At 54.0% G+C, this 70,288-nt stretch overlaps 1 protein-coding gene across 3 annotated transcripts; it reads right to left on the reverse strand.

The window, feature by feature from the left end:
- Positions 1-583: 583 nt before the first annotated feature.
- On the reverse strand, positions 584-58,200 carry LOC147084816 (NACHT, LRR and PYD domains-containing protein 12-like). Of its 3 annotated transcripts, none has more exons than XM_085979534.1 (14): positions 58,085-58,199; positions 55,313-55,428; positions 52,869-53,029; positions 49,980-50,145; positions 46,074-46,139; positions 41,102-42,797; positions 33,700-33,786; positions 28,991-29,161; positions 24,249-24,419; positions 22,102-22,272; positions 14,478-14,648; positions 5,156-5,326; positions 3,219-3,386; positions 584-1,146 (listed from the first exon to the last, which is right to left on the reverse strand). In XM_085979534.1, the coding sequence occupies exons 2-14, from the start codon at positions 55,350-55,352 to the stop codon at positions 1,053-1,055; spliced, it is 3,333 nt and encodes a 1,110-aa protein (XP_085835660.1). In that variant the 5' UTR covers positions 55,353-55,428; positions 58,085-58,199; the 3' UTR covers positions 584-1,052. The 3 variants fall into 3 exon arrangements, with proteins under 3 accessions (XP_085835660.1, XP_085835659.1, XP_085835661.1); XM_085979533.1 differs by having other exon boundaries at positions 22,102-22,308; XM_085979535.1 differs by lacking the exon at positions 28,991-29,161 and having other exon boundaries at positions 22,102-22,308; positions 58,085-58,200.
- Between the last annotated feature and the right edge of the window lie 12,088 nt (positions 58,201-70,288).

Consider the following 70,288-nt stretch of genomic DNA (forward strand, 5'->3'; position numbering starts at 1 on the left):
TACTGCATCTGCCATACATCTGCCCAATCACCCAACCTGTCCAAATCATACTGGAGTTTCTCGGCATCCTCCTCACAGCACACACGCCCACCCAGCTTTGTGTCGTCTGCAAACTTGGGAGATATTACATCTAGTTCCCTCGTCTAGATCATTTGTATATATTGTGAATAGCTGGGGTCCTAGCACCGATCCCTGCGGTACCCCACTAGTCACTGCCTGCCACTCGGAAAAAGACCCGTTTATTCCAACTCTTTGCTTCCTGTCTGCCAACCAGTTCTCTATCCAAGTCAGTACCTTGTCCCCAGTACCTTGGTCCCCTGGCTTGATGGTAATGGTAGAGTGAGGGATATGCCGGGCCATGAGGTTACAGATTGTGGCGGAGTACAATTCTGCCATTATCTGCATAGTATAGATGCATTTAAGGGGAGGCTAGACAAGCATATGAGGGAGAAGGGAATAGAGGGTTACACTGATAGAGTTAGATGAGGAAAGACGGGAGGAGGCTCGAGTGGAGCATAAACGCCGGCATGGACTGGTGGGGCCGAATGGCCTGTGATGGAAGAAAACTACTCGGCACTTGGTCTAAGCGTTAAACAAAGCTTTAATCAACTGTTTTACAACATGGAGGTCTAGTTGTGTCCTTCACTAGTTCCTGTTAAAGAATGTCCTGCGCAAGCTGGGCCCACGCCCGAGTATTTATACTCTCCCTGGACAGCGCCACCCGCTGGACGCTCAGTATCATTTCATAAGTCTTTCACGAGTGACTGATTCCTGTCACCCTGTTTCCGCACCGTATGTTCGAGGTCGTTTATCACATTGCTGTTTGTGGGATCTTGCTGTGCGTAAATTTTGGCTGCCGCCTTTCCTACGGACAGCGGACGGCACTTCAAAAAACAAAAGGGCTTCATTGGCTGTGAAGTGCTTTCGGGACGTGCCGAGGTGGCGAAAGGGCACTGGAGGAACCCTCTCTCTCTCTCTGTGTGTGTGTCTCCGGTCTCCGGGAGTTGGCTGGGCGATGAGGATCGCCCCCACAGGTCCCGAGCGGGGAGCGCTCAGTCTCCCACCGACACAGCCAGTCCGGGTCTGCAGCCATCCAGGCTCTCCAGTGTCTTGATCCCCTCGGCGGAGAACTTGTTTGCCCTCAATCTGTGGAGACAGAAAGACATCGGTCAGCAGAGCAATCAAGGCACGTATCTGGCCCACTGCCTCCACCCTCTTCCCTTCCTATTACTGTGATACAAGTCCAGAGAGACATAGGAATTGGGAGCAGGAGTCGGCCATTCGGCCCCTCGAGCCTGCTCTGCCAATCAATAAGATCATGGCTGATAAGAACATAAGAAATAGGAGCAGGAGTAGGCCAATCGGCCCCTCGAGCCTGCTCCGCCATTCAATAAGATCATGGCTGATCTGCTCCTAACCGCCAATCTACTATCACAGAACCATCTCCTGAATCTAACAGAATTAGACACACGAAATAGGAGCAGGATCAGGCTACACGACCCCTGGGCCCGCTCCGCTACCCACAGGGCCACGACCGATCCGAACCTAGACTCATGTCCAAATTCCTGCCCGCTCCCCGTAACCCTTAATTCCCTTTACTTCTAGGAAACTGTCTATTTCTGTTTTAAATTTATGTAATGATGTAGCTTCTACAGCTTTTTGGGGCAGCATATTCCATGGACCTACCACCCTCTGAGTGAAGTAGTTCCTCCTCATCTCAGTTTTGAAAGAGCAGCCCCTTATTCTAAGACTATGCCCCCTAGTTCTAGTTTCACCCATCATCTGGAACATCTTCCCCGCATCCACCCGATCCAACCCCTTCACAATCTTATATGTTTCAATAAGATCGCCTCTCATTCTTCTGAACTCCAATGGGTAGAGTCCCAATCTACTCAACCTCTCCTCATATGTCCATCCCCTCATCCCCGGGATTAACCGAGTGAACCTTCTTTGTACTGACTCGAGAGCAAGTATGTCCTTTCTTAAGCATGGACACCAAAACTGTACGCAGTATTCCAGGTGCGGTCTCACCAATACCTTGTACAACTGAAGCAATACCTCCCTATTTTTATATTCTATCACCCTAGCAATGAAAGCCAACATTCCATTGGCCTTCTTAATCACTTCTTAATCTTCGACCTCAACTCCACTTTCCCTGCCCGATCCCCATATCCCTCGATTCCCCGAGAGTCCAAAACTCTCTCGATCTCAGCCTTGAATATACTCAACGACTGAGCCTCCACAGCCCTCTGGGGCAGAGAATTCCAAAGATTCACCGCCCTCTGAGTGAAGAAATTCCTCCTCATCTCAGTCCTCAATGGCCGACCCCTTATCCTGAGACTGTGACCCCTGGTTCTAGACTCCCCAGCCAGGGGGAAACAGCCTCTCAGCATCTACCCTGTCAATCCCCCTCAGAATCTTACATGGTTTTTTTTTATTCGTTTATGGGATGTGGGCGTCGCTGACAGGGCCAGCAGTTATTGCCCATCCCTAGTTGCCCTTGAGAAGGTGGTGGTGAGCCGCCTTCTTGAACCGCTGCAGTCCGTGTGGTGAAGGTGCTCCCACAGTGCTGTTAGGGAGGGAGTTCCAGGATTTTGACCCAGCGACGATGAAGGAACGGCCGATATATTTCCAAGTCGGGATGGTGCGTGTGACTTGGAGGGGAACTTGGAGGTGGTGGTGTTCCCCGTGCGCCTGCTGCCCTTGTCCTTCTAGGTGGAAGAGGTCGCGGGTTTGGGAGGTGCTGCCGAAGAAGCCTTGGTGAGTTGCTGCAGTGCATCTTGTAGATGGTACACACTGCAGCCACGGTGCGCCGGTGGTGGAGGGAGTGAATGTTTAAGGTGGTGGATGGGGTGCCGATCAAGCGGGCTGCTTTGTCCTGGATGGTGTCGAGCTTCTTGAGTGTTGTTGGAGCTGCACTCATCCAGGCAAGTGGAGAGTATTCCATCACACTCCTGACTTGTGCCTTGTAGATGGTGGAAAGGCTTTGGGGAGTCAGGAGGTGAGACACTCGCCGCAGAATACCCAGCCTCCGACCTGCTCTTGTTGCCACGGTATTTATGTGGCTGGCCCAGTTAAGTTTCTGGTCAATGTTTCAATGATCTCATTCTTCTAAACTCCAGACAGTATCGGCCCAATCTGCTCAATCTCTCATCATAAGGACAACCCTCTCATCCCAGGAGTCAATCCAGTGAACTTAGTCAGAGCTAAACCAGTACCTGATCTCCTGCAGCTTCGCGCTGGTCTTGATGAAGGTGCTGAGGGCCTCGATGGCATCGTCACCGATGGAATTGTACGGAAGGGTTAACTCGGTGAGGGAGTTACTGGAACTGAGCGCGGTGGTCAGCTCCTGCACAGAATCAGCGGTCAGATCTGTCGAGTCCAACCTTGGCCCATGAAGGGAAGGGAAGAGGGTCAGAAAATGTCGTTGGTTGAGGAAATCATCATTGAGGCTTTGAATCACACAACATCGTGGCACAGGAGGAGGCCATTCAGCCCATCGTGCCTGTGCCAGCTCTTTGGGTCGAGCTCTCCAATTGGTCGCACTCTCCCCCCTGCGGTTTCCCCACAGCCCTGCAAGTTTTTCCCCTTCAAGTATGTATCCAATTCCCCTTTTGAACGTTTACGGTTCTGATAGATCTCCCCTGCACCCTCTCCAAGTGCAATAGCAAGGAAGTTATGCTAAACCCTTTATAAAACACTGATCAGCCCCCAGTTGGAGTGTTGTGTTCAATTCTGGGCACTGCACTTTAGGAAGGATGTCAGGGCATTGGAGAGGGTGCAGAGGAGATTGACCAGAATGGTACCGGGGATGAGGGACTTCAGTGATGTGGAGAAGCTGGAGTTGTTCTCCTTAGAGCAGAGAAGGTTAAGGGAGAGATTAACCAGAATGGGACCAGGGATGAGGGACTTCAGTGATGTGGAGAGACTGGAGAAGCTGGGGTTGTTCTCCTTGGAGCAGAGAAGGTTAAGGGGAGATTGACCAGAATGGTTCCAGGGATGAGGGACTTCAGTGATGTGGAGAAGCTGGAGTTGTTCTCCTTAGAGCAGAGAAGGTTAAGGGAGAGATTAACCAGAATGGGACCAGGGATGAGGGACTTCAGTGATGTGGAGAGACTGGAGAAGCTGGGGTTGTTCTCCTTAGAGCAGAGAAGGTTAAGGGGAGATTGACCAGAATGGTACCAGGGATGAGGGACTTCAGTGATGTGGAGGGACTGGAGAAGCTGGGATTGTTCTCCTTAGAGCAGAGAAGGTTAAGGGGGAGATTGACCAGAATGGTACCAGGGATGAGGAACTTCAGTGATGTGGAGAGACTGGAGAAGCTGGGATTGTTCTCCTTAGAGCAGAGAAGGTTAAGGGGAGATTGACCAGAATGGTACCGGGGATGAGGGACTTCAGTGATGTGGAGGGACTGGAGAAGCTGGGGTTGTTCTCCTTAGAGCAGAGAAGGTTAAGGGGAGATTGACCAGAATGGTACCAGGGATGAGGGACTTCAGTTACGTGGAGAGACTGGAGAAGCTGGGGTTGTTCTCCTTAGAGCAGAGAAGGTTAAGGGGGAGATTGACCAGAATGGTACCAGGGGTGAGGGACTTCAGTGATGTGGAGAGACTGGAGAAGCTGGGGTTGTTCTCCTTAGAGCAGAGAAGGTTAAGGGGAGATTGACCAGAATGGGACCAGGGATGAGGGACTTCAGTGATGTGGAGAGACTGGAGAAGCTGGGGTTGTTCTCCTTAGAGCAGAGAAGGTTAAGGGGAGATTTGATAGAGGTGTTCAAAATCACGAATGGTTTTGATGGAGTAAATAAGGAGAAACTGTTTCCAGTGTCAGGAGGGTCGGTAACCAGAGGACACAGATTGAAGATAATCGGCAAAAGAACCAGAGGAGAGATGAGAATGTTTTTACGCAGCGAGTTGTTGTGATCTGGAATGCGCTGCCTGAAAGGGCGGTGGAAGCAAATTCAACAGTGACTTTCAAAAGGGGAATTGAATAAATACTTGAAGGGGAAAAAATTGCGGGGCTGTGGGGAACGAGCGAGGGGGGAGTGGGACTAATTGGAGAGCTCGACCCAAAGAGCCGGCACAGGCACGATGGGCCGAATGGCCTCCTCCTGTGCCATGTGATAACAGAATTACAAATTTCAGATTCCTGACGCTACCTCAGAGACTGCAGCTGACACTGTGAGTCCTTCAGCCCGGCTGCGAGAAGCTTCAGCCCAACGTCTCCAATCTTGTTCTCCTTGAGGTTCAGTGCTTTCAGCGTCCCGTTCGCGCGGAGGAATGCACCAAGATCTTCGCAGGAAGCCCAGGTCAGGGAGGTTGACTGGAGCCTGAGGAGGGCAGACGGCGAGAGTGGGTTAGATAGTTTTATTCGTTTCCTGGGATGTGGGCTGTCGCTGGCAAGGCCGGCACTTATTGCCCATCCCTAGTTGCCCTTCAGAAGGTGGTGGTGAGCCGCCTTCTGGAACCGCTGCAGTCCGTGTGGTGAAGGTACTCCCACAGTGCTGTTAGGGAGGGAGCTCCAGGATTTTGACCCAGCAACGATGAATTAACGGCCGATATATTTCCAAGTCGGGATGGTGTGTGACACGGAGGGGAACTTGGAGATGGTGGTGTTCCTCCAAGGGTTAGATACAGAGTAAAGCTCCCTCTACACTGTCCCATCAAACACTCCCAGGGTAGGTACAGCACAGGTTAGATACAGAGTAAAGCTCCCTCTACACTGTCCCATCAAACACTCCCAGGGCAGGTACAGCATGGGTTAGATACAGAGTAAAGCTCCCTCTACACTGTCCCATCAAACACTCCCAGGGCAGGTACAGCATGGGTTAGATACAGAGTAAAGCTCCCTCTACACTGTCCCATCAAACACTCCCAGGGCAGGTACAGCACAGGGTTAGATACAGAGTAAAGCTCCCTCTACACTGTGCCATCAAACACTCCCAGGGCAGGTACAGCAGGGGTTAGATACAGAGTAAAGCTCCCTCTACACTGTCCCATCAAACACTCCCAGGACAGGTACAGCACGGGGTTAGATACAGAGTAAAGCTCCATCTACACTGTCCCATCAAACACTCCCAGGGCAGGTACAGCACGGGGTTAGATACAGAGTAAAGCTCCCTCTACACTGTCCCATCAAACACTCCCAGGGCAGGTACAGCACGGGTTAGATACAGAGTAAAGCTCCCTCTACACTGTCCCATCAAACACTCCCAGGGCAGGTACAGCACGGGGTTAGATACAGAGTAAAGCTCCCTCTACACTGTCCCATCAAACACTCCCAGGACAGGTACAGCATGGGTTAGATACAGAGTAAAGGTCCCTCTACACTGTCCCATCAAACACTCCCAGGGCAGGTACAGCACGGGTTAGATACAGAGTAAAGCTCCCTCTACACTGTCCCATCAAACACTCCCAGGGCAGGTACAGCACGGGTTAGATACAGAGTAAAGCTCCCTCTACACTGCCCCATCAAACACTCCCAGGGCAGGTACAGCACGGGTTAGATACAGAGTAAAGCTCCCTCTACACTATCCCATCAAACACTCCCAGGGCAGGTACAGCACGGGTTAGATACAGAGTAAAGCTCCCTCTACACTGTCCCATCAAACACTCCCAGGACAGGTACAGCATGGGTTAGATACAGAGTAAAGTTCCCTCTACACTGTCCCATCAAACACTCACAGAGCAGGTACAGCACGGGTTAGATACAGAGTAAAGCTCCCTCTACACTGTCCCATCAAACACTCCCAGGGCAGGTACAGCACGGGTTAGATACAGAGTAAAGCTCCCTCTACACTGTCCCATCAAACACTCCCAGGGCAGGTACAGCACGGGGTTAGAGACAGAGTAAAGCTCCCTTTACACTGTCCCATCAAACACTCCCAGGGCAGGTACAGCACGGGTTAGATACAGAGTAAAGCTCCCTCTACACTGTCCCATCAAACACTCCCAGGGCAGGTACAGCATGGGTTAGATACAGAGTAAAGCTCCCTTTACACTGTCCCATCAAACACTCCCAGGGCAGGTACAGCATGGGGTTAGATACAGAGTGAAGCTCCCTCTACACTGTCCCATCAAACACTCCCAGGGTAGGTACAGCACGGGGTCAGATACAGAGTAAAGCTCCCTCTACACTGTCCCATCAAACACTCCCAGGACAGGTACAGCACGGGTTAGATACAGAGTAAAGCTCCCTCTACACTGTGCCATCAAACACTCCCAGGGCAGGTACAGCACGGGTTAGATACAGAGTAAAGCTCCCTCTACACTGTCCCATCAAACACTCCCAGGGCAGGTACAGCACGGGTTAGATACAGAGTAAAGCTCCCTCTGCACTGTCCCATCAAACACTCCCAGGGTAGGTACAGCACGGGTTAGATACAGAGTAAAGCTCCCTCTACACTGTCCCATCAAACACTCCCAGGGCAGGTACAGCATGGGTTAGATACAGAGTAAAGCTCCCTCTACACTGTCCCATCAAACACTCCCAGGGCAGGTACAGCACGGGTTAGATACAGAGTAAAGCTCCCTCTACACTGTCCCATCAAACACTCCCAGGGCAGGTACAGCACGGGTTAGATACAGAGTAAAGCTCCCTCTACACTGTCCCATCAAACACTCCCAGGGCAGGTACAGCACGGGTTATATACAGAGTAAAGCTCCCTCTACACTGCCCCATCAAACACTCCCAGGGCAGGTACAACATGGGGTTAGATACAGAATAAAGCTCCCTCTGCACTGTCCCATCAAGCCTTCTTGAACCGCTGCAGTCCGTGTGGTGAAGGTGCTCCCACAGTGCTGTTAGGGAGGGAGTTCCAGGATTTTGACCCAGCGACGATGAAGGATCGGCGATATATTTCCAAGTCGGGATGGTGTGTGTGACTTGGAGGGGAAGTTGGAGGTGGTGGTGTTCCCATGCGCCTGCTGCCCTTGTCCTTCTAGGTGGAAGAGGTCGCGGGTTTGGGAGGTGCTGCCGAAGAAGCTTTGGCGAGTTGCTGCAGTGCATCTTGTAGATGGTCCACACTGCAGCCACGGTGCGCCGGTGGTGGAGGGAGTGAATGTTTGTGTTGGATGGGGTGCTGATCAAGCGGGGTTGCTTTGTCCTGGATGATGTCGAGCTTCTTAAGTGTTGTTGGAGCTGCACTCATCCAGGCAAGTGGAGATTATTCCATCACACTCCTGACTTGTGCCTTGTAGATGGTGGAAAGGCTTTGGGGAGTCAGGAGGTGAGACACTCGCCGCAGAATACCCAGCCTCTGACCTGCTCTTGTAGCCACAGTATTTATGTGGCTGGTCCAGTTAAATTTCTGGTCAATGGTGAACCCCCAGGATGTTGATAGTGGGGGATTCGGCGATGGTAATGCCATTGAATGTCAAGGGGTGATGGTTAGACTCTCGCTTGTTGGAGATAGTCATTGCCTGGCACTTGTGTGGCGCAAATGTTATTTGCCACTTATCAGCCCAAGCCTGAACGTCGTCCAGGTCTTGCTGCATTCGGTCATATTATCGGGAGGCACAGAAGGGTGTGCGGTGGCTAGTTTCGATGAAGACAGAATGGTACAACTCTGGGGTCAAAAAAGGCTGTGGAGAAGCCATGGTCAACTGAGTAGTCAATGGCCAGGTGACACCAACTTTGGGTTCTACCAGCCCGTAGATTGCAGGAAGATGGGAAGATGGTGGGAAGGGAGGAGTCCCACAATTTGGGAGACGGAGGGAGGGGAGGGAGTCCCACAGTTTGGAGACTGAGGGAGGGGAGGGATTGGCACAGTTTGGAGACTGAGGGAGGGGAGGGAGTCCCACAGTTTGGAGACTGAGGGAGGGGAGGGAGTCCCACAGTTTGGAGACTGAGGGAGGGTAGGGAATCCCACAGTTTGGGAGACTGAGGGAGGGGAGGGAGTCCCACAGCTTGGAGACTGAGGGAGGGGAGGGAGTCCCACAGTTTGGAGACTGAGGGAGGGGAGGGAGTCCCACAGTTTGGAGACTGAGGGAGGGGAGGGAGTCCCACAGTTTGGAGACTGAGGGAGGGGAGGGAGTTCCACAGTTTGGAGACTGAGGGAGGGGAGGGAGTCCCATAGTTTGGAGACTGAAGGAGGGGAGGGAGTCCCACAGTTTGGGAGATGGAGGGAGGGGAGGGAGTCCCATAGTTTGGAGACTGAGGGAGGGGAGGGTGTCCCACAGTTTGGAGACTGAGGGAGGGGAGGGAGTCCCACAGTTTGGAGACTGAGGGAGGGGAGGGAGTCCCACAGTTTGGAGACTGAGGGAGGGGAGGGAATCCCACAGTTTGGAGACTGAGGGAGTGGAGGGAATCCCACAGTTTGGAGACTGAGGGAGGGGAGGGAGTCCCACAGTTTGGAGACTGAGGGAGGGGAGGGAGTCCCACAGTTTGGAGACTGAGGGAGGGGAGGGAGTCCCACAGTTTGGAGACTGAGGGAGGGGAGGGAGTCCCACAGTTTGGAGGCTGAGGGAGGGGAGGGTGTCCCAGAGTTTGGAGACTGAGGGAGGGGAGGGAGTCCCACAGTTTGGAGACTGAGGGAGGGGAGGGAGTCTCACAGTTTGGAGACTGAGGGAGGGGAGGGAGTCCCACAGTTTGGGAGACTGAGGGAGGGGAGGGAGTCCCACAGTTTGGGGACTGAGGGAGGGGAGCGAGTCCCACAGTTTGGAGACTGAGGGAGGGGAGGGAGTCCCACGGTTTGGAAACTGAGGGAGGGGAGGGAGTCCCACAGTTTGGAGACTGAGGGAGGGGAGGGAGACCCACAGTTTGGAGACTGAGGGAGGGGAGGGAGTCCCACAGATTGTAGACTGAGGGAGGGGAGGGAGTCCCACAGTTTGGAAACTGAGGGAGGGGAGGGAGTCCCACAGTTTGGAGACTGAGGGAGGGGAGGGAGTACCACAGTTTGGAGACTGAGGGAGGGGAGGGAGTCCCACAGTTTGGAGACTGAGGGAGGGGAGGGAGTGCCACAGTTTGGAGACTGAGGGAGGGGAGGGAGTCCCACAGTTTGGAGACTGAGGGAGGGGAGTGAGTCCCACAGTTTGGAGACTGAGGGAGGGGAGGGAGTCTCACAGTTTGGAGACTGAGGGAGGGGAGGGAGTCCCACAGTTTGGAGACTGAGGGAGGGGAGGGAGTCCCACAGTTTGGAGACTGAGGGAGGGGAGGGAGTCCCACAGTTTGGAGACTGAGGGAGGGGAGGGAGTCCCACAGTTTGGAGACTGAGGGAGGGGAGGGAGTCCCACAGTTTGGAGACTGAGGGAGGGGAGGGAGTCTCACAGTTTGGAGATGGAGGGAGGGGAGGAGTCCCACAATTTGGGAGACGGAGGGAGGGGAGGGAGTCCCACAGTTTGGAGACTGAGGGAGGGGAGGGATTGGCACAGTTTGGAGACTGAGGGAGGGGAGGGAGTCCCACAGTTTGGAGACTGAGGGAGGGGAGGGAGTCCCACAGTTTGGAGACTGAGGGAGGGTAGGGAATCCCACAGTTTGGGAGACTGAGGGAGGGGAGGGAGTCCCACAGCTTGGAGACTGAGGGAGGGGAGGGAGTCCCACAGTTTGGAGACTGAGGGAGGGGAGGGAGTCCCACAGTTTGGAGACTGAGGGAGGGGAGGGAGTCCCACAGTTTGGAGACTGAGGGAGGGGAGGGAGTTCCACAGTTTGGAGACTGAGGGAGGGGAGGGAGTCCCATAGTTTGGAGACTGAAGGAGGGGAGGGAGTCCCACAGTTTGGGAGATGGAGGGAGGGGAGGGAGTCCCATAGTTTGGAGACTGAGGGAGGGGAGGGTGTCCCACAGTTTGGAGACTGAGGGAGGGGAGGGAGTCCCACAGTTTGGAGACTGAGGGAGGGGAGGGAGTCCCACAGTTTGGAGACTGAGGGAGGGGAGGGAATCCCACAGTTTGGAGACTGAGGGAGTGGAGGGAATCCCACAGTTTGGAGACTGAGGGAGGGGAGGGAGTCCCACAGTTTGGAGACTGAGGGAGGGGAGGGAGTCCCACAGTTTGGAGACTGAGGGAGGGGAGGGAGTCCCACAGTTTGGAGACTGAGGGAGGGGAGGGAGTCCCACAGTTTGGAGGCTGAGGGAGGGGAGGGTGTCCCAGAGTTTGGAGACTGAGGGAGGGGAGGGAGTCCCACAGTTTGGAGACTGAGGGAGGGGAGGGAGTCTCACAGTTTGGAGACTGAGGGAGGGGAGGGAGTCCCACAGTTTGGGAGACTGAGGGAGGGGAGGGAGTCCCACAGTTTGGGGACTGAGGGAGGGGAGTGAGTCCCACAGTTTGGAGACTGAGGGAGGGGAGGGAGTCCCACGGTTTGGAAACTGAGGGAGGGGAGGGAGTCCCACAGTTTGGAGACTGAGGGAGGGGAGGGAGACCCACAGTTTGGAGACTGAGGGAGGGGAGGGAGTCCCACAGATTGTAGACTGAGGGAGGGGAGGGAGTCCCACAGTTTGGAAACTGAGGGAGGGGAGGGAGTCCCACAGTTTGGAGACTGAGGGAGGGGAGGGAGTCCCACAGTTTGGAGACTGAGGGAGGGGGGGGAGTCCCACAGTTTGGAGACTGAGGGAGGGGAGGGAGTCCCACAGTTTGGAGACTGAGGGAGGGGAGGGAGTACCACAGTTTGGAGACTGAGGGAGGGGAGGGAGTCCCACAGTTTGGAGACTGAGGGAGGGGAGGGAGTGCCACAGTTTGGAGACTGAGGGAGGGGAGGGAGTCCCACAGTTTGGAGACTGAGGGAGGGGAGTGAGTCCCACAGTTTGGAGACTGAGGGAGGGGAGGGAGTCTCACAGTTTGGAGACTGAGGGAGGGGAGGGAGTCCCACAGTTTGGAGACTGAGGGAGGGGAGGGAGTCCCACAGTTTGGAGACTGAGGGAGGGGAGGGAGTCCCACAGTTTGGAGACTGAGGGAGGGGAGGGAGTCCCACAGTTTGGAGACTGAGGGAGGGGAGGGAGTCCCACAGTTTGGAGACTGAGGGAGGGGAGGGAGTCTCACAGTTTGGAGATGGAGGGAGGGGAGGGAGTCCCACAGTTTGGAGACTGAGGGAGGGGAGGGAGTCCCACAGTTTGGAGACTGAGGGAGGGGAGGGAGTCCCACAGTTTGGAGACTGAGGGAGGGGAGGGAGTCCCACAGTTTGGAGACTGAGTGAGGGGAGGGAGTCCCACAGTTTGGAGACTGAGGGAGGGGAGGGAGTCTCACAGTTTGGAGACTGAGGGAGGGGAGGGAGTCCCACAGTTTGGAGACTGAGGGAGGGGAGGGAGTCCCACAGTTTGGAGACTGAGGGAGGGGAGGGAGTCCCATAGTTTGGAGACTGAGGGAGGGGAGGGAGTCCCACAGTTTGGAGACTGAGGGAGGGGAGGGAGTCCTACAGTTTGGAGATGGAGGGAGGGGAGGGAGTCCCACAGTTTGGAGACTGAGGGAGGGGAGGGAGTCCCATAGTTTGGAGACTGAGGGAGGGGGGGAGTCCCACTGTTTGGAGACTGAGGGAGGGGAGGGAGTCCCACAGTTTGGAGACTGAGGGAGGGGAGGGAGTCCCACAGTTTGGAGACTGTGGGAGGGGAGGGAGTCCCTCAGTTTGGAGACTGAGGGAGGGGAGGGAGCCCCACAGTTTGGAGACTGAGGGAGGGGAGGGAGTCCCACAGTTTGGAGACTGAGGGAGGGGAGGGAGTCCCACAGTTTGGAGACTGAGGGAGGGGAGGGAGTCCCACAGTTTGGAGACTGAGGGAGGGGAGGGAGTCCCACAGTTTGGAGACTGAGGGAGGGGAGGGAGTCCCACAGTTTGGAGACTGAGGGAGGGGAGGGAGTCCCACAGTTTGGAGACTGAGGGAGGGGAGGGAGTCCCACAGTTTGGAGACTGAGGGAGGGGAGGGAGTCCCACAGTTTGGAGACTGAGGGAGGGGAGGGAGTCTCACAGTTTGGAGACTGAGGGAGGGGAGGGAGTCCCACAGTTTGGAGACTGAGGGAGGGGAGGGAGTCCCACAGTTTGGAGACTGAGGGAGGGGAGGGAGCCCACAGTTTGGAGACTGAGGGAGGGGAGGGAGTCCCACAGTTTGGAGACTGAGGGAGGGGAGGGAGTCCCACAGTTTGGAGACTGAGGGAGGGGAGGGAGTCCCACAGTTTGGAGACTGAGGGAGGGGAGGGAGTCGCACAGATTGGAGACTGAGGGAGGGGAGGGAGTCCCACAGTTTGGAGACTGAGGGAGGGGAGGGAGTCCCACAGTTTGGAGACTGAGGGAGGGGAGGGAGTCCCACAGTTTGGAGACTGAGAGAGGGGAGGGAGTCGCACAGTTTGGAGACTGAGGGAGGGGAGGGAGTCCCACAGTTTGGAGACTGAGGGAGGGGAGGGAGTCTCACAGTTTGGAGACTGAGGGAGGGGAGGGAGTCTCACAGTTTGGAGACTGAGGGAGGGGAGGGAGTCCCACAGTTTGGAGACTGAGGGAGGGGAGGGAGTCCCACAGTTTGGAGACTGAGGGAGGGGAGGGAGTCTCACAGTTTGGAGACTGAGGGAGGGGAGGGAGTCCCACAGTTTGGAGACTGAGGGAGGGGAGGGAGTCCCACAGTTTGGAGACTGAGGGAGGGGAGGGAGTCCCACAGTTTGGAGACTGAGGGAGGGGAGGGAATCCCACAGTTTGGAGACGGAGGGAGGGGAGGGAGTCCCACAGTTTGGAGACTGAGGGAGGGGAGGGAGTCCCACAGTTTGGGGACTGAGGGAGGGGAGGGAGTCCCACAGTTTGGAGACTGAGGGAGGGGAGGGAGTCCCACAGTTTGGGAGATGGAGGGAGGGGAGGGAGTCCCACAGTTTGGGGACTGAGGGAGGGGAGGGAGTCCCACAGTTTGGGAGATGGAGGGAGGGGAGGGAGTCCCACAGTTTGGAGACTGAAGGAGGGGAGGGAGTCCCACAGTTTGGAGACTGAGGGAGGGGAGGGAGTCCCACAGTTTGGAGACTGAGGGAGGGGAGGGAGTCCCACAGCTTGGAGACTGAAGGAGGGGAGGGAGTCCCACAGTTTGGAGACTGAGGGAGAGGAGGGAGTCCCACAGTTTGGGGACTGAGGGAGGGGAGGGAGTCCCACAGTTTGGAGACTGAGGGGGGGGAGGGAGTCCCACAGTTTGGGAGATGGAGGGACGGGAGGGAGTCCCACAGTTTGGGGACTGAGGGAGGGGAGGGAGTCCCACAGTTTGGGAGACGGAGGGAGGGGAGGGAGTCCCACAGCTTGGAGACTGAAGGAGGGGAGGGAATCCCACTGTTTGGAGATGGAGGGAGGGGAGGGAGTCCCACAGTTTGGGAGATGGAGGGAGGTGAGATGTCTCAGACTAAGTTAGGAAGCCCTCAAGTTCAGCACGTGTTGTCACTTGGACAGGTGAGAGACATGGTGAAAGGGAGGCAAAAATGATTGTGATACGAAGTGTGTAGCGTCTGTGTGAGGTTACCCTTGAAGGACGCATGGAGGGGGCCCCTGCCTATTCTCCTCACCTTTCCGTGGGACCTCCAATTCCTTGACCGACTCACCATAGATTTTCGATCTGGCAGTGGGGCTCTGCCAGAGCTCGGAAGAGTTCCTGGGCACCTGCGTCCATCAGTTCGTTGTTGCTGAGGTCAAGCCACCTCAGGGTGGGGACGGAGCGGAGGGCTTTGGAGAGAGCTGGGCTGGAAAGAACCGTTAGCTCTGTGTTGCTCAACCTGGGGGAAGAGGTCACAGGGGTCAGGCGTTAGACAATACGCTCATCCCACCCAGCAAGGAAACCCAAGCCAGATCGAGAAGGGCGATTGGGAAGGGTCAATCGTGACTCCGATATCCCACCTTCCACCCTCTGGAAGATTCAACTCATCCAGAACTCCCGCTGCCCCGCCGTGTCCTAACTCGCACCGAGTCCCGTTCACCCATCACCCCCTGTGCTCGCTGACCTACACTGGCTCCCGGTCCGGTAACACCTCGATTTCAACATTCTCATCCTCCTGTTCAAATCCCTCCATGGCCCTCACCCCCTCCCTATCTCTGTAACCTCCTCCAGCCTCTACAATTCTCATCCTCCTGTTCAAATCCCTCCATGGCCCTCACCCCCTCCCTATCTCTGTAACCTCCTCCAGCCTCTACAATTCTCATCCTCCTGTTCAAATCCCTTCATGGCCCCTCGCCCCCTCCCTATCTCTGTAACCTCCTCCAGCCCCTACAATTCTCATCCTCCTGTTCAAATCCCTCCATGGCCCCTCGCCCCCTCCCTATCTCTGTAACCTCCTCCAGCCCTACAATTCTCATCCTCCTGTTCAAATCCCTCCATGGCCCCTCGCCCCCTCCCTATCTCTGTAACCTCCTCCAGTCCCTACAATTCTCATCCTCCTGTTCAAATCCCTCCATGGCCCTCGCCCCCCTCCCTATCTCTGTAACCTCCTCCAGCCCCTACAATTCTCATCCTCCTGTTCAAATCCCTCCATGGCCCTCGCCCCCCTCCCTATCTCTGTAACGTCCTCCAGCCCCTACAATTCTCATCCTCCTGTTCAAATCCCTCCATGGCCCTCGCCCCCTCCCTATCTCTGTAACCTCCTCCAGCCCCAACAATTCTCATCCTCCTGTTCAAATCCCTCCATGGCCGCTCGCCCCTCTCCCTATCTCTGGAACCTCCTCCAGCCCCTACAATTCTCATCCTCCTGTTCAAATCCCTCCATGGCCCCTCGCCCCCTCCCTATCTCTGTAACCTCCTCCAGCCCCTACAATTCTCATCCTCCTGTTCAAATCCCTCCATGGCCCCTCACCCCCTCCCTATCTCTGTAACCTCCTCCAGCCCCAACAATTCTCATCCTCCTGTTCAAAACCCTCCATGGCCCCTCGCCCCCTCCCTATCTCTGTAACCTCCTCCAGCCCTACAATTCTCATCCTCCTGTTCAAATCCCTCCATGGTCCTCGCCCCCTCCCAATCTCTGTAATCTCCTCCAGCCCCTACAATTCTCATCCTCCTGTTCAAATCCCTCCATGGCCCTCGCCCCCTCCCTATCTCTGTAACCTCCTCCAGCCCGCACAATTCTCATCCTCCTGTTTAAATCCCTCCATGGCCCTTGCCCCCTCCCTATCTCTGTAACCTCCTCCAGCCCCTACAATTCTCATCCTCCTGTTCAAATCACTCCATGGTCCCTTGCCTCCTCCCTATCTCTGTAACCTCCTCCAGCCCTACAATTCTCATCCTCCTGTTCAAATCCCTCCATGGCCCCTCACCCCCTCCCTATCTCTGTAACCTCCTCCAGCCCCTACAATTCTCATCCTCCTGTTCAAATCCCTCCATGGCCCTCGCCCCCTCCCAATCTCTGTAATCTCCTCCAGCCCCTACAATTCTCATCCTCCTGTTCAAATCCCTCCATGGCCCTCGCCCCCTCCCTATCTCTGTAACCTCCTCCAGCCCGCACAATTCTCATCCTCCTGTTTAAATCCCTCCATGGCCCTTGCCCCCTCCCTATCTCTGTAACCTCCTCCAGCCCCTACAATTCTCATCCTCCTGTTCAAATCACTCCATGGCCCTCGCCCCCTCCCTATCTCTGTAACTGTTGTGTATGTACCTTTAAGAGAATAACTGGTCTCAGACTGCAGTACCGGCAGTGACCACCCCTGTATAAAAGGCACTATTGAGCCTCTGTGTTTTCAGTTTCACTATTGACTTCCACCAGTAAAGACTTACTTTGTTCACTCCTGCTGTCCGTGTCTCAATTATTCACGGACGTAACACTGGCGACGAGTAAGAAACGAACTTACCTGCAACTCGGCAGCACCTCAGACGACGTTATTGAAGGTCGAAGCCAGAAGAAAGAAAAAATAAATAATATAAATAAAATCCAAAGAAACTCGAGAAACGGGCGTCGACCGTGGGCAACCGCCCTCCAAATCGTCGGATTGGAAACTTGCAGGAGAGACTGTCGAGAGCGGGGCTTGGTTCCTCGGTCTGTGGTTTCCCAGCTAATCGGGCTGGTGGCAGGTAGTGCACTGATCCTTCCTGGGCTGCGGTGGGCTAGAGCTCGATCGGGTGGCTTTTCAACGGGGCCGGGCAGCGAGTCGGGAAGCAAAGAGAGAGAGGGTAGAGCACACAGGGCGCGGCCGGTGCTTTGGAGCCGGGCTGCGTTCGGACCCAAGAAGAGGGAGGGAAGTGTCCCAGAGGGTCCGCTCCAGGATGGGAAAATAATTTTTTTTTAAAAATCAATATTAAACGCGCAAGAAACCATGGAAAGCAGCGCTAACAACAGCGGGGAAGAAGGCAAAGCGCGGGAGGCGCCATTTTGTTAAATCGGGGAAGAAGGCAAAGCGCGGGGGGCGCCATTTTAGATTTGCAAGATGCCGAAGACTGGCTGTATCACTGCTTTTGATAATACAATAGAGGACTGGACCACGTATGTGGAAAGAGTCGAGGTATATTTCGAGGCAAACGAAATAGCGGAGGGGAAAAAGGAATCGATATTGCTAAACTTAATGGGCGCTAGAACGTACGGCCTATTGCGGGACCTGATTACTCCAGCCAAACCGAAAGCGAAGAGTTTTAACGAAATTGTTGCTGTCCTACAGGAACACTTAAACCCTGCACCGCTGTTGATAGCAGAAAGATTAAAATTCCACAGGAGAACTCAGCACAAAGATGAGAGCAATGCTGAGTATCTTACGGAACTACGCAAGCTATCAAAGCACTGCCAGTTCGGAGCAGGACTGGCAGATACCCTACGGGACAAATTTGCCTGTGGACTCCTGAGTGAAGGAACACAGAAGAAGTTACTCTCAGAGAAAGAGCTGACGCTAGATAAGGCTTTCAGCGTGGCAGTATCGTATGAAGCAGCAGCTAGGGGAGCTGCAGAAATTCAACAAAAACCACAGGAATACGGCACCCACGAAATGACACGGAGATTTGCAAAATGTTATTGCTGCGGCAGAACTAACCATGACCAGAAGGACTGCTGGTCCAAAGATAAAATATGCAGGCAATGCGGGAAGATGGGACACCTTGCACGAGTTTGCAGGTCTGGGAAGAAGACCAGCGACAACAAAAAGGCTACTAAGGAACCGTACAAGAAAGTACAAAAGATGACGGACAGTTGTTCCGAAGACCAGATGAGCGATAGTGAATCCGGGAACAGGAGACTAAGCTGTCTCAAACTTCACAATGTAATCGCAAAAGAGGATCACCGAACCATTTGGGTCACCCTCACGATAGCAGGGTCCCAAGTTAAAATGGAATTGGATACAGGATCAGCGCTAACCGTCATGAATCGACGAGACTACGAGCGGCTATTTTCACACATACCCTTGAGAGAGACATCCATCGTCTTGATGACGTATACGGGGCAAAAAGTATACCCCAGAGGAAAAATAAGGGTGCCTGTCGAATACAACGGTAAGAAAATACGGAAATTGTATCTCTACATACTGCCAAATGGTGGACCACCGTTATTGGGACGGGAATGGATCAGGAAGATAAACTTAGATTGGCATTCCATTCATGCAATGACGGTGGACGGTAAAAAAGATGAAGACGTCTCTCCTGGACGATTGTCAACAATCTTAGCTAACGCCAAAGAGGTATTTCAACAAGAACTGGGCACGCTTAAAGGCGTAACCGCCTCGATAAAAATAGAAGAGAATGCAGTTCCCAAGTTTTTCAAAGCAAGACCGGTACCATATGCAATTCGCCCAGCCGTCGAGGCAGAGCTGGAGAATCTGGAAAGGCGGGCGTGTTGTCTAAGGTCGACTGGAGTGAGTGGGTGACGCCCATCGTTCCTGTCATGAAGAAAACGTTAAGCAATAAGTCTGAGGAGCCAAGGAAGGTTCGCATCTGTGGGGACTTCAAGGTGACGGTGAACCCAATCCTTCACACAGTACAATATCCTCTTCCAAGGATGGAAGACATATTCGCCTCACTGTCTGGAGGGAAGCGTTTTACAAAAATTGACCTAGCACAAGCATATTTGCAGATGGAGGTTGAAGAGTCCTCTAGGAAGTATCTCACGATAAACACTCACAAAGGTCTTTACCAGCATCATCGATTGGTATTCGGAGTAGCATCGGCTCCGACGATATGGCAAAGAGCGATGGAACAAGTCCTGCAAGGGATTCCGGGGACTCAGTGTTACTTGGACGACATCCTTGTAACAGGTGAAGATGACAGTGAACACCTTAACAACCTAGAACAGGTGCTCACTAGACTACGGGAACATGGGCTGCGAGCCAACCGCCCCAAGTGCGAATTTTTTAAGAAACAGATATCGTATTGTGGCCACGTGATTGATGAAGAGGGGTTACATAAGTCCCCTGACAAAATTGAAGCGGTTGTTAAGGCCCCAGCACCTGAAAATGTGTCGCAACTGAGGTCGTTCCTCGGATTGGTGAATTACTATCATAAGTTTTTGCCGAATTTGTCGACAATTCTGCACCCACTGAACGCCCTGCTACGAACGGGGGTAGCATGAAAATGGAGCGATGATTGTAAGCGTGCTTTTCAGAAGAGTAAGGACTTAATCACTTCAAGGGAAGTATTGGCTCACTACAACCCAGCACTGCCAATCAGGCTGGCGTGTGATGCGTCTCCCTACGGCATTGGGGTGGTACTGTCACATAAATTCCTTGATGGTTTAGAGAGGCCGATAGCTTTTGCGTCACGCTCGTTAACTTCTGCCAAGCGTAACTACGCCCAGATTGACAGAGAGGCCCTCAGCCTAGTGTGGGGGGTGAAGAAGTTCAATCCCTACCTGCACGGTCAAAAATTTACTCTACTAACCGATCATCAACCTCTTGTCTCCATTTTCAACCCTCAGAAGGGCGTACCGATAATGACAGCACAACGGCTGCAGAGATGGTCCCTTTTCCTAGGGGCACACCAATATGACATCGAATACAAAGGAACTAAACAGCATGGAAATGCTGATGGATTGTCACGTCTACCGTTGCCGACGGTGGAAGAAGAAGACCTTGCAGTGGATCCAATGGAGTTATTCCACTAGACCATAGTCGAATGTCTCCCTGTGACGAATGCAAACATAGAAAAGGAAACACGGAATGACCCGACACTATCACGGGTCTATGATTTAACGGTGAAGGGATGGCCAGCACATGGCGAACCACTGCTGCCAGCATTCTCGCCGAGAAGAGAACAGCTGTCAGTGTGCAGAGGAACCTTGATGTGTGGATCCAGATTAGTAATTCCACCTAAGTTGACGGATAGAGTGCTCAATGAGCTTCATGAGGGTCATCTGGGTGGGGTAAAAATGAAGAGCTTAGCCAGAGCGTTTGTGTGGTGGCCGGGAATCAATAGAGAAATTGAAGAGATGACCAAGAGCTGTGCAGGATGCCAGAAGGTCCAAAACGCCCCACCACAAGCTCCTCTGCATCCATGGGAGTGGCCCTCATCTCCATGGCAAAGGGTGCACATTGGTTTTGCTGGTCTCTTCATGGACTCGATGTTTTTAATTGTGGTGGATGCACATTCAAAGTGGCCAGAGGTAATAAAAATGTCCTCAACCACCACGGAAAAAACTATCACAGTTTTACGAACCATATTCGCCAGGAATGGGCTGCCTGAACAGATTTGCTCTGACAATGGACCACAGTTTGTGTCTGAAGAGTTCCGGAGGTTCTTAAAGAACAATGGTGTTAAGCATTACACATCTGCCCCATATCATCCAGCCACTAATGGATTGGCCGAGAGGTTTGTCCAAACATTCAAGAAGGCTATCAAGGCAATGTGCAATGAAGACATACCCCTACAACAAGGTGGACAACTTCTTGTTTGCCTACCGGAATGCGACACATGCGGTTACCAACCAAACTCCAGCCATGATGTTCTTCAATCGAAGACTACGATGCCGCTTGGATTTGGTTAAGCCAAACGTCCGAAGAGATGTGGAGAACAGGCAGTTTCAGAATATGAATGAAAGGCCGACCAGGAGTTTTAAGATAGGTCAACCAGTTTTGGCCCGGGACTACCGCACGAAGAAATGGCAGCCAGGAACGATTTGTACACGGCAAGGACCTCTCATGTATACCGTGGACGTTGGGGAGAGCATTGTAAGACACCATGCTGACCAGATTCTAGAGTCACTGGAAAACGTCAACTCCACACCACGATCTGATACACCTGGCAATGAAATCAACGTTCCAATTGCAGCTACCGCAGAACCGGTGATATTGGAAGCAGACGAACCAAACAACGACATTGATCCCGACTCAACATTGCCAGAAGAACCTGATACCCCAAAGAGGCGTTATCCAGACAGAATCAGGAAGCCTCCTCAAAGACTGACCTTATAATTGCTTAAACTTAACCAATGTATCTAGCAACCGTAATTGTGATTGTAATTAGTTATCATTTAGTTGTTAAATGAATGTTATGTACTGTTTATCTAAAAGGGGAGGAATTGTTGTGTATGTACCTTTAAGAGAATAACTGGTCTCAGACTGCAGTACCGGCAGCGACCAACCCTGTATAAAAGGCGCTATTGAGCCTCTGTGTTTTTAGTTTCACTATTGACTTCCACCAGTAAATACTTACTTTGTTCACTCCTGCTGTCCGTGTCTCAATTATTCACGGACGTAACAGTAACCTCCTCCAGCCCCTACAATTCTCATCCTCCTGTTCAAATCCCTCCATGGCCCTCGCCCCCCTCCCTATCTCTGTAACCTCCTCCAGCCCCTACAATTCTCATCCTCCTGTTCAAATCCCTCCCTGGCCCCTCGCCCCCCTCCCTATCTCTGTAACCTCCTCCAGCCCCTACAATTCTCATCCTCCTGTTCAAATCCCTCCCTGGCCCCTCGCCCCCCTCCCTATCTCTGTAACCTCCTCCAGCCCCTACAACCCTCCGAGATCTCTGCGCTACTCCAATTCTGGCCTCTTGAGCATCCCCGATTTCCATCGCTCCACCATTGGCGGCCGTGCCCTCAGCTGCCTGGGGCCCTGAGCTCTGGAATTCCCTCCCTAAACCTCTCCGCCTCTCCCTCCTCCTTTAAGACGCTCCTTAAAACCCGACCTCTTTGACCCAGCTTTTGGTCGCTTGTCCTAGTATCTCCTTATGTGGCTCGGGGTCAGAATGGCGCTCTGTGACACGCCCTGGGACGTTTTACTAGGTTAAAGGCGCTGGACAGATGGGAGTTGTTGGCGCTGCGAGATTAACCCACCTCAGTGTCTGCAGTTGACAGCTCGAGCTGGCCATCTCTCCCAGCAGCAACTGCAAGCCGCAATCCGTCAACTGGTTGAAGTTCAGCTGGAGTTCCCTCAGTGACGTGTTCTGGGCCACAGCGGACGCAAGCCCCTTACAGCATCCCACGGTGAGCTCATTGGATTCCAGCCTGCGAGGGTTGTGGAGACAGGAGCAGAGAGCAGACCTTGAAACGTATGGAGGTGACGGACCAATTGTGTGACAACGGGGTCATTCTACAAAAGCCCATCTACACTCGCCCCTCCCATGGACTCTACCCACCCATTTAATCACTGACGCTGACACTTCGTACTGTGGGACTCCCTCCCCTCCCTCCGTCTCCAAACTGTGGGACTCCCTCCCCTCCCTCAGTCTCCAAACTGTGGGACTCCCTCCCCTCCCTCAGTCTCCAAACTGTGGGACTCCCTCCCCTCCCTCAGTCTCCAAACTGTGGGACTCCCTCCCCTCCCTCAGTCTCCAAACTGTGGGACTCCCTCCCCTCCCTCAGTCTCCAAACTGTGGGACTCACTCCCCTCCCTCCGTCTCCAAACTGTGGGACTCCCTCCCCTCCCTCAGTCTCCAAACTGTGGGACTCCCTCCCCTCCCTCCGTCTCCAAACCATGGGACTCCCTCCCCTCCCTCAGTCTCCAAACTGTGCGACTCCCTCCCCTCCCTCAGTCTCCAAACTGTGCGACCCCCTCCCCTCCCTCAGTCTCCAAACTGTGCGACCCCCTCCCCTCCCTCAGTCTCCAAACTGTGAGACTCCCTCCCCTCCCTCAGTCTCCAAACTGTGGGACTCCCTCCCCTCCCTCAGTCTCCAAACTGTGCGACTCCCTCCCCTCCCTCAGTCTCCAAACTGTGCGACCCCCTCCCCTCCCTCAGTCTCCAAACTGTGCGACTCCCTCCCCTCCCTCAGTCTCCAAACTGTGAGACTCCCTCCCCTCCCTCAGTCTCCAAACTGTGGGACTCCCTCCCCTCCCTCAGTCTCCAAACTGTGGGACTCCCTCCCCTCCCTCAGTCTCCAAACTGTGGGACTCCCTCCTCTCCCTCAGTCTCCAAACTGTGGGACTCCCTCCCCTCCCTCAGTCTCCAAACTGTGGGACTCCCTCCCCTTCCTCAGTCTCCAAACTGTGGGACTCCCTCCCCTCCCTCAGTCTCCAAACTGTGGGACTCCCTCCCCTCCCTCAGTCTCCAAACTGTGGGACTCCCTCCCCTCCGTCAGTCTCCAAACTGTGGGATTCCCTCCCCTCCCTCTGTCTCCAAACTGTGGGACTCCCTCCCCTCCCTCAGTCTCCAAACTGTGGGACTCCCTCCCCTCCCTCAGTCTCCAAACTGTGGGACTCCCTCCCCTCCCTCAGTCTCCAAACTGTGGGACTCCCTCCCCTCCCTCAGTCTCCAAACTGTGGGACTCCCTCCCCTCCCTCAGTCTCCAAACTGTGGGACTCCCTCCCCTCCCTCAGTCTCCAAACTGTGGGACTCCCTCCCCTCCCTCAGTCTCCAAACTGTGGGACTCCCTCCCCTCCCTCAGTCTCCAAACTGTGGGACTCCCTCCCCTCCCTCAGTCTCCAAACTGTGGGACTCCCTCCCCTCCCTCAGTCTCCAAACTGTGGGACTCCCTCCCCTCCCTCAGTCTCCAAACTGTGGGACTCCCTCCCCTCCCTCAGTCTCCAAACTGTGGGACTCCCTCCCCTCCCTCCGTCTCCAAACTGTGGGACTCCCTCCCCTCCCTCCGTCTCCAAACTGTGGGACTCCCTCCCCTCCCTCAGTCTCCAAACTGTGGGACTCCCTCCCCTCCCTCAGTCTCCAAACTGTGGGACTCCCTCCCCTCCCTCCGTCTCCAAACTGTGGGACTCCCTCCCCTCCCTCCGTCTCCAAACTGTGCGACCCCCTCCCTTCCCTCAGTCTCCAAACTGTGGGACTCCCTCCCCTCCCTCAGTCTCCAAACTGTGGGACTCCCTCCCCTCCCTCCGTCTCCAAACTGTGGGACTCCCTCCCCTCCCTCCGTCTCCAAACTGTGGGACTCCCTCCCCTCCCTCAGTCTCCAAACTGTGGGACTCCCTCCCCTCGCTCAGTCTCCAACTGTGAGACTCCCTCCCCTCCCTCAGTCTCCCCTCCAAAGTCACTTACTTGAGGCTCTGTATTTTGCATTTGGGATCCACCAGGACTGGGTAGAGATCGGCCAATCCGCAATCTCCCAGGCCGTTGTCGTTGAGATCCAGGTGGGTCAGTGCCCAGCTGCCTTTGACCCCCGAAGCCAGGATCGGGCCCGATTCACTCGTCAGTTTGTTGTTCCTCAGCCTATCTCAAGTCAAACAAACAAAAGGCTTCAGCCAACCGAACCCAATTCCCTCTCAACCTGAGGCATCCTCGTGCCAATCCCAGAGCGAGTTGGCACCCCCGGGGCAGGAATGCCTTGGATCGGGGCTTCGATGAATGACGTGGGGCCCTTCATTCCCTCCGTCTGGGGGTTAGGTTTGAGCCCCAGGTCTTTATGGGATCCTGGTCTTTATAAATCGCGTCTCCACCGTTCAATGAGATCACGGCTGATCTTTGACCTCAACTCCACTTTCCCGCCCGATCCCTGGATTTCCCCAAAAATCTCTCGATCTCAGCCTTGAATATACTCAACGACTGAGCCTCCACAGCCCTCTGGGGCAGAGAATTCCAAAGATTCACCGCCCTCTGAGTGAAGAAATTCCTCCTCATCTCAGTCCTCAATGGCCGACCCCTTATCCTGAGACTGTGACCCCTGGTTCGAGACTCTCCAGCCAGGGGGGAAACAGCCTCTCAGCATCTACCCTGTCAATCCCCCTCAGAATCAAATCAAATCAAATCAAATCAACTTTTATTGTCATTGTTAGTGCACAAGTGCAGTACAACGAAATGTAGGCTTGCAGCTCCCGAGAGTGTACATTTTGGATTAGGACACTTAAACATTCCAACATACATTTGTACATATATATTAGCATAAATATGACCATAATAAAGTGCATCGGCAGATGTGCAGGCTTTAGTGTTTATTTGTGGAGTTCAGTAGGATGACAGCCCTGGGAAAGAAGCTGTTCCTAAATCTGGTCGTACGGGTGCGAATGCATCTGTAGCGTCTTCCAGATGGCAGGAGGGCGAACAGACTGTGGCTGGGGTGGGTAGGGTCTTTGATGATGGACCGTGCCCTCCGTAGGCAGCGTTTCTGATATATATGTTCTATGGTCGGTAGCCGGGTGCCGGTAATGCGTTGGGCAGTTTTGACTACCCGCTGCAGGGCTTTCCGGTCATGGGAGCTACAGCTGCCGTACCATACCGTGATACAGTTCGTCAGGATGCTCTCTATAGTGCAGCGGTAGAAGTTAGAGAGGATCGGGGGTGACAGATTACATCCCTTCAGCCTCCTCAAGAAATATAGGCGCTGCTGGGCCTTCTTCACCAGAGAGGAGGTGTTGAGGGACCAGGAGAGGTCTTCCATGATGTGGACTCCGAGGAACTTAAAGCTGGCCACCCTTTCCACCTCCGCCCCATTGATGTGGATGGGGGTGTGACTTCCGCCTTTAGACTTCCTGAAGTCCACGATTATTTCCTTTGTTTTCTTGGTGTTAAGGGCCAGGTTGTTGTCAGCGCACCACTTCACGAGATGCTGGACCTCCTCCCTGTAGGCTGACTCATCGTTGTTGGTGATCTGGCCTACAACCGTGGTGTCATCTGTTTCAATGCGATCACCTCTCATTCTCCTAAACTCCAGAGAGTATCGGCCCAATCTACTCAATCTCTCCTCACAGGACAACCCTCTCATCCCAGGAATCAATCTAGTGAACCTTCGTTGCACCGCCTCCAAGGCAAGTATCTCCTTCCTTAGATAAGGAGACCAGAACTGTGCACAGTACTCCAGGTGTGGTCTCACCAAGATTTCTTTCCTCCTATACTCAAGTAACGGCTTGCTGTACCTACATGTCAACTTTCAGTCACTCGTGTACAAGGACACCCAATCCCTCTGAACACCAACATTTCTCAATCTCCCGCCATAGCGTACAAGTGCAGGGAAGTTGCCTGGATGAGTGCAGCTCCAACAACACTCAAGAAGCTCGACACATAGAAACACAGAAGATAGGAGCAGGAGTCAGCCATTCGTCCCCTCGAGCATGCTCCGCCATTTAATGAGATCATGGCTGATCATCCAAGTTCAGTACCCGGTCCCTGCTTTCTCCCCATATCCCTTGATCCCTTTAGCCTTAAGAAATATATCCAACTCCTTCTTGAATATATTTCATGAATTGGCCTCCACTGCCTTCTGTGGTAGAGAATTCCACAGGTTCAGAACTCTCTGGGTGAAGAAATTTCTCCTCATCTCTGTCCTAAATGGCTTACCCCTTATCCTTAGGCTGTGACCCCTGGTTCTGGACTCCCCGGCCATCGGGAACACCCTTCCTGCATGTAGTCTGTCTAGTCCTGTTAGAATTTTATAGGTTTCAATGAGCTCCCCTCTCATTCTTCTAAACTCTAGCAAATATAAACCTAATCGACCCAATCTCTCCTCATACGTCATTCCTGCCATCCCAGGTATCAGACACCATCCAGGACAAAGCAGCCCGCTTGATTGGCACCCCATCCACCACCTTAAACACTCACTCCCTCCACCACCGGTGTACCGTGGCTGCAGTGTGGACCATCTACAAGGTGCACTGCAGCAACTCGCCAAGGCTTCTTCGGCAGCACCTCCCAAACCTGCGACCTCTTCCACCTAGAAGGACAAGGGCAGCAGGCGCAGGGGAACACCACCACCTCCAAGTTCCCCTCCAAGTCACACACCATCCTGACTTGGAAATATATCGGCTGTTCCTTCATCGTCGCTGGGTCCAAATCCTGGAACTCCCTCCCTAACAGCACTGTGGGAGCACCTTCACCACACGGACTGCAGCGGTTCAAGAAGGCGGCGCACCACCACCTTCTCAAGGGCAATTAGTGATGGGCAATAAATGCTGGTTCTGCCAGTGACAACCACATCTCGTGAAATAATTTTAAAAAAGTTATGCTAAACCTTTATAAAACACTGGTTAGGCCCCAGCTGGAGTATTGTGTCCAATTGTGGGCACCGCACTTTAGGAAGGATGTCAAGGCCTTGGAGAGGGTGCAGAGGAGATTGACCAGAATGGTACCAGGGATGAGGGACTTCAGTGATGTGGAGAGACTGGAGAAGCTGGGGTTGTTCTCCTTAGAGCAGAGAAGGTTAAGGGGAGATTGACCAGAATGGAACCGGGGATGAGGGACTTCAGTGATGTGGAGAGACTGGAGAAGTTGGGGTTGTTCTCCTTACAGCAGAGAAGGTTAAGGGGAGATTGACCAGAATGGTACCGGGAATGAGGAACTGCAGTGATGTGGAGAGACTGGAGAAGCTGGGGTTGTTCTCCTTAGAGCAGAGAAGGTTAAGGGGAGATTGACCAGAATGGGACCAGGGATTGAGGAACTTCAGTGATGTGGAGAGACTGGAGAAGCTGGGGTTGTTCTCCTTAGAGCAGAGAAGGTTAAGGGGAGATTGACCAGAATGGTACCAGGGATGAGGGACTTCAGTGATGTGGAGAGACTGGAGAAGCTGGGGTTGTTCTCCTTAGAGCAGAGAAGGTTAAGGGGAGATTGACCAGAATGGAACCGGGGATGAGGGACTTCAGTGATGTGGAGAGACTGGAGAAGTTGGGGTTGTTCTCCTTACAGCAGAGAAGGTTAAGGGGAGATTGACCAGAATGGTACCGGGAATGAGGAACTGCAGTGATGTGGAGAGACTGGAGAAGCTGGGGTTGTTCTCCTTAGAGCAGAGAAGGTTAAGGGGAGATTGACCAGAATGGGACCAGGGATTGAGGAACTTCAGTGATGTGGAGAGACTGGAGAAGCTGGGGTTGTTCTCCTTAGAGCAGAGAAGGTTAAGGGGAGATTGACCAGAATGGTACCAGGGATGAGGGACTTCAGTGATGTGGAGAGACTGGAGAAGCTGGGGTTGTTCTCCTTAGAGCAGAGAAGGTTAAGGGGAGATTGACCAGAATGGTACCAGGGATGAGGGACTTCAGTGATGTGGAGAGACTGGAGAAGCTGGGGTTGTTCTCCTTAGAGCAGAGAAGGTTAAGGGGAGATTGACCAGAATGGTACCAGGGGTGAGGGACTTCAGTGATGTGGAAAGACTGGAGAAGCTGGGGTTGTTCTCCTTAGAGCAGAGAAGGTTAAGGGGAGATTGACCAGAATGGTTCCAGGGATGAGGGACTTCCGTCACGTGGAGAGACTGGAGAAGCTGGGGTTGTTCTCCTTAGAGCAGAGAAGGTTAAGGGGAGATTGACCAGAATGGTACCAGGGATGCAGGACTTCAGTGATGTGGAGAGACTGGAGAAGCGGGGATTGTTCTCCTTAGAGCAGAGAAGGTTAAGGGGAAGATTTAATAGAGGTCTTCAAAACCATGAAGGGTTTTGATGGAGTAAATAAGGAGAAACTGTTTCCAGTGGCAGGAGGGTCGGTAACCAGAGGACACAGATTGAAGATAATCGGTAAAAGAACCAGAGGGGAGATGAGGAAACATTTCTTTACGCAGCGAGTTGTTGTGATCTGGAATGCGCTGCCTGAAAGGGCGGTGGAAGCAGATTCAATAGTAACTTTCAAAAAGGGAATTGGAGAAACACTTGAAGGGGAAAGATTTTCAGGGCTGTGGGGACGAGCGAGGGGGGAGGGAAACTAATTGGAGAGCTCGACCCAAAGAGCCGGCACAGGCACGATGGGCCGAATGGCCTCTTTTCTGTGCTGTATCATTCTACGATTCTCAGTCCCAGAGGGTGAGAGGATAGTGTTTGATCCCCGTACCCTGGCCAGCCCGCGCCCCCCGACCGTGAGGTGAACCTTACCCCAGTTTCTCCAGTCGACACGGTCCCTTTTGCACTTCCTCGCATAACATGCCCAGGCCAGAATCGGTCAGTTGGTTGTTGCCCAGGTCCAGGTTGGTCAAGTGCTGGTTGCTATGAAGAACAGCGACCAATTCCTTGCAGGAGCTGTCCTCCAGGTTATTACCGCATAGCCTGACAATATCAGAGAGCAAGAGGTCAGAGGACAAGGGAGTGTTATCGGGAGCGAGGGGAGTAAGAGAGTGTTATAGAAACATAGAAGATAGGAGCAGGAGCAGGCCATTCGGCCCCTCGAGCCTGCTCCGTCATTCAATGAGATCATGGCTGATCATCCAAATTCAGTACCCTGTCCCTGCTTTCTCCCCATACCCCTTGATCCCTTTAGCTTTAAGAAATATATCTAACTCCTTCTTGAATATATTTAATGAATTGGCCTCAACTGCCTTCTGTGGTAGAGAATTCCACAGGTTCACCACTCTCTGGGTGAAGAAATTCCTCCCCATCTCAGTCCTAAATGGCTTACCCCTTATCCTTAGACTGTGACCCCTGGTTCTGGACTCCCCGGCCATCGGGAATATCCTTCCTGCATCTAGTCTGTCTAGTCTTGTTAGAATTTTATAAGCTTCAATGAGATCCCCTCTCATTCTTCTAAACTCCAGCGAGTATAAGCCCAATCGACCCAATCTCTCCTCATACGTCATTCCTGCCATCCCAGGTATCAGTCTGGTGAATCTTCGCTGCACTCCCTCCATGGCAAGAATATCCTTCCTCAGATAAGGCGACCAAAACTGCACACAATACTCAAGGTGTGGTCTCACCAAGGCCCTGTACAACTGCAGCAAGACATCCTTGCTCCTGTACTCGAATCCTCTCGCTATGAAGGCCAGCATATGTTATAGGGATTAAGGAAGGTAAAGGAATGTTAAGGACATAAGAACATAAGAAATAGGAGCAGGAGTTGGCCATTCGACCCCTTGAGCCTGCTCCGCCATTCAATAAGATCATGGCTGATCTTCTACCTCATCTCCACATTCCTGAACTATCCCCATATCCCTTGATTCCCTTAATATCTAAAAATCTATCGATCTCAGCCTTGAATATACTCAACGACTGAGCATCCACAGCCTTCTGGGGTAGAGAATTCCAAAGATTCACCACCCTCTGAGTGAAGAAATTCCTCCTCATCTCAGTCCTAAATGGCCGACCCCTTATCCTGAGACTGTGACCCCTGGTTCCAGACTCTCCAGCCAGGGGGGAAACAGCCTCTCAGCATCTACCCTGTCACGCCCCGTAAGAATTTTTTACGTTTCAATGAGATCACCTCTCATTGGGCGTGAGGGGTTCCAGATAACAGGGCACTTAGAAAATCATAATCTGATCAGGCAGAATCAACGTGGTTTTATGAAAGGGAAATCGCGTTAGACAAATCTGTTCGAGTTTTTTGAAGATGTAACTGGTAGGATGGATAAGGGGGAACCAGTGGATGTAGTGTATCTGGATTTTCAAAAAGCATTCGCTAACAAGAGGTTATTACACAAAATTAGGACTTAAATGATTGGGGGTAATATATTAACATGGATTGAGGATTGGTTAATGGACATAAAACAGAGAGTAGGAACTTTTTCGGGTTGACAGGCTGTAACTAGCGGGGTACCAGAAGGATCAGTGCTTGGGCCTCAGCTACTTACAATCTATATTAATGACTTAGATGAAGGGACTGAGTGTAACGTATCCAAGTTTGCTGATGATACAAAGTTAGGTGGGAAAGTAAGCTGTGAGGAGGACACAAAGAGGCTGCAGAGAGATATAGACAGGTTGACTAAGTGGGCAAGAACATGGCAAATGGAATATAGGGAAGTGCAGCGAGACCTGGGTGTCCTTGTGCACCAGTCGCTGAAGGTAAGCATGCAGGTGCAGCAGGCGGCTAAGAGGGCAAATGGTTTGTTGGCATGCGTAGCGAGAGGGTTCGAGTACAGGAACAAGGATGTCTTGCTGCAGTTGTACAGGGCCTTGGTGAGACCGCACCTTTTTCTTGCCATGGAGGGAGTGCAGCGAAGATTCACCAGGCTGATACCTGGGATGGCAGGAATGACGTATGAGGAGAGATTGGGTCGATTGGGCTTATACTCGCTGGAGTTTAGAAGAATGAGAGGGGATCTCATTGAAACTTATAAAATTCTAACAGGACTAGACAGACTAGATGCTGGAAGGATGTTCCCGATGGCCGGGGAGTCCAGAACCAGGGGTCACAGTCTAAAGATAAGGGGTAAGCCATTTAGGAACATAGGAACATAGAAGATAAGAGCAGGAGTTGGCCATTCGGCCCCTTGAGCCTGCTCTGCCATTCAATGCGATCATGGCTGATCATCGAAACTCAGTACCCTGTCCCTGCCTTCTCCCCATATCCCTTGATCCCTTTAGCCTTAAGAAATATATCTAACTCCTTCTTGAATATATTTAATGAATTGGCCTCCACTGCCCTCTGTGGTAGAGAATTCCACAGGTTCACCACTCTCTGGGTGAAGAAATTCCTCCTCATCTCTGTCCTAAATGGCTTACCCCTTATCCTTAGACTGTGACCCCTGGTTCTGGACTCCCCGGCCACCGGGAACATCCTTCCTGCATCTAGTCTGTCCAGTCCTGTCAGAATTTTATAGGTTTCGATGAGATCCCCTCTCATTCTTCTAAACTCCAGCGAGTATAAGCCCAATCGACCCAATCGCTCCTCATACGTCATTCCTGCCATCCCAGGTATCAGCCTGGTGAATCTTCGCTGCACTCCCTCCACGGCAAGAACATCCTTCCTCAGATAAGGCGACCAAAACTGCACACAATACTCAAGGTGTGGTCTCACCAAGGCCCCGTACAACTGTAGCAAGACATCCTTGTTCCTGTACTCGAACCCTCTCGCTACGAAGGCCAACATACCATTTAGGACCGAGATGAGGAGGAATTTCTTCACCCAGAGAGTGGTGAACCTGTGGAATTCTCTACCACAGAAGGCAGTGGAGGCCAATTCATTAAATATATTCAAGAAGGAGTTGGATATATTTCTTAAGGATAAAGGGATCAAGGGATATGGGGAGAAGGCAGGGACAGGGTACTGAATTTGGATGATCAGCCATGATCTCATTGAATGGCGTAGCAGGCTCGAGGGGCCGAATGGCCTCCTCCTGCTCCTATCTTCTATGTTTCTATAATGTGGGGAAGTGTGAGGTTATCCACTTTGGTAGGAAAAACAGAAAAGCAAAATATTTTTGAATGGTGAGAAACTGGGAAATGTTCGCACTCAGAGGAACCTGGATGTGCTTGAACTGAAGGTTAACACGCAGGCACAGCAAGCAATTAGGAAAGCAAATGGTATGTTAGCTTTTGTTACAAGAGGATTTGAGTATAAGAGTAAAGACATCTTACTGCAATTATATAGGGCCCTGGTGAGACCACACCTGGAGTATTCTGTACAGTTCTGGTCTCCTTACCTAAGGAAGGATATACTTGCCATAGAGGGAGTGCGACGAAGGTTCACCAGACTGGTTCCTGGGATGGCGGGACTGTCGTATGAGGAGAGATTGAGTAGATTGGGCCGATACTCTCTGGAGTTCAGGAGAATGAGAGGTGATCTCATTGAAACATACAAGATTCTGAGGGGGATTGACAGGGTCGATGCTGAGAGGCTGTTTCCCCCTGGGCTGGAGAGTCTCGAACCAGGGGTCACAGTCTCAGGATAAGGGGTCGGCCATTGAGGACTTAAGAAAGGACATACTTGCTCTCGAGTCAGTACAAAGAAGGTTCACTCGGTTAATCCCGGGGATGAGGGGATGGACATATGAGGAGAGGTTGAGTAGATTGGGACTCTACTCATTGGAGTTCAGAAGAATGAGAGGCGATCTTATTGAAACATATAAGATTGTGAAGGGGTTGGATCGGGTGGATGCGGGGAGGATGTTCCCGATGATGGGTGAAACTAGAACTAGGGGGCATAGTCTTAGAATAAGGGGCTGCTCTTTCAAAACTGAGATGAGGAGGAACTACTTCACTCAGAGGGTGGTAGGTCCATGGAATATGCTGCCCCAAAAAGCTGTAGAAGCTACATCATTACATAAATTTAAAACAGAAATAGACAGTTTCCTAGAAGTAAAGGGAATTAAGGGTTACGGGGAGCGGGCATGAATTTGGACATGAGTCTAGGTTCGGATCGGTCATGGCCCTGTGGGTAGCGGAGCGGGCCCAGGGGCCGTGTAGCCTGATCCTGCTCCTGTTTCGTGTGTCTAATTCTGCTAGATTCAGGAGATGGTTCTGTGATAGTGGATTGGCGGTTAGGATCAGATCAGCCATGATCTTATTGAATGGCGGAGCAGGCTCGAGGGGCCGATTGGCCTACTCCTCCTCCTCTTTCTTATGTTCTTATGTTCTTATGACTGAGATGAGGAGGAATTTCTTCACTCAGGGGGCGGTGAATCTTTGGAATTCTCTGCCCCAGAGGGCTGTGGAGGCTCAGTCGTTGAGTATATTCAAGGCTGAAATCGAGAGATTTCTGGGAACGAAGGGAATCAAGGGATAGGGGGATAGTGCAGGAAGGTGGCGTTGAGGTCGAAGATCAGCCATGATCTCACTGAATGGCGGAGCAGGCTCGAAGGGCCGAATGGCCGACTCCTGCTCCTAATTCTTATGTCCTTATGTAGATCCAGGGAAGATAAGATTGACGGACTTACTGGAGTGTCTGTAAGATGCCTCCCGGCTCCTTCAGTCTCTTACACAGACGCTGCATTCCTTCAGTTCCCAGGTCGTTGTTGTCCATCCTAAAGACAGCAGGATAAAATCAGAAATAGGTTATGCAAGAACAGTCTGCCGGTTTGTTGTGAAGGGATGGGATTCGATGGGAGAGTTAGCGGACTGGAGGGATGGGCTTTGATGGGAGAGTTAGGGGACTGGAGGGATGGGCTTCGATGGGAGAGTTAGGGGACTGGAGGGATGGTCTTCGATGGGGGAGTTCGGGGACTGGAGGGATGGGCTTCGATGGGAGAGTTAGGGGACTGGAGGGATGGGCTTCGATGGGAGAGTTAGGGGACTGGAGGGATGGTCTTCGATGGGAGAGTTAGCGGACTGGAGGGATGGGCTTCGATGGGAGGGTTAGGGGACTGGAGGGATGGGCTTCGATGGGAGGGTTAGGGGACTGGAGGGATGGGCTTCGATGGGAGAGTTAGGGGACTGGAGGGATGGGCTTCGATGGGAGAGTTCGGGGACTGGAGGGATGGGCTTCGATGGGAGAGTTAGGGGACTGGAGGGATGGGCTTCGATGGGAGAGTTAGGGGACTGGAGGGATGGTCTTCGATGGGAGAGTTAGCGGACTGGAGGGATGGGCTTCGATGGGAGGGTTAGGGGACTGGAGGGATGGGCTTCGATGGGAGGGTTAGGGGACTGGAGGGATGGGCTTCGATGGGAGAGTTAGGGGACTGGAGGGATGGGCTTCGATGGGAGAGTTAGGGTACTGGAGGGATGGGCTTCGATGGGAGAGTTAGGGTACGAGAGGGATGGGCTTCGATGGGAGAGTTAGGGGACTAGAGGGATGGGCTTCGATGGGAGAGTTCGGGGACTGGAGGGATGGTCTTCGATGGGAGGGTTCGGGGACTGGAGGGATGGGCTTCGATGGGAGAGTTAGGGGACTGGAGGGATGGTCTTCGATGGGAGAGTTAGGAGACTGGAGGGATGGGCTTCGATGGGAGAGTTAGGGTACTGGAGGGATGGGCTTCGATGGGAGAGTTAGGGGACTGGAGGGATGGGCTTCGATGGGAGAGTTAGGGGATTGGAGGGCTGGGCTTCGATGGGAGAGTTAGGGGACTAGAGGGATGGGCTTCGATGGGAGAGTTAGGGGACTGGAGGGATGGGCTTCGATGGGAGAGTTAGGGGACTGGAGGGATGGGCTTCGATGGGAGAGTTAGGGAACTGGAGGGATGGTCTTCGATGGGAGAGTTAGGGGACTGGAGGGATGGGCTTCGATGGGAGAGTTAGGGGACTGGAGGGATGGGCTTCGATGGGAGAGTTAGGGTACTGGAGGGATGGGCTTCGATGGGAGAGTTAGGGGACTGGAGGGATGGGCTTCGATGGGAGAGTTAGGGGACTAGAGGGATGGGCTTCGATGGGAGAGTTAGGGGACTGGTGGGATGGGCTTCGATGGGAGAGTTAGGGGACTGGAGGGATGGGCTTCGATGGGAGAGTTAGGGGACTGGAGGGATGGGCTTCGATGGGAGAGATAGGGGACTGGAGGGATGGGCTTCGATGGGAGAGTTAGGGGACTGGAGGGATGGGCTTCGATGGGAGAGATAGGGGACTGGAGGGATGGGCTTCGATGGGTGAGTTAGGGGACTGGAGGGATGGGCTTCGATGGGAGAGTTAGGGGACTGGAGGGATGAGCTTCGATGGGAGGGTTAGGGGACTGGAGGGATGGGCTTCGATGGGAGAGTTAGGGGACTGGAGTGATGGGCTTCGATGGGAGAGTTAGGGGACTGGAGGGATGGGCTTCGATGGGAGAGTTAGGGGACTGGAGAGATGGGCTTCGATGGGAGAGTTAGGGGACTGGAGGGATGGGCTTCGATGGGAGAGTTAGGGGACTGGAGGGATGGGCTTCGATGGGAGAGTTAGGGGACTGGAGGGATGGGCTTCGATGGGAGAGTTAGGGGACTGGAGGGATGGGCTTCGATGGGAGAGTTAGGGGACTGGAGGGATGGGCTTCGATGGGAGAGTTAGGGGACTGGAGGGATGGGCTTCGATGGGAGAGTTAGGGGACTGGAGGGATGGGCTTCGATGGGAGAGTTAGGGGACTGGAGGGATGGTCTTCGATGGGAGAGTTAGGGGACTGGAGGGATGGCCTTCGATGGGAGAGTTAGGGGACTGGAGGGATGGGCTTCGATGGGAGAGTTAGGGGACTGGAGGGGTGGGCTTCGATGGGAGAGTTAGGGGACTGGAGGGATGGGCTTCGATGGGAGAGTTAGCGGACTAGAGGGATGGGCTTCGATGGGAGAGTTAGGGGACTGGAGGGATGGTCTTCGATGGGAGAGTTAGGGGTACTGGAGGGATGGGCTTCGATGGGAGAGTTAGGGGACTGGAGGGATGGGCTTCGATGGGAAAGTTAGGGGACTGGAGGGATGGGCTTCGATGGGAGAGTTAGGGTACTGGAGGGATGGGCTTCGATGGGAGAGTTAGGGGACTGGAGGGATGGGCTTCGATGGGAGAGTTAGGGGACTGGAGGGATGGGCTTCGATGGGAGAGTTAGGGGACTGGAGGGATGGGCTTCGATGGGAGAGTTAGCGGACTGGAGGGATGGGCTTCGATGGGTGAGTTAGGGGACTCGAGGGATGGGCTTCGATGGGAGAGTTAGGGGACTGGAGGGATGGGCTTCGATGGGAGAGTTAGGGGACTGGAGGGATGGGCTTCGATGGGAGAGTTAGGGGATTGGAGAGATGGGCTTCGATGGGAGAGTTAGGGGACTGGAGGGATGGGCTTCGATGGGAGAGTTAGGGGACTAGAGGGATGGTCTTCGATGGGAGAGTTAGGGGACTGGAGGGATGGGCTTCGATGGGAGAGTTAGGGGACTCGAGGGATGGTCTTCGATGGGAGAGTTAGCGGACTAGAGGGATGGGCTTCGATGGGAGAGTTAGGGGACTGGAGGGATGGGCTTCGATGGGAGAGTTAGCAGACTCGAGGGATGGGCTTCGATGGGAGAGTTAGGGGACTGGAGGGATGGGCTTCGATGGGAGAGTTAGGGGACTGGAGGGATGGGCTTCGATGGGAGAGTTAGGGGTCTGGAGGGATGGGCTTCGATGGGTGAGTTAGGGGACTGGAGGGATGGTCTTCGATGGGAGGGTGAGGGGACTGGAGGGATGGTCTTCGATGGGAGAGTTAGGGGACTGGAGGGATGGGCTTCGATGGGAGAGTTAGGGGACTGGAGGGATGGGCTTCGATGGGAGAGTTAGGGGACTGGAGGGATGGGCTTCGATGGGAGAGTTAGGGGACTGGAGGGATGGGCTTCGATGGGAGAGTTAGGGGACTGGAGGAATGGGCTTCGATGGGAGAGTTAGGGGACTGGAGGGATGGGCTTCGATGGGAGAGTTAGGGGACTGGAGGGATGGGCTTCGATGGGAGAGTTAGGGGACTGGAGGGATGGGCTTCGATGGGAGAGTTAGGGGACTGGAGGGATGGGCTTCGATGGGAGAGTTAGGGGACTGGAGGGATGGTCTTCGATGGGAGTTAGGGGACTGGAGGGATGGGCTTCGATGGGAGAGTTAGCGGACTGGAGGGATGGGCTTCGATGGGTGAGTTAGGGGACTCGAGGGATGGGCTTCGATGGGAGAGTTAGGGGACTGGAGGGATGGGCTTCGATGGGAGAGTTAGGGGACTGGAGGGATGGGCTTCGATGGGAGAGTTAGGGGACTGGAGGGATGGGCTTCGATGGGAGAGTTAGGGGATTGGAGAGATGGGCTTCGATGGGAGAGTTAGGGGACTGGAGGGATGGGCTTCGATGGGAGAGTTAGGGGACTGGAGGGATGGGCTTCGATGGGAGAGTTAGGGGACTAGAGGGATGGTCTTCGATGGGAGAGTTAGGGGACTGGAGGGATGGGCTTCGATGGGAGAGTTAGGGGACTAGAGGGATGGTCTTCGATGGGAGAGTTAGCGGACTAGAGGGATGGGCTTCGATGGGAGAGTTAGGGGACTGGAGGGATGGGCTTCGATGGGAGAGTTAGGGGACTGGAGGGATGGGCTTCGATGGGAGAGTTAGCAGACTGGAGGGATGGGCTTCGATGGGAGAGTTAGGGTACTCGAGGGATGGGCTTCGATGGGAGAGTTAGGGGACTGGAGGGATGGGCTTCGATGGGAGAGTTAGGGGACTGGAGGGATGGGCTTCGATGGGAGAGTTAGGGGACCGGAGGGATGGGCTTCGATGGGAGAGTTAGGGGACTGGAGAGATGGGCTTCGATGGGAGAGTTAGGGGACTGGAGGGATGGTCTTCGATGGGAGAGTTAGGGGACTGGAGGGATGGGCTTCGATGGGAGAGTTAGGGGACTGGAGGGATGGGCTTCGATGGGAGAGTTAGGGGACTGGAGGGATGGGCTTCGATGGGAGAGTTAGGGGACTGGAGGGATGGGCTTCGATGGGAGAGTTAGGTGACTGGAGGGATGGTCTTCGATGGGAGAGTTAGGGGACTGAAGGGATGGTCTTCGATGGGAGAGTTAGGGGACTAGAGGGATGGGCTTCGATGGGAGAGTTAGGGGACTGGAGGGATGGGCTTCGATGGGAGAGTTAGGGGACTGGAGGGATGGCCTTCGATGGGAGAGTTAGGGGACTGGAGGGATGGGCTTCGATGGGAGAGTTAGGGGACTGGAGGGATGGGCTTCGATGGGAGAGTTAGGGTACTGGAGGGATGGGCTTCGATGGGAGAGTTAGGGGACTAGAGGGATGGGCTTCGATGGGAGAGTTAGGGGACTGGAGGGATGGGCTTCGATGGGAGAGTTAGGGGACTAGAGGGATGGGCTTCGATGGGAGAGTTAGGGTACTGGAGGGATGGTCTTCGATGGGAGAGTTAGGGGACTGGAGGGATGGGCTTCGATGGGAGAGTTAGGGGACTAGAGGGATGGGCTTCGATGGGAGAGTTAGGGTACTGGAGGGATGGGCTTCGATGGGAGAGTTAGGGGACTGGAGGGATGGGCTTCGATGGGAGAGTTAGGGGACTAGAGGGATGGGCTTCGATGGGAGAGTTAGGGGACTAGAGGGATGGGCTTCGATGGGAGAGTTAGGGGACTGGAGGGATGGGCTTCGATGGGAGAGTTAGCGTACGAGAGTGCTTTTTTTGAAGGTCGCAGCAAATGTTGAAAAGACTGTTAAAAATGGGATCCTGAGTTTTATAAACCAAGGAATAGAGTACAACAGACAGAAAGTTATGCTAGAACTTTGTAAAACACTGGTTGTGCCTCATTGTATTGTGTCCAAATCTGGGCGCCACACTTTAGGAAAGATGTAAGGTTCTTGGAGAGGGTGCAGAGCAGGTTTCCCAGGGTGTTCGCAGGGATGAGGGGCTTCAGTGGTGAGTAGAGTTTGGAAAAGTTCGGACTGTTCTCCCTGGAACAGAAAAGGTGAAGAGGTGACCTGGTCGAGATTTTTCAAGCTGGTGAGAGGTTCTGATGGAGGAGGCAGAGAAAAACGATTCCCTCTGTCGACTGGGTCAATAACCAGACGTCATAGATTTAAAATCTTTGGCAAAAGATCTAGAGGGGAGATGAGGGGAGATTATTTTCACTCAGGGGAGTTGTCGGGATCTGGAACACTCGACCTGAAAAGGCTGTAAATTGTAAGTTCCTATGATTCTATGGGGGACGTCAGTGATGTGGAGAAGCTGGGGTTGTTCTCCTTAGAGCAGAGAAGGTTAAGGGGAGATTGACCAGAATGGTACCAGGGATGAGGGACTTCAGTGATGTGGAGAGACTGGAGAAGCTGGGGTTGTTCTCCTTAGAGCAGAGAAGGTTAAGGGGGAGATTGACCAGAATGGTACCAGGGATGAGGGACTTCAGTGATGTGGAGAGACTGGAGAAGCTGGGGTTGTTCTCCTTAGAGCAGAGAAGGTTAAGAGGAGATTGACCAGAATGGTACCAGGGATGAGGGACTTCAGTGATGTGGAGAGACTGGAGAAGCTGGGGTTGTTCTCCTTGGAGCAGAGAAGGTTAAGGGGGAGATTGACCAGAATGGGACCGGGGATGAGGGACTTCAGTGATGTGGAGAGACTGGAGAAGCTGGGGTTGTTCTCCTTAGAGCAGAGAAGGTTAAGGGGGAGATTGACCAGAATGGTACCAGGGATGAGGGACTTCAGTGATGTGGAGAGACTGGAGAAGCTGGGGTTGTTCTCCTTAGAGCAGAGAAGGTTAAGGGGGAGATTGACCAGAATGGGACCGGGGATGAGGGACTTCAGTGATGTGGAGAGACTGGAGAAGCTGGGGTTGTTCTCCTTAGAGCAGAGAAGGTTAAGGGGGAGATTGACCAGAATGGTACCAGGGATGAGGGACTTCAGTGATGTGGAGAGACTGGAGAAGCTGGGGTTGTTCTCCTTAGAGCAGAGAAGGTTAAGAGGAGATTGACCAGAATGGTACCAGGGATGAGGGACTTCAGTGATGTGGAGAGACTGGAGAAGCTGGGGTTGTTCTCCTTGGAGCAGAGAAGGTTAAGGGGGAGATTGACCAGAATGGGACCGGGGATGAGGGACTTCAGTGATGTGGAGAGACTGGAGAAGCTGGGGTTGTTCTCCTTAGAGCAGAGAAGGTTAAGGGGAGATTGACCAGAATGGTACCGGGGATGAGGGACTTCAGTGATGTGGAGAGACTGGAGAAGCTGGGGTTGTTCTCCTTGGAGCAGAGAAGGTTAAGGGGAGATTGACCAGAATGGTACCAGGGATGAGGGACTTCAGTGATGTGGAGAGACTGGAGAAGCTGGGATTGTTCTCCTTGGAGCAGAGAAGGTTAAGGGGAGATTGACCAGAATGGTACCAGGGATGAGGGACTTCAGTGATGTGGAGAGACTGGAGAAGCTGGGGTTGTTCTCCTTGGAGCAGAGAAGGTTAAGGGGAGATTGACCAGAATGGTACCAGGGATGAGGGACTTCAGTGATGTGGAGAGACTGGAGAAGCTGGGATTGTTCTCCTTAGAGCAGAGAAGGTTAAGGGGAGATTTAATAGAGGTGTTCAAAATCATGAAGGGTTTTGATGGAGTAAATAAGGAGAAACTGTTTCCAGTGGCAGGAGGGTCGGTAACCAGAGGACACAGATTGAAGATAATCGGCAAAAGAACCAGAGGGGAGATGAGGAAACATTTCTTTACGCAGCGAGTTGTTGTGATCTGGAATGCGCTGCCTGAAAGGGCGGTGGAAGCAGATTCAATAGTAACTTTCAAAAGGGAATTGATGAATACTTGAAGGGGAAATTTGAAGGGCTGTGGGGGAAGAGCGGCAGGGGGTGAGTGGGACTAATTGGAGAGCTCGGCCATAGAGCCGGCACCGGCACGATGGGCCGAATGGCCTCCTCCTGTGCTGTGATACTAACATTATGAGATCTCTTTGATTCCACGGTTATACCATTACCCGATCTCTTTGCACTTGTCCAGTTGAGGGATGAGGAGGTCGAGACATTCGGGGAGGGCGAGGGTGCTGCTTACGTCGAGCCGTTGGACGGTCTTCAGGCAGCCCAGGATGTAGGCCACGGCCGTGCAGTCGGTGGGGTTGAGCCGCTGGCTGGAGAGGTCAAGGGTGGCCTGGTCCCCCAGCGTGTCCTGCACCTGCCTCTCTTGCTGGGCCTCGAACAGGCAGTGGAGGGCTTGCAGGAGGCTCCTCTTGTCCCCCCGCTCCACGGCGCTCGTGGTCCTGACCTTCAGCCAGTCCAGGATGGGGCCGCAGGGCTTCTTGGTCAGGTTGCCCAGCAGCTTGTCCAGCCGGTGGTAGTTGGTGGGCTTGGACAGGCCGGACAGGAAGCGGGCGAAGAGCTCGTAGCGGCCGTCGGGGCAGCTGTCCACCTCCTTCAGCACCTGCCCGAGATGCGCCAGGTCGCAATGGAGGACGAAGTAGAGGGCTGCCAGGAACTCCTGGATGGTGAGATGGAGAAAGCTGAAGGCTAGCCTAGCGGAGTCCACTTCCCGCTCCAGGAACTCCATCAGGAAGCCGGAGAGGAACTGGGAGGCGTCCAGCCCGTTGATGGTCAAGTCGTGCTGGTAGAAAACCAGTACCCGCTTCTGCACGCCCTGGAAGGCCATCTTGCCGATCTTCGTCATCAACCTGTTGCAGGAGCCGCGGGCGTGGTTGGTCAGGAGGTTAGTCACGAAGAGGGCAAAGAGCTGGGTGATGGTCCTGGGCGGGGCGCTGCCCTTGCCCGCCCCTCGGGTGAACTGCCCCTCCAGGGCAGAGCAGAGGATCCAGCAGTAGGACGGGTTGAAGCAGAGGCTGTAGAGGACCCCGTTGCTCCGCACGTGGCAGTGGACCTTCTGGCCCTCCGCCCGCTGGCGGTAGAACCTCTGGAAGTAGAGCCGCCTCTCCTCCGGGAAGAAGCCCAGGATCTCGGTGTAGCGCTGGGTGCGGCCGAGGTCCAGCTTCTCCAGGGCAGTGGGCCGGCTGGTCAGTAGCACCGAGCAGCCCCTCAGCAGATGTTGGCTCACCAGGCTGGCCACGATGGCGGAGAAGGGGTGGACCTCCTCGGGGCCCGCGCAGCGCCGCTCGAAGTTCAGCTCCTCCTTGCTCTCGTCCAGCCCGTCGAAGAGGAATAGGATCTGCCCCGGCTCGAGGAGGACCTTGGCCAGTAACCGCCCCAGGAAGTGGTACTTGTCCGCCAGGAGCTGGAGGAGGCTGCAGGATTCCTTCCGCAGGTTGAGCTCGCGGAAGCGGAAGTGGAAGATGAAGGAGAAGCGACGGTAGATGCGGCCGTCCGCCCAGTCGTGCAGCAGCTTCTGCAACATGGTGGTCTTGCCGATCCCGGGGACCCCGCACACCACCACCACCAGGGGGACCCGGCCCAGGGGGTCGTAGATCTTGCGGAAGAGCTGGTCCACACCGATGTGGCGGGAGCGACCCGCCCCTGCCGGCTGGGCCGCCAGGCTGTCGTGGATGCCCGCCGTGGCCATCATCTCGTTCTCCCGGTTCTTGGCCCAGTGGTAGGAGGACACGACAATCAGGTCGGTGTAGCGATCCTCCAGCCTCACGCTCCGTGGCTTCCTGCTCCCCCAGGGCTCCTTCAACTCGTCGAACCTCCTGGTCCAGCTGGTCATCCAACATTTCAGCTTGCCTTGGCATTCTACGGGAGAGTCAGAGGGGCGCAGGTTCAGAGTCACCACTTGTCTATTGCTCCCCACCGCCACCCATAGAGTCAAAGGGGGAGAAATTCAGTATCGCCCCATTTGGGGCGCCATTATCGGCCGTGCGCAAAGTTTAACGCCTGGCGCTAATTATCACCTCTGACGGCAAACTTGGCTTCTATTGCCCCTGGAGGTGGTTGGAGCGCTAAATCAGGCGCGTCACACCTGTCTTAAGGCCGAGGAGCGAGGCGCTACCTCAGAGCGCGGGCGGAGCTCAGGTGATGTCAGTCAGCAATGGAACACAGACACACTGGCGCCGGCCAGTTCTTAAAGGGGAGGGTCGATCTTGCTCCCCATCCACATCCTGCTCATTGCAGCCTTGAGTCCCGGCCTGGAGAGACCTGTACATCAAATCTGCTGGAAAGAACAATGGAGAGGTCCAGGGGAAAGAGCTCAGAGTGCAGCCCCCACAGTCTCTTCTAAATCGATGCAAGGAAGGTCAAAACAAAATGAACCTGCAAAGTGCTGCTCAGTACCCAAAACTCCTTCACACAGCGTTGAATCTCTCCAGAAGCCTCTCTCTCTCTCTCAGAATGCGTGGTGCAAAAATGACACTGACAAAAAAAGGCAGGACGCGGCCGCCTTTAAATGGCGCTCCCCCCAGTCCCTTCCTGACTGCAAAACGCTCCCTTCAACCTGTCGTTGCTAGCGGCAGGCGGTAAGTGATGCGTCATCAATTACTCAAAAGACTGAGGTTGAGCGAGTAACAACCAGGCTTTTATTAACTAAAGAATGAAGGTCTTGTCTCGAGTGGTCGACCCGTCCAGAATACTAAGGGACTGGGAGGTAGTCACTTATATACCTGGAATAGTGGGAGGAGTCAGCCGAGGCATGTCCAGACCTGTACCTAGTGGAATACACGTACAGACACAGACAGGTATGACAGTGGTTTACCACAGTAAGGCAGGGGGGCGCCACTCAATACCCGGCCCGGGGCGCTGACGGGGCGTTGCGCGCTCGACTGACGTCACGATCTGCCGGCGCAGGAGATCGTGGCGGTCATGTTTAGCGCCGCCGCAAAATGTCTGGTCAATTTCACGAGCGGCGCAAACATCGCCGCGCCCGGGCGCTAGTTGCTTTGCGCCCCATTAGCACGCTCTTAGGGCGCTAATGGGAGGCGCAAACAACTGAATTTTTCCCCCATAGAGTTATACAGCACAGAGAGAGGCCCTTCGGCCCATCGTGTCCGCGCCGGCCATCAAGCCCTGTCCAGTCTAATCCCATTTTCCAGCACTTGGTCCGTAGCCTTGTATGCTGTGGCGTTTCAAGTGCTCATCTAAATGCTTCTTGAATGTTGTGAGGGTTCCTGCCTCTACCACCCTTTCAGGCAGTGAGTTCCAGATTCCAACCACCCTCTGGGTGAAAAAGTTTTTCCTCAAATCCCCTCTAAACCTCCTGCCCCTTACCTTGAAACTATGCCCCCTGGTTATTGACCCCTCTACTAAGGGGAAACGTTCCTTTCTATCTACCCTATCTATGGCCCTCATCATTTTGTACACCTCAATCAGGTCCCCCCTCAGCCTTCTCTGCTCTAAGGAAAACAACCCCAGCCTGTCCAGTCTCTCTTCATAGCTGAAGCGCTCCAGCCCAGGTAACATCCTGGTGAATCTCCTCTGCACCCTCTCCAATGCAATCACATCCTTCCTATAGTGAGGCGACCAGAACTGCACACAGTATTCCAACTGTGGCCTAATTAGCGTTTTGTACAGCTCCATCATAACCTCCCTGCTCTTATATTCTATGCCTCGGCTAATGAAGGCAAGTGTCCCATATGCCTTTTTAACCACCTTATCTACCTGTCCTGCTGCCTTCAGGGATCTATGTACATGCACACCAAGGTCCCTCTGATCCTCTGTCCTTCCTAGGGTCCGACCATTCATTGTGGATTCCCTTGCCTTGGTAGTCCTCCCAAAATGAATCACCTCACATGTTTCAGGGTTAAATTCCATTTGCCACTGTTCTGCCCATCTGACCAACCCGTCTATATCGTCCTGTAGCCTGAGGCTTCCCTTCCTCGCTATTTACCACTCCACCAATTTTCTCTACCCGGCCCCCTTCTCCTCCTCCCACCCACTCGCTGCGGGGGGGTCACAGGTCTCCCCACGGGCGCTGACCCCTCGCTAGGGGTCGGGTCTCCCCATGGGGGTTGACCCCTCGCTAGGGGCCTGGTCTTTCCATGGGGGTTGACCCCTAGCTGTGGTGGGGATGGCTCCACACTCGAGGCCCATTTCCCTGCCCTTACCCCATCTCTGATCAATATTTCCCCCTCCCATTGTTCCGATATACTTGCCTTAGAGACGGTGCAATGAAGATTCACTAGATTGATTCCTGGGATGGGGGGCTTGTCCTATGAGGAGAGATTGGGTCGATTGGGCTTATACTCGCAGGAGTTTAGAAGAATGAGAGGGGATCTCATTGAAACTTATAAAATTCGAACAGGACTAGACAGACTAGATGCAGGAAGGATGTTCCCGATGGCGGGGGAGTCCAGAACCAGGGGTCACAGTCTAAGGATAAGGGGTAAGCCATTTAGGACAGAGATGAGGAGGAATTTCTTCACCCAGAGAGTGGTGAACCTGTGGAATTCTCTACCACAGAAGGCAGTTGAGGCCAATTCATTAAATATATTCAAGAAGGAGTTAGATATATTTCTTAAGGCTAAAGGGATCAAGGGATATGGGGAGAAGGCAGGGACAGGGTACTGAGTTTGGATGATCAGCCATGATCTCATTGAATGGCGGAGCAGGCTCGAAGGGCCGAATGGCCGACTCCTGCTCCTATCTTCTATGTTTCTATGATTGAGGCTGTTTCCCCCTGGGCTGGAGAGTCTCGAACCAGGGGTCACAGTCTCAGGATAAGGGGTCGGCCATTGAGGACTGAGATGAGGAGGAATTTCTTCACTCAGAGGGCGGTGAATCTTTGGAATTCTCTGCCCCAGAGGGCCGTGGAGGCTCAGTCGTTGAGTATATTCAAGGCCGAGATCGAGAGATTTTTGGACTCTCGGGGAATCGAGGGATATGGAGATCGGGCGGGAAAGTGGAGTTGAGGTCGAAGATCAGCCATGATCTTATTGAATGGCGGCGCAGGCTCGAGGGGCCAAATGGCCAACTCCTGCTCCTATCTTCTATGTTTATATGTTCCTGTCACTATCCCCCCTCTCAAACCCTTCCACCACTTAGACCCTTCGACTAAACTCGCGATCACACTCTTCCTACCTTTCAATGGACCGCTCAGATTATGACCTTTATTATCCAAGTCAACCTCGTGCAAAATATTTAACCCTGTGTGACAAGAAATCAAAGAGTTATTAATTTTCAAATCGATAATACAATCGCACAAATATTCCTCACGTAAAGCCAGGGCAGGTACAGCACGGGGTTAGATACAGAGTAAAGCTCCCTCTACACTGTCACATCAAACACTCCCAGGGCAGGTACAGCACGGGTTAGATACAGAGTAAAGCTCCCTCGACACTGTCCCATCAAACACTCCCAGGGCAGGTACAGCACGGGGTTAGATACAGAGTAAAGCTCCCTCTACACTGTCCCATCAAACACTCCCAGGGCAGGTACAGCACGGGTTAGATACAGAGTAAAGCTCCCTCTACACTGTCCCATCAAACACTCCCAGGGCAGGTACAGCACGGGTTAGATACAGAGTACAGTTCTCTCTACACTGTCCCATCCAACACTCCCAGGGCAGGTACAGCACGGGGTTAGATACAGAGTAAAGCTCCCTCTACACTGTCCCATCAAACACTCCCAGGGCAGGTACAGCACGGGTTAGATACAGAGTAAAGCTCCCTCTACACTGTCCCATCAAACACTCCCAGGGCAGGTACAGCACGGGGTTAGATACAGAGTAAAGCTCCCTCTACACTGTCCCATCAAACACTCCCAGGGCAGGTACAGCACGGGTTAGATACAGACTAAAGCTCCCTCTACGCTGTCCCATCAAACACTCCCAGGGCAGGTACAGCACGGGGTTAGATACAGAGTAAAGCTCCCTCTACACTGTCCCATCAAACACTCCCAGGGCAGGTACAGCACGGGTTAGATACAGAGTAAAGCTCCCTCTACACTGCCCCATCAAACACTCCCAGGGCAGGTACAGCACGGGGTTAGATACAGAGTAAAGCTCCCTCTACACTGTCCCATTAAACACTCCCAGGGCAGGTACAGCACGGGGTTAGATACAGAGTAAAGCTCCCTCTACACTGTGCCATCAAACACTCCCAGGGCAGGTACAGCACGGGGTTAGACACAGAGTAAAGCTCCCTCTACACTCTCCCATCAAACACTCCCAGGGCATGTACAGCACGGGTTAGATACAGAGTAAAGCTCCCTCTACACTGTCCCATCTAACACTCCCAGGGCAGGTACAGCACGGGTTAGATACAGAGTAAAGCTCCCTCGACACTGTCCCATCAAACACTCCCAGGGCAGGTACAGCACGGGGTTAGATACAGAGTAAAGCTCCCTCTACACTGTCCCCATCAAACACTCCCAGGGCAGGTACAGCACGGGTTAGATACAGAGTAAAGCTCCCTCTACACTGTCCCATCAAACACTCCCAAGGCAGGTACAGCATCGGTTAGATACAGAGTAAAGTTCCCTCTACACTGTCCTATCAAACACTCCCAGGGAAGGTACAGCACGGAGTTAGATACAGAGTAAAGCTCCCTCTACACTGTCCCATCAAACACTACCAGGGCAGGTGAAATGATCAGTAACATGTCATTCTAGAATGGTACACAAGGTGGAGCTGTATGTTTGGTAGTGGGCTACCCACAAGGCAGTAGTCAAGATGGATGCCTGTACACTAGTCCACATGGCTGAATAAATGACTAGCTCAAGCTAGCTGTTCATAATGAAAGCGTCTATTTATTTATGAAAATAACAGCAGGTACAGCACGGAGTTAGATACAGAGTAAAGCTCCCTCTACACTGTCCCATCAAACACTCCCAGGGCAGGTACAGCACGGGGTTAGATACAGAGTAAAGCTCCCTCTACACTGTCCCATCAAACACTCCCAGGGCACGTACAGCACGGGTTAGATACAGAGTAAAGCTCCCTCTACACTGTCCCATCAAACACTCCCAGGGCAGGTACAGCATGGGGTTAGATACAGAGTAAAGCTCCCTCTACACTGACCCATCAAACACTCCCAGGGCAGGTACAGCACGGGGTTAGATACAGAGTAAAGCTCCCTCTACACTGTCCCATCAAACACTCCCAGGGCAGGTACAGCACGGGTTAGATACAGAGTAAAGCTCCCTCTACACTGTCCCATCAAACACTCCCAGGGCAGGTACAGCACGGGGTTAGATACAGAGTAAAGCTCCCTCTACACTGTCCCATCAAACACACCCAGGGCAGGTACAGCACAGGTTAGATACAGAGTAAAGCTCCCTCTACACTGTCCCATCAAACTCTCACAGGGCAGGTACAGCACGGGTTAGATACAGAGTAAAGCTCCCTCTACACTGTCCCATCAAACACACCCATGGCAGGTACAGCACGGGTTAGATACAGAGTAAAGCTCCCTCTACACTGTCCCATCAAACACTCCAAGGGTAGGCACAGCACGGGTTAGATACAGAGTAAAGCTCCCTCTACACTGTCCCATCAAACACTCCAAGGGTAGGCACAGCACGGGTTAGATACAGAGTAAAGCTCCCTCTACACTGTCCCATCAAACACTCCCAGGGCATGTACAGCACGGGGTTAGATACAGAGTAAATCTCCCTCTACACTGTCCCATCAAACACTCCCAGGGCAGGTGTAATGATCAGTAACATGTCATTCTAGAATGGTACACTAGGTGGAGCTGTATGTTTAGTAGTGGGCTACCCACAAGGCAGTTGTCAAGATGGATGCCTGTACACTAGTCCACATGGCTGAATAAATGACTAGCTTAAGCTAGCTGTTCATAATGGAAAGCCTATTTATTTATGAACATAACAGCAGGTACAGCATGGCGTTAGATACAGAGTAAAGCTCCCACTACACTGTCCCATCAAACACTCCCAGGGCAGGTACAGCACGGGTTAGATACAGAGTAAACCTCCCTCTACACTGTCCCATCAAACACTCCCAGGGCAGGTACAGCACGGGGTTAGATACAGAGTAAAGCTCCCACTACACTGTCCCATCAAACACTCCCAGGGCAGGTACAGCACGGGGTTAGATACAGAGTAAAGCTCCCTCTACACTGTCCCATCAAACACTCCCAGGGCAGGTACAGCACGGGGTTAGATAAAGAGTAAAGCTCCCTCTACACTGTTCCATCAAACACTCCCAGGGCAGGTACAGCACGGGGTTAGATACAGAGTAAAGCTCCCTCTACACTGTCCCATCAAACACCGCCCGGGCAGGTACAGCACGGGTTAGATACAGAGTAAAGCTCCCTCTACACTGTCCCATCAAACACTCCCAGGGCAGGTACAGCACAGGGTTAGATACAGAGTAAAGCTCCCTCTACACTGTCCCATCAAACACTCCCAGGGCAGGTACAGCACGGGTTAGATACAGAGTAAAGCTCCCTCTACACTGTCCCATCAAACACTCCCAGGGCAGGTACAGCACGGGTTAGATACAGAGTAAAGCTCCCTCTACACTGTCCCATCAAACACTCCCAGGGCAGGTACAGCACGGGTTAGATACAGAGTAAAGCTCCCTCTACACTGTCCCATCAAACACTCCCAGGGCAGGTACAGCACGGGTTAGATACAGAGTAAAGCTCCCTCTACACTGTCCCATCAAACACTCCCAGGGCAGGTACAGCACGGGTTAGATACAGAGTAAAGCTCCCTCTACACTGTACCATCAAACACTCCCAGGGCAGGTACAGCACGGCGTTAGATACAGAGTAAAGCTCCCTCTACACTGTCCCATCAAACACTCCCAGGGCAGGTACAGCACGGCGTTAGATACAGAGTAAAGCTCCCTCTACACTGTCCCATCAAAGGCACTGGGAGTGTGGAGGGTGTGGTGGCATTCCCTCACCTCATGGCTGTTTGTGGGATCTTGCAGTGCGAAACCTGGCAGCCCTGTTTGGCTATGGAACGAGCGATTGTGGGTTTGAGGTGGGTTCGCCAGGCTCTGGCCGCCTCACTTACCTTGGCCCAGGATCTCGGCCAGAATCCCGCTCAGGGTAGGCTGCTGATCTTTGCTGACTTTGAGATTGAACAAAGTTTCCCACAGGGAGATGATCGCGTGACGGCCCTTCTCTGAAACCCTCTCCACACAAACATTTTCCGCTTGCTTCTTCACGTCGTAGATCTCCTGTGGGTGATGGAGAGAGAGGTTTAGGGTTTCAAAACTGTCGGACTCCCTCCCCTCCCTCAGTCTCCAAACTGTGGGACTCCCTCCCCTCCTTCAGTCTCCAAACTGTGGGACTCTCTCCCCTCCCTCAGTCTCCAATCTGTGGGACTTCCTCCCCTCCCTCAGTCTCCAAACTGTGGGACTCCCTCCCCTCCCTCAGTCTCCAAACTGTGGGACTCCCTCCCCTCCCTCAGTCTCCAAACTGTGGGACTTCCTCCCCTTCCTCAGTCTCCAAACTGTGGGACTCCCTCCCCTCCTTCAGTCTCCAAACTGTGGGACTCTCTCCCCTCCCTCAGTCTCCAAACTGTGGGACTTCCTCCCCTCCCTCAGTCTCCAAACTGTGGGACTCCCTCCCCTCCCTCAGTCTCCAAACTGTGGGGCTCCCTCCCCTCCCTCAGTCTCCAAACTGTGGGACTCCCTCCCCTCCCTCAGTCTCCAAACTGTGGGACTCCCTCCCCTCCCTCAGTCTCCAAACTGTGGGACTCCCTCCCCTCCCTCAGTCTCCAAACTGTGGGACTCCCTCCCCTCCCTCAGTCTCCAAACTGTGGGACTTCCTCCCATTCCTCAGTCTCCAAACTGTGGGACTCCCTCCCCTCCCTCAGTCTCCAAACTGTGGGACTCCCTCCCCTCCCTCAGTCTCCAAACTGTGGGACTCACTCCCCTCCCTCAGTCTCCAAACTGTGGGACTCCCTCCCCTCCCTCAGTCTCCAAACTGTGAGACTCCCTCCCCTCCCTCAGTCTCCAAACTGTGGGACTCCCTCCCCTCCCTCAGTCTCCAAACTGTGGGACTCCCTCCCCTCCCTCAGTCTCCAAACTGTGGGACACCCTCCCCTCCCTCAGTCTCCAAACTGTGGGGCTCCCTCCCCTCCCTCAGTCTCCAAACTGTGAGACTCCCTCCCCTCCCTCAGTCTCCAAACTGTGGGACTCCCTCCCCTCCCTCAGTCTCCAAACTGTGGGACTCCCTCCCCTCCCTCAGTCTCCAAACTGTGGGACTCCCTCCCCTCCCTCAGTCTCCAAACTGTGGGACTCCCTCCCCTCCCTCAGTCTCCAAACTGTGGGACTCCCTCCCCTCCCTCAGTCTCCAAACTGTGGGACTTCCTCCCCTTCCTCAGTCTCCAAACTGTGGGACACCCTCCCCTCCCTCAGTCTCCAAACTGTGGGACTCCCTCCCCTCCCTCAGTCTCCAAACTGTGGGACTCCCTCCCCTCCCTCAGTCTCCAAACTGTGGGACTCCCTCCCCTCCCTCAGTCTCCAAACTGTGGGACTCCCTCCCCTCCCTCAGTCTCCAAACTGTGGGACTCCCTCCCCTCCCTCAGTCTCCAAACTGTGGGACTCCCTCCCCTCCCTCAGTCTCCAAACTGTGGGACTTCCTCCCCTCCCTCAGTCTCCAAACTGTGGGACTCCCTCCCCTCCCTCAGTCTCCAAACTGTGGGACTCGCTCCCCTCCCTCAGTCTCCAAACTGTGGGACTCCCTCCCCTCCCTCAGTCTCCAAACTGTGGGACTCCCTCCCCTCCCTCAGTCTCCAAACTGTGGGACTCCCTCCCCTCCCTCAGTCTCCAAACTGTGGGACTCCCTCCCCTCCCTCAGTCTCCAAACTGTGGGACTCCCTCCCCTCCCTCAGTCTCCAAACTGTGGGACTCCCTCCCCTCCCTCAGTCTCCAAACTGTGGGACTCCCTCCCCTCCCTCAGTCTCCAAACTGTGGGACTCCCTCCCCTCCCTCAGTCTCCAAACTGTGGGACTCCCTCCCCTCCCTCAGTCTCCAAACTGTGGGACTTCCTCCCCTTCCTCAGTCTCCAAACTGTGGGTCTCCCTCCCCTCCCTCAGTCTCCAAACTGTGGGACTCCCTCCCCTCCCTCAGTCTCCAAACTGTGGGACTCGCTCCCCTCCCTCAGTCTCCAAACTGTGAGACTCCCTCCCCTCCCTCAGTCTCCAAACTGTGGGACTCCCTCCCCTCCCTCAGTCTCCAAACTGTGGGATTCCCTCCCCTCCCTCAGTCTCCAAACTGTGGGACTCCCTCCCCTCCCTCCGTCTCCAAACTGTGGGACTCCCTCCCCTCCCTCAGTCTCCAAACTGTGGGTCTCCCTCCCCTCCCTCAAACTCCAAACTGTGGGACTCCCTCCCCTCCCTCAGTCTCCAAACTGTGGGACTCCCTCCCCTCCCTCAGCCTCCAAACTGTGGGACTCCCTCCCCTCCCTCAGTCTCCAAACTGTGGGACTCCCTCCCCTCCCTCAGTCTCCAAACTGTGGGACTCCCTCCCCTCCCTCAGTCTCCAAACTGTGGGACTCCCTCCCCTCCCGTAGTCTCCAAACTGTGGGACTCCCTCCCCTCCCTCAGTCTCCAAACTGTGGGACTCCCTCCCCTCCCTCAGTCTTCAAACTGTGGGACTCCCTCCCCTCCCTCAGTCTCCAAACTGTGGGACTCCCTCCCCTCCCTCAGTCTCCAAACTGTGGGACTCCTTCCCCTCCCTCAGTCTCCAAACTGTGGGACTCCCTCCCCTCCCTCAGTCTCCAAACTGTGGGACTCCCTCCCCTCCCTCACTCTCCAAACTGTGGGACTCCCTCCCCTCCCTCAGTCCCCAAACTGTGGGACTCCCTCCCCTCCCTCAGTCCCCAAACTGTGGGACTCCCTCCCCTCCCTCAGTCTCCAAACTGTGGGACTCCCTCCCCTCCCTCTGTTACTGACCTTTGCCTCTGTGGGCTGGAAGACCCCTTTCTCCTGGAGCTGTTGAATGACCTCGAACGTGTTGCCCTGGACGATGTAGTTCAGATCCGGCTGATAGTATTTGTACATTAAATAGAGCTGATACTTGTTGAATTGTTCAAGGACTGCCCGCAGCTTGGCAACTGCATGGGAACAAGAAAGTAATCGACACTCAATCCAAGTGGAGCCTTTTGACATCCCTGAATGGGACATAAAGCTCGGGCCCATCTCCACCACTGGCCTGGAACTGTGTCACTGATCTGACACACCCGGTGTGGTACTAGAAACATAGAACTTAAAAAAATAGGAGCAGGAGTAGGCCATTCGGCCCTTCGAGCCTGCTCCACCATTCAATATGATCATGGCTGATCCAATACCATATTCCCGCTCTCTCCCCATACCCCTTGATGCCTTTTGTGTCTAGAAATCTACAGGAAACACTTTCTTATCCGGCACCGACAGGACCGGCGCGGTGCCGGTTAATCAAAAAGTCCGGATTACAGAGAGGTATAGTAAAAGGTACGCGAGCCAGGCGTCCCTGTTGCTTAGCAACAGGTGCAGGAACCCCGGCCACCGACCAAGCGTCCCTGTTGCACAGCAACAGGTGCAGGAACCCCGGTTACACGGCCGCAGATCCAGGAACGGCCACAAATATGAAGTAAAACTTAAATATATTCAGTGACTTGGCCTCCACAGCCTTCTGTGGTAGAGAATTCCACAGGTTCACCACCCTCTGAGTGAAGAAATTTCTCCTCATCTCAGTCCTAAATGTCCTACCCCGTATCCTGAGACTGTGACCCCTCGTTCTAGACCCCCCAGCCAGGGGAAACATCCTCCCTGCATCCCTCCCAGTCGGGGAACACTTCAGCAGTCAAGGACATTCAGCCGCCGATCTTCGGGTAAGCATTCTCCAAGGCGGCCTTCGAGACACACGACAACGCAAAATCGTCGAGCAGAAACTGATAGCCAAGTTCCGCACCCATGAGGACGGCCTCAACCGCGATCTCGGGTTCATGTCACGCTACATGTAACCCCACCTGACGCAGGGTCATCCAGACTCGAGTCGTCGTTGGCTTGTTCTCTCTACACAGATGCGGCCGGACCTGCTGTGATTTCCAGCAAAAAAAAATGTTTTTTGTCTGTTCTTTTGTTTTTCATACAGACCCCAGCATCTGCATGTTCTTTGATGTAATGTTTTCCTGACCGACCTGTTTGGACACCATTCACACCTTTGATTGCTGTGATTATCTCTCTGCCGAGGTGTGATAAATGGCAGTTGGAAAGATTACCTGTAAACATCTGACATTATTCTCCGACTATATAAGCTGTGTCTTTATGCATTTCTCCACTTCACCTGACGAAGGAGCAGCGCTCCGAAAGCTTGTGATTTCAAATAAAACTGTTGGACTATAACCTGGTGTTGTGTGACCTCTTACATTAGCCCTGTTAGGATTTTATACGTTACAATGAGATCCCCTCTCATTCTTCTAAACTCTAGTGAATACAGGCCTCGTCGACCCAATCTCTCCTTTTACGACAGTCCTGCCATCCCAGGAATCAGTCTGGTGAACCTTCGCTGCACTCCCTCTATGGCAAGTATATCCTTTCTTAGGTAAGGAGACCAAAACTGCACACAGTACTCCAGGTGTGGTCTCACCAAGGCCCTGTATAACTGTAGTAAGACATCCTTGCTCCTGTACTCGAATCCTCTTGCAATGAAGGCCAACATACCATTTGCCTTCCTAACTGCTTGCTGCACCTGCATGTTTGCTTTCAGTGACTGGTGTAGAAGGACACCCAGGTCCCTTTGTACATCAACATTTCCCAATCAAGCACCATTTAAATAATACTCTGCCTTTCTGTTTTCCTACCAAAGTGGATAACTTCACATTTATCCACGTTATACTGCATCTGCCGTGTATTTGCCCACTCACTCAACTTGTCTAAATCGCCTTGAAGCCTCTTTGCATCCTCCTCACAACTCACAAACCCACCTAGTTTCGTGTCGTCAGCAAACTTGGAAATATTACATTTGGATCCCGCATCCCAATCATTGATATAGATTGTGAATAGCTGGGGCCCAAACACTGATCCCTGCGGTACCCCACTAGTCACCGCCTGCCACCCCGAAAAAGACCCATTTATTCCTACTCTCTGTTTCCTGTCAACCAATTTTCAATTCATGCCAGTATATTACCACCAATCCCATGTGCTTTAATTTTGCACACTAACCTCTTATGTGGAACTTTATCAAAGGCCTTCTGAAAGTCTAAATACACCACATCTACTGGTTCTCCCTTATCTATTCTACCAGTTACATCCTCAAAAACTCCAGTCGGTTTGTCAAACACAATTTCCCTGAGCCCCACACACCAGCGAGTGGTCGGGGAGGGGGATTACAATGGTGCAAATAAACTCACTCTTACCGTCCGCCTTCTCGGAACCTGCAGCTTGTCCGTCTTCCATGGTCCTTGGCGGGGTTAGCCGGCCTTTCGGTCCCAGGTCCCGCCCGGCCGCTGAAGTTAAGGATCCCGTAACATCACTGGAGTGGGGGTGGGGGGGGGAGGAAGAGCGCATTTGACATAATGCTGCACAGAAAGATCCCATTCAGCCCATTCCCCACCCCACCGCCCCCCAACACTGTGCCCTCTCTCTCTCTCTGAAAGAACGGCCACCCCTCAGTCCCATTCTCCGAGAAGTGCGCCCCCCACCCCCCGGACTCCTGGGCCCAACCGATATTCCCCAACCAACACCACCTGAGAACGGATCAACTCCTGCTTGCGGGATCTTGCTGTGCGCAATTCCGGCTCAGGAACAGGACTCTGTCTGTGTTCATGCTCCACACGAGCCTCCTCCCACCTTTCATCTCACACCAGCACCATATCCTTCTATTCCTTTCTCCCTTGTGTGTTTATCCAGCCTCCCCTTAAATGTATCTCTACTATTCGCCTCAACCTCTCCCTGTGGCAGCAAGTTCCACATTCTCACCACTCTCTGGGGAAAGAAGTTTCTCCTGAATTCCCGATTGGATTTATTAGTGACTGTCTTATATTGATGGCCACTAGTTCAGGTCTCCCCCACAAGGGGAAACATCTTCTCTACGTCTACCCTATCGAACCCCTTTATAATCTTAAAGACTTCAATCAGGTCATCCCTCAGCCTTCTCTTTACTCGAGACAAGAGCCCGAGCCTGTTCAATCTTTCCTGATAGTTATAACCTCTCAATTTAACTGAGAGTGGTCTAACCAAGGAATATGGAGACCAGGACTGTGCACAGTGCTCCAAGTGTGGTCTAACCAAGGTATATGGAGACCAGGACTGTGCACAGTGCTCCAAGTGTGGTCTAACCAAGGTATATGGAGACCAGAACTGTGCACGGTGCTCCAAGTGTGGTCTAACCAAGGTATATGGAGACCAGAACTGTGCACGGTGCTCCAAGTGAGGTCTAACCAAGGTATATGGAGACCAGAACTGTGCACGGTGCTCCAAGTGTGGTCTAACCAAGGTATATGGAGGCCAGAACTGTGCACGGTGCTCCAAGTGTGGTCTAACCAAGGTATATGGAGACCAGAACTGTGCATGGTGCTCCAAGTGTGGTCTAACCAAAGTATATGGAGACCAGAACTGTGCACAGTGCTCCAAGTGTGGTCTAACCAAGGTATATGGAGGCCAGAACTGTGCACGGTGCTCCAAGTGTGGTCTAACCAAGGTATATGGAAACCAGAACTGTGCACGGTGCTCCAAGTGTGGTCTAACCAAGGTATATGGAGACCAGAACTGTGCACAGTGCTCCAAGTGTGGTCTAACCAAGGTATATGGAGACCAGAACTGTGCACAGTGCTCCAAGTGTGGTCTAACCCAGGGATATGGAGACCAGAACTGTGCACAGTGCTCCAAGTGTGGTCTAACCAAGGTATATGGAGACCAGAACTGTGCACAGTTCTCCAAGTGTGGTCTAACCGAGGTATATGGAGAACAGAACTGTGCACAGTGCTCCAAGTGTGGTCTAACCAAGGTATATGGAGACCAGAACTGTGTGCAGTGCTCCAAGTGTGGTCTAACCAAGGTATATGGAGACCAGAACTGTGCACAGTGCTCCAAGTGTGGTCTAACCAAGGAATATGGAGACCAGAACTGTACACAGTGCTCCAAGTGTGGTCGAAGCAAGGTATATGGAGACCTGAACTGTGCACAGTGCTCCAACTGTGGTCTAACCCAGGGATATGGAGACCAGAACTGTGCACAGTGCTCCAAGTGTGGTCTAACCAAGGTATATGGAGACCAGAACTGTGCACAGTTCTCCAAGTGTGGTCTAACCGAGGTATATGGAGAACAGAACTGTGCACAGTGCTCCAAGTGTGGTCTAACCAAGGTATATGGAGACCAGAACTGTGTGCAGTGCTCCAAGTGTGGTCTAACCAAGGTATATGGAGACCAGAACTGTGCACAGTGCTCCAAGTGTGGTCTAACCGAGGTATATGGAGACCAGGACTGTGCACAGTGCTCCAAGTGTGGTCTAACCAAGGTATATGGAGACCAGAACTGTGCACAGTGCTCCAAGTGTGGTCTAACCAAGGTATATGGAGACCAGAACTGTGCACAGTGCTCCAAGTGTGGTCTAACCAAGGGATATGGAGACCAGAACTGTGCACAGTGCTCCAAGTGTGGTCTAACCAAGGTAAAGGGAGTGAGGGGAGAGTGGGATTAGACTGGGTGGGATTTTCTGCAGCCGTCGATATTTGGTTCAACTCACCATGCGGGCGAGCAATGCGACCTCATAATCTCTCTCTCTCTCTCTCTCTCTCTCTCTGTCTCTCTCTCTCTCTCTCTCCGTCTCTCTCTCTGTCTCTCTCTCTCTCTCTCTGTCTCTCTCTCTGTCTCTCTCTCTCTGTCTCTCCCTTTCTGTCTCTCTGTCTCTCTCTCTCTCTCTGTCTCTCTCTCTGTCTGTCTCTCTCTGTCTGTCTCTCTCTCTGTCTCTCTCTGTCTCTCTCTCTCTCTCTGTCTCTCTCTATGTCTCTGTCTCTCTCTCTCTGTCTCTCTCTGTCCCTCTGTCTCTCTCTCTCTGTCTCGCTCTCTCTATGTCTCTGTCTCGCTTTCTCTATGTCTCTGTCTCTCTCTGTCTCTCTCTCTCTCTGTCTCTCTCTCACTCTCAGCTCTGCTGTCCTCTCCTGCTGTCCCAGGGAGTTGCCCGCACTGACCTGCTCGCTCCTGGCTTGGCTCCCCTGGACTGGAGCCCCGGTTCTGCCGTCTCACCCACTGTCCCGGGCTGTGTCTCCAGTGCGCTGTGGCGTCGAGCCGTTACTGGTTTCGACTCTCTCTCATCACATCCTGCCTGAATGATTTCCTCCCCCACACACATGTTGAACTCACAGCACCTCTGCAAGGGAGGGAGAGTTGACCGCCTAGGGGAGGCAGCACAGAGCGAGGTGGAGGGATGAGACAAACACCCCGGGCTGTTCTACCTACACTTCAGGGAATCCCAACGCACTTTCCAGCCCTCTCGAGTCTATCACCACATCTCCTACAATTCTCATCCTCCTGTTCAAATCCCTCCATGGCCCTCGCCCCCTCCCTATCTCTGTATCCTCCTCCAGCCCCTACAATTCTCATCCTCCTGTTCAAATCCCTCCATGACCCTCGCCCCCTCCCTATCTCTGTAACCTCCTCCAGCCCCTACAATTCTCATCCTCCTGTTCAAATCCCTCATGGCCCTCGCCCCCTCCCTATCTCTGTAACCTCCTCCAGCCCCTACAATTCTCATCCTCCTGTTCAAATCCCTCCATGGCCCTCGCCCCCTCCCTATCTCTGTAACCTCCTCCAGCCCCTACAATTCTCATCCTCCTGTTCAAATCCCTCCATGGCCCTCGCCCCCTCCCTATCTCTGTAACCTCCTCCAGCCCCTACAATTCTCATCCTCCTGTTCCAATCCCTCCATGGCCCCTCGCCCCCTCCCTATCTCTGTAACCTCCTCCAGCCTCTACAATTCTCATCCTCCTGTTCAAATCCCTCCATGGCCCCTCGCCCCCTTCCTATCTCTGTAACCTCCTCCAGCCTCTACAATTCTCATCCTCCTGTTCAAATCCCTCCATGGCCCTCGCCCCCTCCCTATCTCTGTAACCTCCTCCAGCCCCTACAATTCTCATCCTCCTGTTCAAATCCCTCCATGGCCCTCGCCCCCTCCCTATCTCTGTAACCTCCTCCAGCCCCTACAATTCTCATCCTCCTGTTCAAATCCCTCCATGGCCCTCGCCCCCTCCCTATCTCTGTAACCTCAACCAGTCCCTACAATTCTCATCCTCCTGTTCAAATCCCTCCATGGCCCCTCGCTCCCTCCCTATCTCTGTAACCTCCTCCAGCCCGACAATTCTCATCCTCCTGTTCAAATCCCTCCATGGCCCCTCGCCCCCTCCCTATCTCTGTAACCTCCTCCAGCCCCTACAATTCTCATCCTCCTGTTCAAATCCCTCCATTGCCCTCGCCCCCTCCCTATCTCTGTAACCTCCTCCAGCCCCTACAATTCTCATCCTCCTGTTCAAATCCCTCCATGGCCCTCGCTCCCTCCCTATCTCTGTAACGTCCTCCAGCCCTACAATTCTCATCCTCCTGTTCAAATCCCTCCATGGCTCTCGCCCCCTCCCTATCTCTGTAACCTCCTCCAGCCCCTACAATTCTCATCCTCCTGTTCAAATCCCTCCATGGCCCTCGCCCCCTCCCTATCTCTGTAACCTCCTCCAGCCCCTACAATTCTCATCCTCCTGTTCAAATCCCTCCATGGCCCTCGCCCCCTCCCTATCTCTGTAACCTCCTCCAGCCCCTACAATTCTCATCCTCCTGTTCAAATCCCTCCATGGCCCTCGCCCCCTCCCTATCTCTGTAACCTCCTCCAGCCCCTACAATTCTCATCCTCCTGTTCAAATCCCTCCATGGCCCTCGCCCCCTCCCTATCTCTGTAACCTCCTCCAGCCCGACAATTCTCATCCTCCTGTTCAAATCCCTCCATGGCCCCTCGCCCCCTCCCTATCTCTGTAACCTCCTCCAGCCCCTACAATTCTCATCCTCCTGTTCAAATCCCTCCATTGCCCTCGCCCCCTCCCTATCTCTGTAACCTCCTCCAGCCCCTACAATTCTCATCCTCCTGTTCAAATCCCTCCATGGCCCTCGCTCCCTCCCTATCTCTGTAACGTCCACCAGCCCTACAATTCTCATCCTCCTGTTCAAATCCCTCCATGGCTCTCGCCCCCTCCCTATCTCTGTAACCTCCTCCAGCCCCTACAATTCTCATCCTCCTGTTCAAATCCCTCCATGGCCCTCGCCCCCTCCCTATCTCTGTAACCTCCTCCAGCCCCTACAATTCTCATCCTCCTGTTCAAATCCCTCCATGGCCCTCGCCCCCTCCCTATCTCTGTAACCTCCTCCAGCCCCTACAATTCTCATCCTCCTGTTCAAATCCCTCCATGGCCCTCGCCCCCTCCCTATCTCTGTAACCTCCTCCAGCCCCTACAATTCTCATCCTCCTGTTCAAATCCCTCCATGGCCCTCGCCCCCTCCCTATCTCTGTAACCTCAACCAGTCCCTACAATTCTCATCCTCCTGTTCAAATCCCTCCATGGCCCCTCGCTCCCTCCCTATCTCTGTAACCTCCTCCAGCCCGACAATTCTCATCCTCCTGTTCAAATCCCTCCATGGCCCCTCGCCCCCTCCCTATCTCTGTAACCTCCTCCAGCCCCTACAATTCTCATCCTCCTGTTCAAATCCCTCCATTGCCCTCGCCCCCTCCCTATCTCTGTAACCTCCTCCAGCCCCTACAATTCTCATCCTCCTGTTCAAATCCCTCCATGGCCCTCGCTCCCTCCCTATCTCTGTAACGTCCTCCAGCCCTACAATTCTCATCCTCCTGTTCAAATCCCTCCATGGCTCCTCGTCCCCTCCCTATCTCTTTAACCTCCTCCAGCCCTACAATTCTCATCCTCCTGTTCAAATCCCTCCATGGCCCCTCGCCCCCTCCCTATCTCTGTAACCTCCTCCAGCCCCTACAATTCTCATCCTCCTGTTCAAATCCCTCCATTGCCCTCGCCCCCTCCCTATCTCTGTATCTCTTTGCTTTTGATGCTGGACCATTGACTGTCTGCCCGAAACCGGTTGAGACCTGCGTGAGATCGGAGCAGAGAGCTGTCGTGGGCAGCTCATTGACGCAAAGCTTCTGAAACTCTCAATCTGTCGACGTTGCCTTCTCAGTATGAACAACAGGCAGAGCGCACACTGGCGTCTGCTCAAGCCTGCAGGATGTGTGCACAGGTGTGAAGGTGATGTTACAGATGGACGCAGATCTGGCTGGACACCATCCGGTGTCACACGCGTTCGGCGCTGGGCACCGCACGTCAGCAGGGACACATTGGCCTTGGATGAGATTGCAGTGCAGATTCAGCAGAATAACACCCGAAGGCTCACAGGGTTACATTATGAGGACTGGGTTTTGTATTCGACGTGTATTTAAAGAGCACATTTAACGTAGTGAAATGTCCCAAGGTGCTTCACAGTAGGACAAAAGGAGATATTAGGACAGCCGACCAAAAGCTGGGTCAAAGAGGTCGGTTTTAAGGAGCGTCTTAAAGGAGGAGAGAGAGGCGGAGAGGTTTAGGGAGGGAATTCCAGAGCTCAGGGCCCCAGGCAGCTGAAGGCACGGCCGCCAATGGTGGAGCGATGGAAATCGGGGATACTCAAGAGGGCAGAATTGGAGGAGCGCAGAGATCTCGGAGGGTTGTAGGGGCTGGAGGAGGTTACAGAGATAGGGAGGGGGCGAGGGCCATGGAGGGATTTGAACAGGAGGATGAGAATTGTAGGGGCTGGAGGAGGTTACAGAGATAGGGAGGGGGGTGAGGGGCCATGGAGGGAGTTGAACAGGAGGATGAGAATTGTAGGGCTGTTGGAGGTTACAGAGATAGGGAGGGGTGAGGGGCCATGGAGGGATTTGAACAGGAGGATGAGAATTGTAGGGGCTGGAGGAGGTTACAGAGATAGGGAGGGGGCGAGGGGCCATGGAGGGATTTGAACAGGAGGATGAGAATTGTAGGGGCTGGAGGAGGTTACAGTGGTAGGGAGGGGGCGAGGGGCCATGGAGGGATTTGAACATGTGGATGGGAATTGTAGGGCTGGAGGAGGTTACAGAGATAGGGAGGGAGCGAGGGGCCATGGAGGGATTTGAACAGGAGGATGAGAATTGTAGGGCTGGAGGTTACAGAGATAGGGAGGGGTGAGGGGCCATGGAGGGATTTGAACATGTGGATGAGAATTGTAGGGCTGGAGGAGGTTACAGAGATAGGGAGGGGGCGAGGGGCCATGGAGGGATTTGAACAGGAGGATGAGAATTGTAGGGCTGGAGGAGGTTACAGAGATAGGGAGGGGGCGAGGGGCCATGGAGGGATTTGAACAGGAGGATGAGAATTGTAGGGCTGGAGGACGTTACAGAGATAGGGAGGGGGCGAGGGCCATGGAGAGATTTGAACAGGAGGATGAGAAATGTAGGGGCTGGAGGAGGTTACAGAGATAGGGAGGGGGCGAGGGCCATGGAGGGATTTGAACAGGAGGATGAGAATTGTAGGGGCTGGAGGAGGTTACAGAGATAGGGAGGGAGCGAGGGGCAATGGAGGGATTTGAACAGGAGGATGAGAATTGTAGGGGCTGGAGGAGGTTACAGTGGTAGGGAGGGGGCGAGGGGCCATGGAGGGATTTGAACATGTGGATGGGAATTGTAGGGCTGGAGGAGGTTACAGAGATAGGGAGGGAGCGAGGGGCCATGGAGGGATTTGAACAGGAGGATGAGAATTGTAGGGCTGGAGGTTACAGAGATAGGGAGGGGTGAGGGGCCATGGAGGGATTTGAACATGTGGATGAGAATTGTAGGGCTGGAGGAGGTTACAGAGATAGGGAGGGGGCGAGGGGCCATGGAGGGATTTGAACAGGAGGATGAGAATTGTAGGGGATGGAGGAGGTTACAGAGATAGGGAGGGAGCGAGGGGCCATGGAGGGATTTGAACAGGAGGAGTAGAATCGTAGGGCTGGAGGTTACAGAGATAGGGAGGGGTGAGGGGCCATGGAGGGATTTGAACATGTGGATGAGAATTGTAGGGCTGGAGGAGGTTACAGAGATAGGGAGGGGGCGAGGGGCCATGGAGGGATTTGAACAGGAGGATGAGAATTGTAGGGGCTGGAGGAGGTTACAGAGATAGGGAGGGGGCGAGGGGCCATGGAGGGATTTGAACAGGAGGATGAGAATTGTAGGGGCTGGAGGAGGTTACAGAGATAGGGAGGGGGCGAGGGACCATGGAGGGATTTGAACAGGAGGATGAGAATTGTAGGGGCTGGAGGAGGTTACAGAGATAGGGAGGGGGCGAGGGGCCATGGAGGGATTTGAACATGTGGATGAGAATTGTAGGGCTGGAGGAGGTACAGAGATAGGGAGGGGGCGAGGGGCCATGGAGGGATTTGAACAGGAGGATGAGAATTGTAGGGGCTGGAGGAGGTTACAGAGATAGGGAGGGTGGCGAGGGCCACGGAGGGATTTGAAAACAAGGATGAGAATTTTGAAATCGAGGTGCTGCTTTACCGGGAGCCAGTGCAGGTCAGCGAGCACAGCGGGTGATGGGCGAACGGGACTCGGTGCGAGTTAGGACTCAGACAGCCGAGTTTTGGATGACCTCAAGTTTACGTATAAAAGATTATAGCGGATAGAAGATGAATGGGTGATCTAATTGAGGTTACCTCGAGTGGACAGCACAGGAACAGGCCATTCGGCCCAACAGGTCCATGCCGGTGTGTCTGCTCCACATGAGCCTCCTCCCACCCCTCTTCATCTCACCCAGTAAGAATATCCTGGTTGGGGTGAGTCCAGAGCAAGGGGGGCAGAACCTTAAAATTAGAGCCAGGCGGTTCAGGGGTGATGTCAGGAAGCACTTCTTCACAGAAAGGGTGGTGGAAATCTGGAACTCTGTCCCCCAAAGAGCTGTGGAGGCTGGGGGTCAACTGGAGCTTTCAAAACTGAGATCAATAGATTTTTGTTGACCAATAGTATTAAGGGTTACAGAACCAAGGCGGGTAATTGGAGTTAAGATACAGATCAGCCGTGATCTAATTGAATGGCGGAACAGTCTCGAGGGGCTGAATGGGCCTCCTCCTGTTCCTGTGTAACAGGCTCGAGGGGCTGAATGGGCCTCCTCCTGTTCCTGTGTAACAGACTCGAGGGGACTGAATGGACCTCCTCCTGTTCCTGTGTAACAGGCTCGAGGGGATGAATGGGCCTCCTCCAGTTCCTGTGTAACAGGCTCGAGGGGCTGAATGGGCCTCCTCCTGTTCCTGTGTAACAGGCTCGAGGGGACTGAATGGGCCTCCTCCTGTTCCTGTGTAACAGGCTCGAGGGGCTGAATGGGCCTCCTCCTGTTCCTGTGTAACAGGCTCGAGGGGGCTGAATGGGCCTCCTCCTGTTCCTGTGTAACAGGCTCGAGGGGCTGAATGGGCCTCCTCCTGTTCCTGTGTAACAGGCTCGAGGGGCTGAATGGGCCTCCTCCTGTACTCGTCCAACAGGCTCGAGGGGCTGAATGGGCCTCCTCCTGTTCCTGTGTAACAGGCTCGAGGGGCTGAATGGGCCTCCTCCTGTTCCTGTGTAACAGGCTCGAGGGGGCTGAATGGGCCTCCTCCTGTTCCTGTGTAACAGGATCGAGGGGCTGAATGGGCCTCCTCCTGTACTCGTCTAACAGGCTCTAGGGAACTGAAAGGCTTCCTCCTTTCCTGTCGTGCACTCTCTGGAGTCAGTGAACTGCATAAAAGTGTTGCAAGCTAACCTCAACATCCTGTTTATGAGGGGAATAATTTATTGCAAGCAGAGCAAGTAACTTGAACAGATGCTGGGGTGTGTGAGAGTAGATTATGTAAGATTCTTGAGTAACTGAACTCTTATCGCGCCATAACTTAGAACCAGTGAACGAGAACCATGAAGATTCAAAGAATGGGACCAGGAATTGGAGGGGAGACTGAGGGAGGGGAGGGAGTCCCACAGTTTGGAGACTGAGGGAGGGGAGGGAGTCCCACAGTTTGGAGACTGAGGGAGGGGAGGGAGTCCCACAGTTTGGAGACTGAGGGAGGGGAGGGAGTCCCACAGTTTGGAGACTGAGGGAGGAGAGGGAGTCGCACAGTTTGGAGACTGAGGGAGGGGAGGGAGTCCCACAGTTTGGAGACTGGGGGAGGGGAGGGAGTCCCACAGTTTGGAGACTGAGGGAGAGGAGGGAGTCCCACAGTTTGGAGACGGAGGGAGGGGAGGGAGTCCCACAGTTTGGAGACTGAGGGAGAGGAGGGAGTCCCACAGTTTGGAGACTGAGGGAGAGGAGGGAGTCCCACAGTTTGGAGACTGAGGGAGGGGAGGGAGTCCCACAGTTTGGAGACTGAGGGAGGGGAGGGAGTCCCACAGTTTGGAGACTGAGGGAGGGGAGGGAGTCCCACAGTTTGGAGACTGAGGGAGGGGAGGGAGTCCCACAGTTTGGAGACTGAGGGAGGGGAGGGAATCCCACAGTTTGGAGACTGAGGGAGGGGAGGGAGTCCCACAGTTTGGAGACTGAGGGAGGGGAGGGAGTCCCACAGTTTGGAGACTGAGGGAGGGGAGGGATTCCCACAGTTTGGAGACTGAGGGAGGGGAGGGAGTCCCACAGTTTGGAGACTGAGGGAGGGGAGGGAGTCCCACAGTTTGGAGACTGAGGGAGGGGAGGGAGTCCCACAGTTTGGAGACTGAGGGAGGGGAGGGAGTCCCACAGTTTGGAGACTGAGGGAGGGGAGGGAGTCCCACAGTTTGGAGACTGAGGGAGGGGAGGGAGCCCCACAGTTTGGAGACTGAGGGAGGGGAGGGAGTCCCACAGTTTGGAGACTGAGGGAGGGGAAGGAGTCGCACAGTTTGGAGACTGAGGGAGGGGAGGGAGTCCCACAGTTTGGAGACGGAGGGAGAGGAGGGAGTCCCACAGTTTGGAGACTGAGGGAGGGGAGGGAGTCCCACAGTTTGGAGACTGAGGGAGGGGAGGGAGTCCCACAGTTTGGAGACTGGGGGAGGGGAGGGAGTCCCACAGTTTGGAGACTGAGGGAGGGGAGGGAGTCCCACAGTTTGGAGACTGAGGGAGGGGAGGGTGTCCCACAGTTTGGAGACTGAGGGAGGGGAGGGAGTCCCACAGTTTGGAGACTGAGGGAGGGGAGGGAGTCCCACAGTTTGGAGACTGAGGGAGGGGAGGGAGTCCCACAGTTTGGGGACTGAGGGAGGGGAGGGAGTCCCACAGTTTGGAGACTGAGGGATGGGAGGGAGTCCCACAGTTTGGAGACTGAGGGAGGGGAGGGATTCCCACAGTTTGGAGACGGAGGGAGGGGAGGGAGTCCCACAGTTTGGAGACTGAGGGAGAGGAGGGAGTCCCACAGTTTGGAGACTGAGGGAGGGGAGGGAGTCCCACAGTTTGGAGACTGAGGGAGGGGAGGGAGTCCCACAGTTTGGAGACTGAGGGAGGGGAGCGGGTCCCACAGTTTGGAGACGGAGGGAGGGGAGGGAGTCCCACAGTTTGGAGATTGAGGGAGCGGAGGGAGTCCCACAGTTTGGAGACTGAGGGAGGGGAGGGAGTCCCACAGTTTGGAGACTGAGGGAGGGGAGCGAGTCCACAGTTTGGAGACTGGGGGAGGGGAGGGAGTCCCACAGTTTGGAGATTGAGGGAGCGGAGGGAGTCCCACAGTTTGGAGACTGAGGGAGGGGAGGGAGCCCCACAGTTTGGAGACTGAGGGAGGGGAGGGAATCCCACAGTTTGGAGACTGAGGGAGGGGAGGGAGTCCCACAGTTTGGAGACTGAGGGAGGGGAGGGAGTCCCACAGTTTGGAGACTGAGGGAGGGGAGGGAGTCCCACAGTTTGGAGACTGAGGGAGGGGAGGGAGTCCCACAGTTTGGAGACTGAGGGAGGGGAGGGAGCCCCACAGTTTGGAGACTGAGGGAGGGGAGGGAGTCCCACAGTTTGGAGACTGAGGGAGGGGAGGGAGTCCCACAGTTTGGAGACTGAGGGAGGGGAGGGAGTCCCACAGTTTGGAGACTGGGTGAGGGGAGGGAGTCCCACAGTTTAGAGACTGAGGGAGGGGAGGGAGTCCCACAGTTTGGAGACTGAGGGAGGGGAGGGAGTCCCACAGTTTGGAGGCTGAGGGAGGGGAGGTAGTCCCACAGTTTGGAGACTGAGGGAGGGGAGGGAGTCCCACAGTTTGGAGACTGAGGGAGGGGAGGGAGTCCCACAGTTTGGAGGGGAGGGAGTCGCAAGTTTCTCGATAAACCGAGGCAGGCCTGGCTCCCGAGATGGGCTCGACCTGTCCCTCGTTTGACAGCGCAGTTCCCCTTTAAGACCAGGTGAGCACTTGCAGGTGACTGCAGCCCCTCTGCCATTGGCTGGCTGGTTGCCGGGGAGACGGTCGGGCCCAGGTGCGAGTCTGTGGGCTCCGCCCACTCCCCTTTGAGTGACGGCACCTCACCTGAGGCCTGCTCGCCTGACCGGCACCAGGTACGTTCCATCCAGGTGTTGACCTGGTCAAAGGTCGGTGGGTCTGTGAGGGCCTGTCGACAGATGAGCTCGGGAACTGGTGCTGAATGCCTCGGCCCTTCTCTCTCTCTCTCTCTCTCTCATTCTCCTGCTCTCCGTCCCTCCCCCCATCGCTGTGTAAACTTACCTGGGAGAGAGAGAGAGAGATAATAACAACAGCACACAGAACGATGCGATCCTGGGATCCCCTGACTTTACTCTGTATCTAACCCCGTGCTGCACCTGCCCTGGCAGTTTTTGATGGGACAGTGTAGAGGGAGCTTTACTCTGTATCTAACCCGTGCTGTACCTGCCCTGGGAGTGTTTGATGGGACAGTGTAGAGGGAGCTTTACTCTGTATCTAACCCGTGCTGTACCTGCCCTGGGAGTGTTTGATGGGACAGTGTAGAAGGAGCTTTACTCTGTATCTAACCCCGTGCTGTACCTGCCCTGGGAGTGTTTGATGGGACAGTGTAGAGGGAGCTTTACTCTGTACCTAACCCGTGCTGTACCTGCCCTGGGAGTGTTTGATGGGCCAGTGCAGAGGGAGCTTTACTCTGTATCTAACCCGTGCTGTACGTGCCCTGGGAGTGTTTGATGGGACAGTGCAGAGGGAGCTTTACTCTGTATCTGACCTGTGCTGTACCTGCCCTGGGAGTGTTTGATGGGACGTGTAGAGGAAGCTTTACTCTGTATCTAACCCCGTGCTGTACCTGTCCTGGGAGTGTTTGATGGGACAGTGTAGAGGCAGCTCTACTCTGTATCTAACCCGTGCTGTACCTGCCCTGGGAGTGTTTGATGAAACAGTGTCGAGGGAGCTTTACTCTGTACCTAACCCGTGCTGTACCTGCCCTGGGAGTGTTTGATGGGCCAGTGCAGAGGGAGCTTTACTCTGTATCTAACCCGTGCTGTACGTGCCCTGGGAGTGTTTGATGGGACAGTGCAGAGGGAGCTTTACTCTGTATCTGACCTGTGCTGTACCTGCCCTGCGAGTGTTTGATGGTACAGTGTAGAGGGAGCTTTACTCTGTATCTAACCCGTGCTGTACCTGCCCTGGGAGTGTTTGATGGGACAGTGTAGAGGGAGCTTTACTCTGTATCTAACCCGTGCTGTACCTGCCCTGGGAGTGTTTGATGGGACAGTGTAGAGGGAGCTTTACTCTGTATCTAACCCGTGCTGTACCTGCCCTGGGAGTGTTTGATGGGACAGTGTAGAGGGAGCTTTACTCTGTATCTAACCCCGTGCTGTACCTGCCCTGGGAGTGTTGATGGGACAGTGTAGAGGGAGCTTTACTCTGTATCTAACCCCGTGCTGTACCTGCCCTGGCAGTTTTTGATGGGACAGTGTAGAGGGAGCTTTACTCTGTATCTAACCCGTGCTGCACCTGCCCTGGGAGTGTTTGATGGGACAGTGTAGAGGGAGCTTTACTCTGTATCTAACCCCGTGCTGTACCTGCCCTGGGAGTGTTTGATGGGACAGTGCAGAGGGAGCTTTACTCTGTATCTAACCCCGTGCTGTACCTGCCCTGGGAGTGTTTGATGGGACAGTGTAGAGGGAGCTTTACTCTGTATCTAACCCGTGCTGTACCTGCCCTGGGAGTGTTTGATGGGACAGTGTAGATGGAGCTTTACTCTGTATCTAACCCCGTGCTGTACCTGTCCTGGGAGTGTTTGATGGGACAGTGTAGAGGCAGCTCTACTCTGTATCTAACCCGTGCTGTACCTGCCCTGGGAGTGTTTGATGGGACAGTGTAGAGGGAGCTTTACTCTGTACCTAACCCGTGCTGTACCTGCCCTGGGAGTGTTTGATGGGCCAGTGCAGAGGGAGCTTTACTCTGTATCTAACCCGTGCTGTACCTGCCCTGGGAGTGTTTGATGGGACAGTGTAGAGGGAGCTTTACTCTGTATCTAACCTGTGCTGTACCTGCCCTGCGAGTGTTTGATGGTACAGTGTAGAGGGAGCTTTACTCTGTATCTAACCCGTGCTGTACCTGCCCTGGGAGTGTTTGATGGGACAGTGTAGAGGGAGCTTTACTCTGTATCTAACCCGTGCTGTACCTGCCCTGGGAGTGTTTGATGGGACAGTGTAGAGGGAGCTTTACTCTGTATCTAACCCGTGCTGTACCTGCCCTGGCAGTGTTTGATGGGACAGTGTAGAGGGAGCTTTACTCTGTATCTAACCCCGTGCTGTACCTGCCCTGGGAGTGTTTGATGGGACAGTGTAGAGGGAGCTTTACTCTGTATCTAACCCGTGCTGTACCTGCCCTGGGAGTGTTTGATGGGACAGTGTAGAGGGAGCTTTACTCTGTATCTAACCCCGTGCTGTACATGCCCTGGGAGTGTTTGATGGGACAGTGTAGAGGGAGCTTTACTCTGTATCTAACCCGTGCTGTACCTGCCCTGGGAGTGTTTGATGGGACAGTGTAGAGGGAGCTTTACTCTGTATCTAACCCCGTGCTGTACCTGCCCTGGGAGTGTTTGATGGGACAGTGTAGAGGGAGCTTTACTCTGTACCTAACCCGTGCTGTACCTGCCCTGGGAGTGTTTGATGGGCCAGTGCAGAGGGAGCTTTACTCTGTATCTAACCCCGTGCTGTACCTGCCCTGGGAGTGTTTGATGGGACAGTGTAGAGGGAGCTTTACTCTGTATCTAACCCGTGCTGTACCTGCCCTGGGAGTGTTTGATGGGACAGTGTAGAGGGAGCTTTACTCTGTATCTAACCCCGTGCTGTACCTGCCCTGGGAGTGTTTGATGGGACAGTGTAGAGGGAGCTTTACTCTGTACCTAACCCGTGCTGTACCTGCCCTGGGAGTGTTTGATGGGACAGTGTAGA

Source organism: Somniosus microcephalus, unplaced genomic scaffold (genome assembly GCF_052327205.1).
Source record: "Somniosus microcephalus isolate GS21.2 unplaced genomic scaffold, FLI_Smic_1.0 unresolved_chr9, whole genome shotgun sequence".
Lineage (NCBI taxonomy): Eukaryota > Metazoa > Chordata > Chondrichthyes > Squaliformes > Somniosidae > Somniosus > Somniosus microcephalus.

What these genes read in the sequence shown, in the direction of transcription:
- LOC147084816 (XM_085979533.1), bottom strand. Translation starts at nt 55,352, where the DNA reads ATGGAAGACGGACAAGCTGCAGGTTCCGAGAAGGCGGACG. An exon ending in GGCCGAGATCCTGGGCCAAG is followed by an intron (nt 46,140 to 49,979) that starts GTAAGTGAGGCG and finishes CTTGTCACACAG; the next exon opens with GGTTAAATATTTTGCACGAG. An exon ending in TGCAAAATACAGAGCCTCAA is followed by an intron (nt 22,309 to 24,248) that starts GTAAGTGACTTT and finishes ATACGTTTCAAG; the next exon opens with GTCTGCTCTCTGCTCCTGTC.